Here is a 71921-nt window from a genome sequence, read left to right as displayed (position 1 = left end):
GATCTCCGATCTGGTTATCATCAGCTTAAGATTCGGAACTCGGACATACCCAAGACTGCATTCACTACACGGTATGGATTATATGAGTACACCATTATGTCTTTTGGATTGACCAATGCACCCGCATACTTCATGTATCTAATGAATAAGGTGTTCATGGAGTTTCTGGATAAATTTGTGGTAGTATTCATAGATGACATACTAATATTCTCCAAGACTAAAGAAGAATATGTGGAACACATAAGGTTGGTCTTGCAAAAGCTTAGAGCACATAAATTGTATGCAAAGCAGAGCAAGTGTGAGTTTTGGTTAAAGGAAGTCTCTTTTCTGGGTCATGTTGTCTCCAATGGTGGAATAGCAGTGGATCTAGGCAAAGTGCAAGATGTACTGAATTGGAAACCACCAACTACTGTAAGTAAGATTCGTAGCTTTTTGGGATTAGCTGGATATTACCGAAGGTTCATTGAAGGTTTTTCCAAGCTAGCCAAGCCTATGACAGCTTTGTTGGAAAAGAATGCTAAGTATGTATGGTCAGATAAATGTCAGGCAAACTTTGAAGAGCTAAAGAAGAGATTGACTACAGCTCCAGTATTAATCTTGCCCGATTTAAGCAAGAACTTCTCTATATATTGTGATGCATCCCGTTTGGGTCTTGGATGTGTGCTTATGCAAGAAGGAAGAGTGGTTGCATATGCATCTAGACAACTAAGGAAGCACGAGTTGAATTATCCTACTCATGACTTGTAATTGGCAGCTGTGGTTCATGCTTTGAAGATCTGGAGACATTATCTGATTGGACATAAGAGTGATATCTATACTGATCATAAGAGTTTGAAGTATATCTTCACCCAATTAGATCTGAATCTGAGATAATGTCGTTGGTTGGAATTGATCAAAGACTATGATTTGGAAGTGCATTATTACCCGGGAAAGGCAAACATCATAGCTGATGCACTTAGCAGAAAGAGCTATGCCAATGGACTTCAGATAACATCTATGTCAGCAGAGTTATGTGCTGAAATGGAGTATCTCAACTTGAGCCTGGTCACTAATGCAATGGAATTGGTGATAGAGCCTACATTGGAGCAGGAGATACACAAAGGTCAATTGGAGGATGAAAAACTTAAAGAGATAGTAGAGAATGTAGTGCTTGGAAAGGCACACGGATTCAGAATGGATGAGAATAGTACTCTTTGGTTCAGGAAAAGGATATGTGTACCGGAAGTGAAAGCTATCCGTGATGCAATTCTGCAAGAGGCCCATGAGTCTGCTTATTCTATACATCCCGGAAGTACCAAGATGTACTTGGATCTCAAGGAGAAGTATTGGTGGTATGGTTTGAAGAGAGATGTGGCAGAATATGTGGCTTTGTGTGACACTTATCAAAGAGTGAAAGCTGAGCATCAAAGACCTGCAAGGTTACTACAACCAATGAAGATTCCTGAATGGAAATGGGAAGAAGTTGGTATGGATTTTATTGTAGGATTACCCCGCACTCAAAGAGGTTATGATTCAATATGGGTAATAGTGGATTGACTCACCAAGGTTGCTCACTTTTTAACAGTCAAGACTACCTATAATGGTGCAAGATTAGCAGAGTTGTACATGGAAAGAATAGTGTGCTTACATGGTGTTCCCAAGAAAATTGTGTCGTATAGAGGCACCCAATTTACATCACAATTCTGGCATAAAGTGCATAGGTCTTTGGGGACAAAGTTGAATTTCAGTTCTGCTTACCACCCGCAAACTGATGGACAGACTGAAAGGATCAACCAGATTTTGGAAGATATGTTGAGAGCTTGTGCACTTTAGTATGGTGATAGTTGGGATAAGAGCCTGCCTTACGTAGAGTTCTTGTACAACAATAGTTATCAGAAGAGTCTCAAGATGGCACCTTTTGAGGCGTTGTATGGATGTAAGTGTAGAACGCCTTTGTTCTGGAATCAGACTGGAGAAACTCAAGTGTTTGGTCCCAATGTCCTTAGAGACGCGGAAGAACAAGTGAGAATGATTAGAGACAATTTGAGAGTAGCTCAGTCCCGACAGAAGAGTTACGCTGATACCCGCAGAAGAGAGCTGACTTTCGAGATTGGTGATTATGTGTACTTGAAAGTGTCACCAATGAGAAGTGTGAGAAGATTCAATATGAAGGGAAAGTTAGCACCAAGGTATATAGGACCTTTTAAGATCCTAGAGAGACGTGGAGAAGTAGCTTATCAGTTGGAACTGCCTGAGAGCTTGTCCGGTGTGCACGACGTGTTCCATGTTTCCCAGTTGAAAAAGTGTCTCAGGGTACCAGAAGAACAAATTCCTTTGGAAGAACTTGCTGTCAAGGAAGATCTTACCTATGAAGAGTATCCGATAAAGATCTTGGAAACTGCCGAAAGAGTTACGAGAAGCCGAACAGTAAAGATGTGCAAGGTGCAGTGGAATCGTTATACAGAGGATGAGGCTACTTGGGAAAGAGAAGAGGATCTGAGAAAGACTTATCCCCAACTGTTTGAGTAAGCAATCACCCAAATCTCGAGGACGAGATTCATCTTAAGGGGGGTAGAATTGTAACATCCTAAAATTTGCATTCTTTTAAAATTAGTAAATATGATTTATTTAAGCAAAGGTGTGCTTTAAAAGATAGGGAAATAATAAATTTTGTGGAATTAAAATTTAAAAAAATAAGTTTAGAAACTTTTTGATGCATACATGCTGCTGCATATCATTCTGTGAATGTTTGGATTTTGTTAAAGATTTCAAAAAGAATTGAAAGTTGAATTTAAAAAGGGTTTTGGAAAATAGAAGAAATAGAAAAGGAAAGAATCATTTTTTCCTCTCCTTTCTTGAAATCGGCCCGCTGGCCCCCTCTCCCCTTTTCCCCGCTTGGCCCAGCACCACAGCCCCAGCCCAGCTCTCCCCTTTTCCCCACGCGGCCCAGCACCCCACCAACCGCAGCCCAGCCATGCGCCTCGGCCGCTCGGCCCAGCATGCCGCGCCAGGCAACCGTCGCCCACGCTCCCCCGTGCCCAACCGCTGACGCCCGGGCCCTGCTTGTCGGCGCCGCCTTCTTCCCCGCGTGGCTCAAAACCGCTCGAGCCCGACCTGGCCGCAACTACCACCCACGAACGACGTCGTGGGAGCGCCCCCCCCCCCTCACGCCCTGGCCGCTTCAAATAGCAGCCGAGCCTTTCCCCGTGCACCCTGCTGCTCCCCGCTCTCGTATTCGCGCTCACCAAGCACCGAGGAAGCCACAACCGCCGCAGCCGAAGGTTGCCAGGATCCACCGTCTTCTCCCTCTCACGGACTGTCACCGCCGTGCTTCGCCGTCCTCCTTCTTCCCCGTGGTGAGAACCCCCGGCCTCCCTCTATCTCCCGGTACCTCTATTTTCTTTTTTCTTGGTTTCTTGAGCTCTGGCCGCGAGCTCCGCAGGCCATGGTCATCGGCCATGGCGGCCACCGTGCTAGCCGCCATTCCCGACCGCCGTATCGGCATGGCCGAGACCCCATTCCTCCCCCGCATCCCCCGGTGCGCTCGGTTTCGCATTTGGTGAACCCTAGCCCCCTAACCGCGCGTGACCGAGACCTCCACACCGCCCGCAATGGCACCTCACCACCGGCGTCACTGTGGCCGGCCGGATTTCTCCTCTCTCCCTCCCCAGGTCTAATCTGAACCCTCCATCCATGATCCGACGACCGAGATCAACCGATACCCTTTCACGTGGCTGTTTTGCAAAAGAGACCCTGGACTTTTCTAAGTCCTAACCCGCAGTCCAAGGCGTAGTTCCCCAAATGCGCAATCTCGTTTGGAAAGCGTAAACTTCACGGTTTAAGTCAAAAATACGTTTTCAGTATTTACAGAAATGACATTCGAACTGTTTTGCTCATAAAATTGTCGTTTTAGCTCTGAATTGATCCATTCAAATCGCGTTAGCTTCGTAATTTCATAAGCTACATATTGGAACTACTGTTAGTCAAGTTTGGAACTTTTTAATTTCATGATTAGATTTAATTCAATATATGGCTATAGGAAAACCCGTTTAAATCATAACTTTCGCATTTTAGCTTCGTTTTTCGTGAACTTCGCGTTGACGTGATCGTAGCAAGATGTAGATTATGTTTACAAACATTTTATCTTGTTTTCAATACTGTTGGTGTACTGTTCTAATGGTAGGAATGTTTGCTTTGCATCAATACTTTTGGAATGTTGTATGTTGCTGTGTTGGTCGCGTTCAGACGGTGAGGAAAATGTTGGAGACCAAGAACTCTTCGACGACCAGCAGGACCAGCACGAGTTTGTGAACCAAGGCAAGTATAGCATGGGCCTTCCTTGATGTCCTATTTCACTTTAATCAATTACTCATTTGCATGTGTCTAATTTTGATACCCATAAGGACAACCTAGTGATTGTTTATCCTGTTCCTTGTCTCCTATGGGTTAAATGCATATGGGTAGATTGCTAGTGCTCTAACTGAACTTGATATACATGTGGATGAATGACACTATGGAACAAAGTGAGTAACATGATTTATAACAACTGTTCCATAGGGTGAAAGTGCAAATGACCTTTGTTCATGTTGCTCCTGGCCCTCCATAAGGACTTATCTGTTGGCAAAAGCTGGGACTGACAGTGCAACCGGGAGAGTCATATAGCTCTGACTTTAGCTCAGTAATAGGATCTTTCCTAGCTAGTTAGAGGTTACCTTTTTGGCGCAAATGGGGCTTGCCACGTTGGGTATAGGGCTGCCTCTGTTCCTATGAGTATAGCCGCGATGGATATGTGCCATAGGAAAGGGGGGTTCCTACATCTGCCTGCTAAGGAAACCTAGCGACCCTAACTTGTTAGGGAAACCTATGAAATGGCTTCATAGTATACCCTGCCTGCTCACCTTGGTAGTGACATGGGAGTAATTAACCCGGGCATATGGGGATCACGACTCGTGGTGAATGTGCACCACCTCTGTAGAGGGTTACAAACTGTTATAACAGCCGTGCTCACGGTTACAAGCGGCCCAAAAAACTCACAGAGTAACTGAATACTTGTTATTGATCATTTAAGTTGTTCTATGATGATATATGGTACACTTGACACTGATATATGTTCTTATGGGATTAAATGGGAGCTTAAGCAAAACTTGATAATATCTGATAATAAAAGTTTGTCGTACTAAAAATGCTAACTACAGTAAACCAGAGTCAACCCTTTTTGAGCTTCATAACCCCATGTTAGCTTGTTAAGTACGGGATGTACTTACGCTTGTTTATTTTCTTTATTTGGATAAAAATCCCGGATGGGTAACAGATGACAACGGGTATGAGGATTTCCTAGAGGATTTTTAGGCTTGTGGTCAACCAGTTGACCTTCCCTGTGATGGTGTTCCACGAGAGTGTTATCCCTTTACTATTCCGCTGTGTTGTGTAAGACTACTTAATGTTTTTATTTGTGATGTAAGAGACACCATGATGATACTTTATATGATTTGTCGACTTGTGTGTGTGACTGATTCCTGGGCACACATGAGTATTGTGTATTCAATTTTATCCTTAAAATTGGGTGTGACAATGTGATCACACTCTCTAAGTGTCCTGATCACCAAAACAAAATAGCTCCTATGGTTTATACCTTTGCCTTGAGCTTTTTGTTCTTCTCTTTCTTCTTTCCAAGTCCAAGCACTTGATCATCATCATGGCATCATCGTCATGTTATGATCTTCATGTGCTTCACCACTTGGAATGTGCTACCTATCTCATGATCACTTGATAAACTAGGTTAGCACTTAGGGTTTCATCAATTCACCAAAACCAAACTAGAGCTTTCAATCTTCCCCTTTTTGGTAATTGATGACAACCCTTATACAAAGATATGAAATAAAATTCAATTGAATCCATGTTGCTTGCCCAAGCATAGTTACCATGTGTAAAAGGATATGGACAAGTTTCATGAACCCCAAATGGTAGCAATTGCTCCCCCTACATATGTGCTAAGAGTTTGTATTGAAGCTTGCACATATGCTTAGATAGGAAATGTAGGAGTCAATGTCTACCATATGATGCTAAGGTATAAAAGATGGACCTTTGAAGCGTGATACCAATCGGAGTGCACCAATATACCATCCTTAGCATCATGGTTAGCTCAATACCACTTAGAAATATTTGAAAGTGAAATCACTAGATATCCTATACATGCTAGTTTGCATTTCATCATTCAAACCTACAACTAGCATACATCACACAAGCATGGATATTTTAAATTTAGAACTTATGCCATGCAAGCAAACAAATGAAATGCACATTTAAATGCACCATACAAGTTCATGATCTTGCTCCCCCTACTTGTGTGCTCAAAATTTTAGTTGATCCCTTTCCTTTGTCATATCTCTCCCCCTATGTCATATATCAAGATATCTTTATGTTTCTCTTCCTTTATGATATTTCTCCCTCTTTTTCACTATTTCTACTACTATCTTTGTTTCTCTCCCTCTTTGTCATCAATGACCACAAAGGTTCTAAATATAGATAGTATTACTTGTAGGGTTGAGATTATCAATGTCAATCAATGGGGTGAGGATTATTTTTCCAAATTTGATCCAAACTAGAATATATGCCAAAGATATTTAACTCGGTTTGATCCAAGGACAAGCTTCTTCACACCTCCAAATAAGGGTTATCTTGTACCATGTTGAGTTAAATACTTAGTGCTCATTTTCTAGATCAAACACTAGGTTTACAAGCCCATAAACATGTCATATGCCATCACTAGATCAAATCAAGCATAGAAGCAATAGTGATATCATATAAACATCAAATTCATTTGATTTTCATGAATGAGCCTAATAAGATAAAACCACTTGAAAGGACTTAATAGAATTGAAGATGTGACTAGATGCACAAATCATGTCCTTAGCATAGATGTATGTCATGCCAATCAACTTTTACCTTGGATTGCTCGAAGGAGAGACATGTCATGTAAGTGGGGGGTGCATCAACACATATTTGAGAAATCCAATATGTTCAACTCATTCCTTAGCTTGCAAAACCTTTTCTCATCCAATGGCTTGGTGAATATATCGGCAAGTTGATCTTCGGTGCCTACACTTTCAATGCAAATGTCCTCTTTTTGTTGGTGATCTCTTATGAAATGGTGGCGGACATCAATGTGCTTTGTTCTTGCATGTTGAACCAGATTGTTGGTCAACTTGATTGCACTCTCATTGTCACATAGCAATGGCACTTTCTTGAACTTGATTCCAAAGTCACTCAAGGTGGCCTTCATCTAAAGTACTTGTGCACAACAACTACCGACGGATATGTATTCGGCTTTGGCGGTTGATAATGCAACACTATTTTGCTTCTTTGATGACCATGAAATAAGTGATCTTCCCAATAATTGATATGTGCCTGATGTGCTCTTCCTTTCAACCTTGCATCCCGCATAATCCAAGTTGGAGTAACCAACTAGCTCAAACTTTGCTCCTTTGGGATACCACAAACCAACATTTGGTGTATGCTTCAAGTACCTCAATATTCTCTTTGTAGCCTTCAAATGACTTTCTCTTGGTGAGGCTTGAAATTCTGCACACATGCATACACTAAACATGACATTCGGCCTTGCTGCGGTCACATATAGTAGGCTTCTAATCATAGACCGATACAACTTTTGATCCACCATATTTTCACTTGCATCACTATCCAAGTTGCCATTTGTTCCCATTGGTGTACTAATGACTTTGCTATCAATCATGCCAAACTTCTTGATCATGTCCTTGATGTACTTGCCTTGACTCACAAATGTACTATTCTTCAATTACTTGATTTGAAGACCAAGGAAGTAACTCAACTCTCCAGTCATGGACATCTCAAACTCATTAGCCATCATCTTTCCAAACTCATCACAAATTCTTGATTGGTTGATCCAAATATGATATCATCAACATATATTTGCAACACAAATAGATATTTTTCAATCTTCTTGATGAAAAGAGTGGTGTCAACCTTGCCCATCGTGAACCCTTTAGAGAGTAGGAAATCCCTCAATCTCTCATACCATGCTCTAGGTGCTTGCTTCAAGCCATACAATGCCTTCTTCAACTTGTATACATGGTTGGGCTTCTTATCATCTTCAAAACCGGGAGGCTGCTCAACATATACTTCTTCATTGATATAACCATTGAGAAATGCACTCTTGACATCCATTTGATAGAGCTTGATGTTGTGAGCACAAGCATAGGCTAGCAAGATTCTTATTGCTTCCAATCTAGCAACCGGGGCATATGTTTCTCCAAAGTCAAGACCTTCAACTTGTGTATATCCTTGTGCTACCAATCTTGCTTTGTTCCTTACCACTATCCCATCTTGATCTTGCTTGTTTCTAAAGACCCATTTGGTTCTAATCACATTGTGTTCCTTTGGTCTTTCTACCATTTCCCATACTTGATTTCTTGTGAAGTTGTTTAGCTCTTCATGCATAGCATTGACCCAATCAACATCCTTCAAAGCTTCATCTATCTTCTTTGGTTCAATGGATGACACAAATGAGAAGTGTTCACAAAATGATGCCAATCTTGATCTTGTTTGTACATCTCTTGAAATATCTCCAATGATTGTATCCAAAGGATGATCTCTTGCAATACTTGTTGGTTGGAGCAATGGAACTTGATTACTTGCACTTGCTAGATCATTGGGTTGAGATAATGTACTAGCCACTAGTTCTTGATCAATGTCATGAGAGTCACTTGCACTAGCTTGATTTGTATTATTTTGCACATTTGAGTTGGAGAGTATTTGCACTTGATCATCTTCATCATCAATCACTTGCCTAGGCCTCAATTCACCAATATCCATGTTCTTCATGGCATTTGAAAGTTGAATGCCTCTAACATCTTCCAAGTTCTCATTCTCTACTTGTGAACCCTTGGTTTCATCAAATTCAACATCATGAACTTCCTCAAGAGTACCACTATCCAAATTCCAAACTCTATATGCTTTGCTTGTAGTGGAATAACCAAGTAGGAATCCTTCATCACATTTCTTATCAAACTTGCCCAATCTTGTGCCTTTCTTCAAGATATAGCATTTGCAACCAAAGACCCGAAAATATGCAATGTTGGGCTTTCTACCATTCAAGAGCTCATATGGTGTCTTCTCTTTCAATGGGTGACAATAGAGGCGGTTGTTACAATAGCAAGCCGTGTTGATAGCTTCGGCCCAAAAGGATTGACTCACATTGTACTCACTCAGCATAGACCTTGCCATATCAATGAGTGTTCTATTCTTCCTCTCAATGAGGCCATTTGATTGAGGAGTGTACTTGGCCGAGAATTGATGTCTAATTCCAAATTCATCACATAACTCATCAATTCTAGTATTCTTGAATTCACTACCATTATCACTTCTAACTCTCTTGATGGTTGTTTCAAATTCATTGTGAATGCCTTTGACAAATGATTTGAATGTTGCAAATACATCACCTTTGTCCACTAGAAAGAATACCCATGTGTATCTAGTGTAGTCATCCACTATCATAAATCCATATTTGTTTCCACCAATGCTAGTGTATTGTGTTGGCCCAAACAAATCCATGTGCAATAACTCAAATGCTTTACTAGTGCTCATCATGCTTTTCTTAGGATGGGTGTTTCCAACTTGTTTGCCGTCTTGACAAGAGCTACAAAGCTTATCCTTTTCAAACACAACATCTTTCAAGCCTTTAACTAAGTCATGCTTAATCAATCTATTTAATTGTTTCATTCCAACATGACCAAGCCTTCTATGCCATAACCAACCCATGCTAGACTTAGTGAACAAGCATGTAGATAATCTAGCTTCACTAGCATTGAAATCAACCAAGTATAGATTCTCATATCTAAAGCCTTTGAAGATCAAGTTAGAGCCATCTACACTTATGATCTCTACATCATCTACTCCAAATATGTATTTGAATCCAAGATCACACAATTGTGCCACAATAGCAAATTGAAATTCAAGCTTTCTACTAGCAACACATTGGATATGCTCATGTCATTGGATATTGCAATCTTACCAAGCCCTTTAACCTTGCCTTTGCCTTTGTCACCAAATGTGATACTATCATAACCATCATTGCCATTGGTGTTGATAGAGTTAAACATTCTTGCATCACCGGTCATGTGTTGAGTGCACCCACTATCAAGAACCCAATGTCTTCCTCCGGCTTTGTAATTAACCTACAAAAGAAGATCAATTCCTTTTAGGTACCCAAACTTGCTTGGGTCCTTGAAGGTTAGTAACCAAGCTCTTTGGCACCCAAATGGCTTTCTTCTTTGAGCCCATTCATGGTTTGCCAATGAACTTAGCCTTCACACCATTTGTACCCTTAGTAAGCATATAACATGAATCAAGCTTAATGGAGGATACATTAGCATTTTTGCTCTTATTTTTGCATTCTTGCTCTTTGTGACCCACTTGCTTGCAACTAGTGCAAAACCAACCATTGTTCTTCACAAAACTAGTCTTGTGAGGAGCAAAGGCCGTTTTGCCTTTCTTGGGGATATAGCCCAATCCCTCTTTGTAAAGAGAAGCTCTTTGGCTACCCAAGCATATAAGCAAGCGGTCCTCACCATCATAAGCCTTAGCTAAGGTGTGAGTGAGCTTAGTGACCTCCTTCTTGAGGTTCTCATTCTCAACCACTAGAGAGGCATCACAAGTGAGACCATCACTACTAGATGAGGTAGAAGTGGAAGTGCTACAAGAAGGGTTAGTAGTAGCAACAATGATAGGCATAGATAGTGATGTATCAATTAAATCACAAGTTACACCTACATCACAAGTTTCAACATGCTTCTTTTTATCTTGTTCATTAAGCAACGTGGAATGAGCTTTTTCAAGCTTTTTGTGAGCCTTGCCAAGCTTCTTATGGGCTTTCTCTAGCTTCTCATGAGTTGCTTTGAGCTCATCAAGGGCTTGCTTAAGGGCTTTTACCTCCTTATTCAAGCTCTTGCATTCCCTTCTCTTAATGTCAAAGTGTTCTTTAGCATCTTCTAGCATGTCAAATAATTCATCCTTAGTAGGTTCATCATCATCACTATCACTATCATTTTCATTTTCATGTTCATTATTATTAACATGTTTTTCATCACTTTCATCATCACAAGATTGTACCTTAGTGGCCTTAGCCATGAAGCATGATGAAGATTCGAAGAGAGAAGGCTTCTCATTGATGGCAATGCTTGCAAGAACCTTCTTCTTGGTGGTCTTGTGATCATCACTATCATCATCATCATCACTTGAGGAAGCATCACTATCCCAAGTGACTACATATGAACCACCCTTCTTCTTCTTGAAGGCCATCTTGTCCTTCTTCTCTTTCTTTTCCTTCTTGTCCTTCTTCTTGTTCTTTTTGTTGTCATCATCATTGTCGCTATTGTATGGGCATTGAGCAACAAGATGATCTTTGCTTCCACACTTGAAGCACCTTCTTGACTCTTCTTTGTTCTTGGATGAAGACTTTTTTCTTCTAGCACGGTAGCCCTTCTTCACCATGAACTTGCCAAATCTCTTGACAAATAGAGCCATCTTCTCATCATCATCATCATCCCATGATTCATTTTCTTCACTTGATGTTTCTTGCTTTGCTTTGCCCTTGGATGATGTGGCTTTGAATGCCATGCTCTTCTTCTTCTCATCCTTCTTCTCATCTTTCTTCTCCTTCTTTTCTTCCTTCTCATCATCATCTCTATAAGTATCATCGGTCATTATATCTCCCAATACTTGGTTTGGTGTCATGGTGTCCAAACCACTCCTCACTAGAATAGTGACCAATGTACCAAATCTTGAGGGTAAGCATCTCAAGAACTTGTGGGAGAAGTCCTTATCTTTCACTTCTTCTCCAAGTGCTTTGAGATCATTGATAAGCACTTGAAGCCTATGGAACATCTCCGACACACTCTCATCATCCTTCATCTTGAAGCTTGCAAACTTTTCTTTGAGAATGTAAGCCTTTGCACCCTTCATGGCTTGAGTGCCCTCAAATGATTCTTCTAACTTCTTCCATGCCTCATGAGCCATCTCAATATTTTTGACTTGCTCAAATGTTCTTTCATCAATTGCATCACGAATAGCACTTAGAGCAATGTCATTGTTTTAGAGAAGTACTTCTTCGGCCACGGTGGGATTCTCCGGATCTTCAATCTTGATTTTTGTTTCTACCACCTTTCAAACCTTCCTATTGATTGACTTGATATAAGTTGTCATCTTGGCCTTCCAATAGGGATAGTTGGAGCCATCAAATTAGGGTGGCTTCTTGGTGTTGTTGATTTGAGCCATTTTAATACCAATGGTTGTTAAGCCTCAAATAACAGTGACCTCGACTCTGATACCACTTGAAAGGTCCTAATGGCTAGAGGGGGGGTGAATAGCCTAATAAAATTTCTACAACAACACTTAACAAAACAGTTAGACAATTATGAGGCGAAGCGAGTATTGCGCTAGCCTACTTAAAATGCAAGTCACCTACCATAATTCTAGTTTAGATAGTGTCTATTCACACAATAGCAAAGACACTACCCTATGTTAGTGTGCTCTCAAAGACTAACTAAAGAGCTACACCAACCAAGCAAACAATCTCTCACAACTAGTTACACTAAAGAGCTTGACAACTAGTTTTTGGTAATGTAAGGAGAGTGATCAAGAAGGTTATACCGTCGTGTAGAGGAAGGAGCCAATCAATCACAAGAGACAATTACAATGGAGACCAATCACCTCGAAATCAAATGATGAACACAATGATTTTTACTGAGGTTCACTTGCTTGCCGGCAAGCTACTCCTCGTTGTGGCGATTCACTCACTTGGAGGTTCACACGCTAATTGGCTTCACATGCCAAACCCTCAATAGGGTGCTGCACAACCAACACAAGATGAGGATCACACAAGCCACGAGCAATCCACTAGAGTACCTTTTGGCGCTCCGCCGAGAAAAGGTCAAGAACCCCTCACAATCACTAAGATCGGAGCCGGAGACAATCACCACCTCCTCTCAACGATCCTCGCTGCTCCAAGCCATCTAGGTGGCGGCAACCACCAAGAGTAACAAGCAAAATCCGTAGCGAAACACGAACACCAAGTGCCTCTAGATGCAATCACTCAAGCAATGCACTTGGATCACTCCCAATCTCACTAAGATGATGAATCAATGATAGAGATGAGTGGGAGGGCTTTGGCTAAGCTCACAAGGTTGCTATGTCAATGAAAAATGGCCAAATATGTGAGCCACAGCCAGCCATGGGGCTTAAATAGAAGCCTCCACGAAATAGAGCCGTTATACCCCTTCACTGGGCATAACACGGGCTGACCGGACGCTCCGGTCCAACTGACCGGACGATGCTCCTCAGCGTCCGGTCGCCCGATGGCGGCCATGTGTCTCTTGCGTTCAATAGTGAATGTTTGATCTCAACGATCGACAAGTTGACCAGACGCATCAGTTAGAAAGTGACCGGACGCTGGACCTTAGCGTCCAGTCGTTTCCAGTAAGGTTCCAAACGCGATTTTTCCCGATCGGACGCGTCCGATCATGCTTGACCAGACACAGCCAGCGTCCGGTCACACAATGTCTCCTCTATATGCCCTACATCAATGTACGTCAGCACTGACCGGACGCACCCTGCCAGCGTTTAGTCGCTGAGCGACTCAGTGTCCGGTCATGAGACCGAAACGCACGTCCTCTGTTGCCACTGACCGGACGCTCCGGTCCAACCGAGTCCAGCGTCCGGTCACTCACAGTGACCTCCGTCTTTTCTGTCTAGGGTGCCGGTGGCACCGTCGGACTGTCCGCACTCTATGGGCGGACACTCCACTGGTGGAGTTTCTTACCCTTGCACCTAAACTTCACCACCCTTGATCAAATGTGCCAACCACCAAGTGTATCACCTTGTGCACATGTGTTAGCATATTTTCACAAACATTTTCAAAGGTGTTAGCACTCCACTTGATCCTAAATGCATATGCAATGAGTTAGAGCATCTAGTGGCACTTTGATAACCGCATTCTGATACGAGTTTCACCCCTCTCAATAGTACGGCTATCAAATCTAAATGTGATCACACTCTCTAAGTGTCTTGATCACCAAAACAAAATAGCTCCTATGGTTTATACCTTTGCCTTGAGCTTTTTGTTTTTCTCTTTCTTCTTTCCAAGTCCAAGCACTTGATCATCATCATGGCATCATCGTCATGTTATGATCTTCATTTGCTTCACCACTTGGAATGTGCTACCTATCTCATGATCACTTGATAAACTAGGTTAGCACTTAGGGTTTCATCAATTCACCAAAACCAAACTAGAGCTTTCAGACCAGCGTCCAGTGCACTTTGTGAAACCCTGTCTTTTTTGTACAACGGCCGGTGAAGTTTCGAACCCTTTTCTTTACGGAGTTGATCCACATCAACTCCAACTTCTTCTCCTTTGTAAATGTGCCAACACCACCAAGTGTACCACCATGTGTATGTGTGTTAGCATTTTCACAATCATTTTTGAAAGGATTAGCCACTCAACTTGCCACGCCACTCGATCCTAGCGATGATGCAAAGTTAGATCACTCAAGTGGCACTAGATGACCGATATACAAACATGTTTGCCCCTCTTGATAGTACGACCATCTATCACAAACCCGGTCATCACCTTCTCTACACACCTATGACCGGTAAAATAAAATGCCCTAGGTTATACCTTTGCCTTGCGCATTCCATTTAATCTCCTCAAATATCGATGCAACGCATACACCAACACGATCAACAATGATATGATCCACTTCATATCATTACGTGATCATATTGGTTCATTAATCTTGACTTCACTTGCTTTTCACCGTTACCTTCATCTATCGGCGCCAAGTCTTGCTCAAGCTTTACCGTCACGCGGTCCATCGCTCCAAAGCCTCCGACTTGCCCTTCACTCTTGCAACCGGTCCATCAAGCCAAGTCTTGTCTTGATCTTCTCCACCTTGATCACATGACTCAATGTCATGTCTCATGTGCAATGAGCTCCTTCATCATCACATGTGTGAGCTTTGTAACATCTCCAAGCCATTTCTACCTTCATGGCATACATTGCTCACACACATATACCTATGGACTAATCACCAGTGTATCTCATGTAAATACAATTAGTCCACCTAGGTTGTCACTCAATTACCAAAACCACACAGGGACCTTTTTGTAGGCCATAGGCGGGTACAAGACGCAGACGACGGCAAGGCCATCTAGGTATTTTTTCCTTGATCGTTTTAATCTAAATTAATTACTTCAGACTTCTAGTACCCGGTACTCATATAGTCATGTTTTTCTTCTAATTTAGGTGTTAGAAACTGAGAATGTTACCTAAGAAATATTTGTCGGGGTCTCAGAAAAGAAAATAGAAAAGAGTAGAAGATCAATTTATTGAATCTCAAAAAGGTGCTATACATAAGTTTTTTTAGCTTGAAGCAGTGTTGTGCCTGATGATAATCATGTAGATGCACTTGATATTGAAGAACAAGGGCAACAATAGCAATAAGTTAATGATAATTTAAGTGAACAAGTTGATGACATTGATGATGCTATAGAGAATAAAAATTTACAGCCTTCCTCTCAACCTAAAAATTCAATTGATGATGTGAAAGAAGCTTCTATTCATGATGCCTTTGATCCTAGAACTTGGGAAAATCTTGATAATAAGGGTAGAGATATATTAATTGAAAAGGGGCCGGTGAGAGAATTGAATCTTGAGTTCCCTGTAGATGCTCTTAATAGACATTTTTCATATGCTTACTACTTCAAAAAGTTAAGCAATTGTGAGGTGGTTGATAGAAAATGGTTGGTTTACTCTAAACATGTGGAGAAAGTTTTTTGTTTTTGCTACAAATTGTTCAAATCAAGTCAGAGCAAAAATTTGCTAGCACATGATGGATTGAGGGATTGGAAACATCTTAGTCTTAGACTCAAGCAACATGAGAATAGTGTTGAGCATATAACAAACATGAATACTTGGAATGAACTTAGGCTAAGGTTGAGCAAAAATAAAACAATTGATGATGATTTGCAACGAGAAATTGCAAAGGAGAGAGAGCGTTGGAGACGAGTTTTAGTAAGAATTGTTTTTGCTGTCAAGTTTCTTGCTAAACATAATTTGGCTTTTCGAGGAAAAAATGAGAAACTATATCAAGATAGCAATGGTAACTTTTTGGGCATAGTTGAAATGATGGGTGAATTTGATCCCATAATGCAAGACCATATTAGGCGGATTCAAAATAGTGAGATTCATCATCATTATCTTAGGCATAAAATTCAGAATGAGATGATTTCTCTTCTTGCAGATTGTGTGAAACAAACTATACTAAAGATCATCAAAGATGCCAAGTATTTTTTCTATGATTTTAGATTGTACTCCAGATGTGAGCCATGAAGAACAAATGACTCTAATTATTCGGTGTGTCAATATGTCGAGGAATGTTCCAAGGGTAGAGGAGTTCTTCCTATAGTTCTTGAAGGTAGATGACATATCAGGATTGGGTCTTTTTAATGAATTAAAGAATGTATTGGCCTCTCTTGAATTGAATATTGATGATGTGAGAGGACAAGGCTATGATAATGGTTCAAATATGAAGGGTCCTCACCAAGGTGTTCAGAAGTGCTTGCTTGAAATTAATTGAAGAGCACTATACATGTCGTGTGCATGTCATAGTCTAAATCTTACTCTTTGTGATATGGGAAAATCTTACAGGTAAACTATTATTTCTATTATACATTGTTTTCATATAATTTACCATGATTTGGAAAAAATTTGAAATTTACTATTTGTTAAATCTTGCAGGCAAGCTATTTCATTTTTTTTGTCTCATCCAACGTATATACACATTGTTTGCAAAATCTACCAAAAGGTGGAAGATTTTGGTGGACAATGTCCCAGGATGGACAGTTAAGTCATGGTCTAATACACGCTGAAAAAGCCGAATAAAAAGTGTTCAAGCTATCAGATTCCAAACTCCTCAAATAAAATCAGCTTTATTAGCGCTAGAGAAGGCTTCAACTGATGACCCAATGGCAGTTAGTGAATGTCAATCTTTGGTGAGTGCACTAGTGAATTTTAAATTTTTAGTTAGTTTGGTTATTTGGCACGATATTTTATTCTCTATAAATAAGGTGAGCAAGAAGTTGCAATCTAAAATTGTGAGTATAGATGATACTCTCAAACATATTGAAGATGTCATATCATATTTTAAGAAGTATAGAGATGAAAGTTTCACTTCTAGTATGGATACAACAAAAAAACATTACATCTGAAATGGATATAGAGCCAAAATTTCATACGAAACGCCGAGGAAAGAGAAAGAAATATTTTGATGAACAAGATGACCAAGATGAGGAATTACAACGGTCTGCTGTGGACTCATTTAGAGTAGAGTATTTCAATGTTATGATTGATGCTGCAATTGCTTCATTGACTAGTAGATTTGAGCAGATGAAAAAAATTTGATAATGTTTTTGGGTTCTTGTTCAACTCAAAAAATTTGAAATCTTTGGATGAAGCTGATCTTTGGCTGCGCTGCAAGAATTTTGTGAAAACATTTTCTCAGGATAACTCATCCGATGTTGAGATCAATGATTTTTTTTTTCAGAATTAAAGGTGCTACAAGTGACTTTGCCTGATTCTTTGATGTCAGCACTTGAGATTCTGGAGTTTGTTATAGCTGTAGATTGCTATCCAAATGTTTCAGTTGCCTATCGAATCCTCTTAACTGTACATGTGACTGTAGCTTCAGCTGAAAGAAGTTTCTCAAAATTGAAGTTGTTGAAGAACTATTTGAGATCAACTATGTCACAAGAAAGGTTAAATGGATTGGTTATGTGCACCATTGAGAAAGATATCTTGGATACTATTGATCTCAATACCTCCTTGATGATTTTGCATCAAGAAACGTCCGAAGAATCATCTTTTTATGAGAAGCAATGGATATTATGGAGTTCTATTCTTCCTTAAGGTAATCATATTAGTTTTAGTCTACATTGTTCCTCGATAATTATCAAACATGTTAAATTAAAAATATATTATTGGATTTATTTTTGTTTTGCAAAAAACAATTAGCGCTTATATATATTATAAGATTTATATATAGTCAGAGGGGCCGTCGCGATGGGTTCGTCAGAGGGCCCTCAAAATCTTAGGACCGGCCCTGTCGGTTCTAAGGGAGATTCAGGAGCTGGGGCTTGCTCAGTTTGTTCATAGAAGTTGTAATAAAATAGCCCATGTCTTGGCTAAAGAAGTCTCAAGCACAAGACGCATGGAGAGGTGGCATATAACTTCAGCGTGTGTGACCGACTTATTCAGGCTATTCGGCTGGCCTAATAAATAAATCAAAATACTTTTTCGACTAAATTGTTGTAAGAGAAAAATATTGTTCTAACTAGAAGACACTGTGAGGTTTCGGCCAGTTAATTAATGAAAGGCAAACAATTCAAAAAAAATCCTTATTTTATCTGGTATATTTTGCAGGCAAATAACCGACTCTTCTTGAATTAACGGACAGCATGGCCCCAGCAGCACGTGTTTTTACGCACACGATTAGGGCAACGGTCGGCAATCAGCGGTAGGGTCACGTCCCCACCCGCAGAACTCCCGAGGTGCCTAGAAATTTCCCGGTCCGCGGCGCCTTCCCACCAGGCCACGACCACGTGAAATGCCCAAAAAAATCGCCGCGTTGCCGAGACGCCAACCACGAACCACCCGGAACCGACCGACCGCGGCCGACCAGTTCAAAACCAACCCGGATACGACCAATTCAGCCCTCTTTGCCGCCGTCCGCTCGTTCGTCCGAGTGCGACGGGACGCGACCCCAGCTTTGCACGTTGCTTTGCCGGGCGGCCAACGTCCCCGCGCACGCCAGCGCAGCGGGGCGCCGTGCGCCGAAGAGCCGTGTCCGCCTGGGATTCCTCTCCGGCTGGCGCCAGCGCCAGGCCTGACCCTCCACTCCACCGCCTCTCCCCGCCCATAAATAGCGCCCACCGGACGACCTCTTTCCCTCGCGCTCTGGTTTTCCTCTCTTCGCGTCGGCATTCAAGCGCCTCGCCGCCTTCGTCGCCTCGGCGCGTTTGCGTTTTTCCATTTCTTCACTCTCTTCCTCTCCTTTTCGAATTCAATTTCGAGCCGGATCGTTTCTTCTTCTCCGGCTGGTTGATTTGTTTCGCTGCTGTTGCGCTTCCGTGCTCTCGCAGATTCCCTGGGGGCGTTTTCGTTGCGACGCGAGGAGCGAGCCTGAGTTTGGTTGGCGGGGTTGTTCGGTTTGCGGTTTATTGTTCGTTCTTGCGAATTGCGATTCGTCTAGCTTTCGTGTCGATCCTGTTTCGTCTTCGCCTTCTCAGCGTGTGGGTTGCAGGATTGGATCGGATTGGGTGTTGGGAGTTCGTCATATGGCGTCGTGTGGCGAGGACATGGAGGCAGGTCAGTCTTCTGTCAGATCCGGCGGTTCATTGGTTTTGTCACTTGGACATGGTGGTTTCAGGCTCAAAGATAGTCTCCCGGTGTGGACGTGTGTTACCATCAGCATCAGATAGTGCCATCGTAGCCTGCACACGAGGTGGATTCGAGACCTTCGGTCCATTCTTACTTTAACGGCTGATCTCGCTTGTGCCCTTTTGGGTGTTCTCTTACTTTATTAGATGCAGAAGGAAGGGTCCTCTCTGGTTATGGAGAGATTAGTTGAAGGGTGGAGGTTTGCATATGGTTCATTCGTCGTTTTTCATTTTTAAGCTGTTTTGATGTCAATCATGGTGGTGTGAAGATTGCCACCGGACTTATTAGAAGCTTGAAAGCTTGATTACTCTTCGTTGGAAATACTGCTTGCTGGATCTGCAGGGGCAACAGAGGAATGTGTTGGAGGTAGATTGAGGCGTTGGCTGGACTGGAGTTCATAGCATCGGGAGAAGATTGTTTGGATATATCTTGCCTATCGCTCTTCTATTGGTTCATCATACTCTCAAAATTTCTGTCCTCTGCAATTCTTAAACTCTTATATTGGGGCTGGTGGCTTTCTCCAGCAACTCGATTATATGGATGGATGGATGGGTTGGAGGCGAGTTCGATCCTCCTGCTGCTTGTGCAATCAGAAGTTCGGAACTGTTCAGAGTTCCCTGTGTTTGTTCTGAACACTAACAGTCCTCCCTCTTGTCAATTTTCTTAGAAAATCGACTTCCCTCATAGGCCCCCTTTGACTCTTCGTTAGTAAATCTGCAGTTTTGGGAGACACATCTACAGAGTTTGTCCTCCTAGATGCAAAAGGAAAGGCCCTTGCTGGTTATGGAGAGATTAGTTGAAGGGTGGAGGTTTGCTTATGTTCGTTGTTTTTGATTCGCTATATATATGGCTGTTTTGATGTCAAATCATGGTGGTGTGAAGACTGCCACCGGACTAATTAGAAGCTTGATTGTCCTTAATTGGAAAAATACTGTTAGCTGGATCTGCAGAGGCAACTGAGGTGATGTTTTGGAGGTAGATTGAAGATTTGACTGGACTCCGAGTTCATAGCATCTGGAGAACATCGTTTGGATATATCTCCTCTCACTCTTTTATTGGTACTCCTAAAATTCTTGTTTCTTATATTTGGGTTGGTGGTTTTCTCCAGCAACTGAATTATATGGATGGATTGGAGCCTGAGTTTGATTCTGCTTCTGCATGAGCAATAAGAAGTTCTGAACTGTCCAGGGTTCCCTGTGTTTGTTCAAATAACAATCCTCTCCTATCAATGTTCTTTGAAAATTGAATTTTCTCGTAAGCTACCTTTGATGCTTCGATAGTAAATCTGCAGTTTTGGGAGGCTTCGCCACAGAGATAGGACTTGCAGCTGAAACTGGCGGTGATTTATCAGGCTTTATCCTATCCCCACATTATTTGATGATGAATGTTCATGCTATTTAAGTGTTCTCATCTCACTACCAAATAGATAGTTACCAGAGGGTGGTCTCGCTGATTGCAGATCTCTAGGTGACACTTGCACCGGGCACAAAAGGAACCAGTCTCTGCATCTATTCAAACCTACAACCTTCAACTCATTGTGTTTGTTCAGTGTCTTCACCTCGAAGTAGATAATGATCGGGGTCATTGCTGCAGGTCTTCTGATATTTTTTGCATGGGCTTGTCACGTGGTATATGTGTTGGGAGTACTTCTAACCTTATCATATTTACAAAATGCTAGTATATGAATCATGGTACTTCTATTGAGTTAAAATTCGGATACTTCTAATTTAATCTGCAGTGGTAGAAGGTACTGGGCATGTTTGGGACTTGGGAGATTCAAGCAGAGATGGGTAGAACCACAGCACTACAGCTTTCATTTAATCAAACTTGTTTCTGCTTTATCATGCTATATGCTTTGACCGAAGCTTTAATTCTTGTGCTGCTGGTATTTCTGTGTTTCGCAGATCATTTAGCTCAAGTAATTGGTAGTCCAACAGTTATAATGTTTGGTTTGGGATTTCTATCTGCGTCTGGCTTTATCTATGTTTTCGTGCTTGCTTTTACATGTGGTTGCAGGCAATTGGAAATCCTTGTAGCAAAGAACTGATTTGAAACTGGGGACAGGTCAGAGTCTAGAGCATGATCATTCCGGTTATGTTAGTTTCATCACTTGTTTTCAGTGAATTTCAGATCTGACTGGTTGGTTAATATTCTGGCTCTCCATGGATATTGCTGATAGTAATAGTAAAAGCAAGGTTTGAGATCCTGGATTTATTCGGTCAAATTGGTTGTGGTATGTGTTCGTGTCCTTCAGAGATGCAGGAGGACATTGGAGGGTGGATTTTCCTCAATTGGAGATAACAAATTGGAAAAAAAGAAATTGTGACGCTTGACCTCTCACTTCTTCTCTCTATTTGGTCTGCATAGTTTTTCATCCATTCTGATACTCTTATTACGTTTCCAGCCACTTACAAAACTATAAAACTATAAGGATGGAAGGGTGCCTAGGAGTTCTGTTGTGCTGCAACAATCTAAATTACAAGGAGGCTTCTAATTCTTCATTTCTATATCAGCAATCCTATCCAGATACTTTCTTCAACCAGTAACTGTTTCAAGTTTGTGCAGATGTGGCACACAGAAGCTGAGATAGATTTTCCAATCATTGGTGCTGTCTCCAAAGCCCATCCCTGTTCCACTGGCCATTTGATTCGCCTTGGATTTGAAGGTTTTCTAAGCCTATCCCTGAACCAAAATAGACAAAAATAATAGATGGGCTCTCTAGTAAATAGGTTTTGCAATTACAATTTTGCAAGTTCGATCTGATCCTGATCATAATATGTGCCTGTCTTTCGAATTCTGCTACCTTCACTTTTGCTAACCAGGGAACTTCCGGATAGCGTGCATTAATGTAAAGCTTGATTACTTGGACTGACCTGTTGTTCGGATGCTTTGCGCTAGTTAGATGATTCACATGATCACAACCAAGACCATACCCTGCCCAGAGTTTGCACTAACTGCTATTCTGACTATTGACTGCACATCACTTTCCAGTTCACTTGTTTGATTTGGATTGGTGGTGTTTTGCTTGGTTTCCAGTTATTTGAGAGCGTTAAAGCTTGGATGTTAGGAGTGATGGGGCACACCTTACAATATTCTTCAATCTGACCAGAGTTTACACCTAATACTCTTGCTCACACTTGTCATTTATTTTGGATCCACTTGTCTGATTAAAGTTGATGGATGTTTGGTTGGATTCCTGCAGTTGGAGCTAAAGTGTGGATGGATTAGGCATTCTGAGTTCTAGATGTTTCCACCTATGGAATCTTCCTTCCAGTGATAAATAATCCTTTGCACTAACTCTCTTTTGAAGCTGTCCTTTAACCTACATGACTCATCCGATGGTGCAGGTTCACTATTTGCGTTGATTTCCAGTAAGAACTCTTGCTTGACATACATACCTTCATTGAGCAAAATTATTCAGATTCTGGAAACAATTGGTTCCTAGTAGGATATTTTACTTGAGCATATGTGGTCATCATATTCTTTCTGGTCCCAAATTCGCAATTTCTCTGTTAGGATCCCTACTAATGTTTAATCTAGTTACTGGTTTGCTTCTGGTTTTACTTTGGTATTAAATTTGACATATTGCGCAGTCCCTTTTAGTAATTTATTAGGTATTATTAATTATTATGAGCAAAGGCAGCTTACTAACTATACTCTTCTTGAACTTCAAAAAAAACTATACTCTTCTTTGAGCTGTAATATCTGAAATCAAAGAGAGATTGATCTCATGTGACACCGTTATTTAGTTTTGTTGGTTATCATGAGATTGATTGCCTTAGTTTTGTTGGTTATCATGAGGTTGATATCCTGGAACGAACGGAACACTTCCTTTACTATCCTTTATGCCTTCATCTCTATTTTATGCAGACTCAGTCTGGTGTTTGTGACATTGGCCCTCCCTTTTTTTGAACCTTGTTATGCAATTTCCCCACTTTGGACTTCCATCTGCTTCATCTTATCTGTTGTGGATCAAAACCAAGAATGGATGTTGCTCCTTCTGTTCCTGCCAAAAGAAAATTTGTCTGAACAAACTTGTTTGGCTGAACAATTGTTGCCCTTGACTACACCATCCTATGTGCCCATCTTGGTGATGCAATGCAAGCTTCTCTTTACTTTGGGATGGAACTGGAGTCTTCTGTTTGCTTGCTGTTTGGCCATTTCTGTCATGGACTAGCAGTAGTGCTTATATACATGGATTTTCAATTTCACAAGTTTGGGTTGAAGTTGTCATCCTGGTTCAGATTATTCAGGCTGTTGCATTGATATGCAGTGTTTGAAGTGGAAGATCTTTAGGATTGGACTGTAGCAATAAAAACTCCAAGTGGAAGCTTCCGTGCTTGCTTGAAATCGTTACAACTGGGTTTCTTGACCTTGAGTGAACTTGAATGGTTACCTGTGTTTCCCTATCAGTGGTTGTGAAGTTTTACTGTGGTCAGATTTTTGTGATATGTTGGATATCTCAACTGTACCAAAGATTGTACTGAGTGTACGCTGGCTGTTTTTTTAGCTGTGCACTTACTGAAATTTCTATGGTGTTGCCCTTCCCATAGGCATGTTTTGAACTTGAGTGTGTTCATGGAATGATTTTTATTGGAGCTGGTTCTTGTGGCAATTGAGCATCTTCTATTCTGGCCAAGTTAGCTAAATTACCTGGAGGACTGTTAGTTTTATTGGACAAACTGGAAGCATATAACGTTTTACGATTGGCACACGTTGAATGTTCGCAGTCCTAAGGCTAATAAACTACTAGATGCAATACTCCAAGTACCTGTTCACATATATTTGAACTAGGTTTACTTCTAATTTATTGTTCCAGCAAAGTTATAGCCTGCAAAAGAATCCCTTGAATGTCTCACTGGTTGTCATATCGTCTCCCTTGTTTCTTTGTTGTTTTGCACAATTAACTTGTGAACAGGTATCATAAGCTATGCCCTGTTTATATGCTAAAAGAATAGCTACTTTGTTTGGCACACAAACCAGTTACGTGATTTGTTTTTTTTCATATGTCTGAGAACATGATTATTTTTTTGTCGGGTATTATTTGTGTTTCCTGGTTTGTTGATTGTTTTGTTTTGTTTGTTTGTTTGCGGTTTAACACTGCCTTTGCCGGTCCCAAGCCCGGATGCGAAAATGTGGAGGGAACTGCAGGTTGCTCAGTTGCATAATTAGCATTAGGCTACTGGGAAGAAATGTGGTTTGGTCAAACAGCTAGACTCTGAAAGCTCAAAGAGGAGCATAACCTGACCATCGTTCGGCACCTGTATACTGGTGTCGCATTCTGAGTCTCCATCAGTTCCACTTCATACCATTGCAATCTGCTGGCTAACTGTTCAGTAGCTGCCGCTGGTTCTGTTCATTTCAGGTTTAGTGTTCAGACTTGCAGATGAGGGAGCAGGACAACAGGCAACTAGCAAAATTGAACCAGTTGTTAGGACGGTCATGTCTCCTGCCGTGGCTGGTAATACTGGTTGTTTTGGAGATTGCTCTCCTACTGGTGCTGAACAAGTTCTTTTTTCTCTTATAAGAGAAGTGCTGGACAAGTTTATCTCATTACCCACTGACTGAACGCATCAAAATGGACTTGTCCGAAGTGCCCGGACACTCGAGTCACATCCGGTTCACCGACTTCACATGAAGCGTTGATCTTCGATCCAGCGGATACCTTTAATCTTCAGCAGTGTTAGTGCCTAAGCTCGCCTTAATATTATTTATCTTATTAAGAATAGCGTTGTCAAACTAGGTTAAAACTGTAAGCTAAGCCATGTAAAAGGGACTTCGACCCAGGCCTGAGGCCTTATCGTGGAGATAAACTAGCTTAGCTACTACTTGGTACTAATTTCTCCTTCCGTTCTTGTTTCCGTGTTGATTTCTGTTCCCCACTCGTGCTGCTGCTCGCATCTTCTTTTTGGAGTAGACGAGTAGTTTTCTTTAAACGGAAAAGGCTTTCCACAGTGGGTATTTCGTTTTGAGAAAAAACTGAATGCACGACTTACACCACCTGAGGGCCTGTTTGGAATGTAACCTTGCTTTACAAAACATAAGAAAAAAAACATCCATAGAAACCTAAAGGGAAAATTCCTACAATGTTTTCTTCAAGTTCTCAAGCATGGAACCTTGCTTCTTTGGCGCGTATGACATTTTTGTTTTTCTACAATCCAAACACCCCCAAAGTTTCTATTCCTGTGTTTTCAAATGCTGTAGTTTTTTTTTATTTTTTGCTCTATTATATTCCTGTATTTTTTTCATTCCTTTGTTTTGCATTTCTGCATTTCAAACCGGCCCAAAAGTTTTTAGCTAAGTTTGTCAAACCTATGCACAAATCACAAAACTGTCAAATAGATAGACGATGTAGCAGAGAGCAGACACTGAACTTGACGAGCTCTGCATTGGCCACCGCGGGCCACGGCACAGCCGCAGAGGACTAGCGGCCGCCTGGGCGCATGGGACAGGGATGCGTCGGCATCCTGAACCGCGAGGGAGGCTCCGTCGGCGGCAACGGGTTCGCTGCTCGCAGCGCCGGCCGCGCTGCCATGGTGCTGCAACTATAGATGAAAACGGTACGGATATTTATTTGACTGTCTGTTCGACCGAACAAATATGAACACTTATATGGATAGTCACTCGGATGTCCGTAATTTTTTTCGGATACGGATAATAAAACGGATATCTTAGGCGGATATCAAATACGAATGTAATATCATCGATATCCGGCGGATATCGGATAATACGGTTAAGTATCGGATATATCCGGATATTATTCAAACGGATATTATCCGGATATTATTCAAACGACCTTGGATGGATAAATGATCAAAATAAAAATTGTAGATCTCAAAAAGTTATGAAACTTTGTTGTTTACAACTTTTTCATTTGAAATCATTTAGTGCTTCAAAATGCTATTTGAATTTTAATTTCGAAATGGTTAAAGAACGCCTATTTCTCTTTTTAATCTTTGGCTAAAACTTGTAACTAGTTTTTCTCCCTCGTACTAACTTCAAATTTTATAATTTTTTTTCTAAAATTTTCTAAAATCATGTTCTATCAATTTATTATGTTCTTATAGCTATTATTGTGTTCATCTTTTCATGTGACTGTATTCTATCTATTTGAATTTTGAATTTCAAAAAATAGCAGCTTCAAACGTCATTTTCAAACATTAAATGACTTTAGCTGAAAAAGTCATGAACATAAAAGTTGTAAAACTCATCAAGATCTACAACTTTTATTTTGGTCATTTGTTCATCCGAGATTGTGGTAGTAACATTATTCACAAAATTTACATCTCTCTTGTAGTTTCATAAATTACAAGAGAGATGTGTGAGATTCGTGAATAATGTTACTACCACTATGTCGGATGAACAAATGATTAAAATAAAAGTTGTAGATCTCAGAAATTTATGAAACTTTATAGTTGAAAACTTTTTTATTTGAAATCATCTTGTCAAGAAAAACTATGTTTGAATTTCTCAAATTTAAAATTGGATTTTTCAAATGACCTCAGAATCTCAGATGGAGAAACAACCAAAATGAAAGTTTTAGATCCCAAAAAGTTATGAAACTTTGTTGATTACAACATTTTCATTTGAATCTGTTTAGGGCCTCAAACAATAATTTTTTGCTTTTTTTTGTTTTTTTTCTCGAATTGTGATTTTTGAAATTTGGTCAAAATATTACTTCTTGCCCAAACGGCCCAATCCTCTATAGCCCTAGCTAAGCTAGCTGGCCCATATATAAGTTCCCACTTTGATATATATATATATGCTGCTTTTACTCAATATCCGAATAGATATTTGTATCCGACCTTCTCCGAATCCGATTCATACCGTATTCGATACTCATTATTCGTATCCGTAACCGAGTCCATCCGTATTCGTATATGTATCCGAACACTATCTATGTCCGAATCTGAATCCGAACAAAAATATGAAAACAAATATAATATGAGTGATATCCGTTCTTATCCGATTCGTTTTCATCCATAGCTGCAACTGCAATTGTAACGTGTTTTCAGACTGAACGTGTAAGAAGAACCTTTAGCTATCACGTACGTATCTTTGAAGACTTCGATATATAATAACTCTGGTCACTAACTTGCATACGAACGTGTGTTCAGACTTAAGGAACGTGAAATTTAGCTTATCAGCAAAAAAAAAATCATCATCCGAACGTGCGTTAGGGCTTGATAAAATGGTACTGTAGCACCTTCGTTGTTATTTGGCAATTAGTATCCAATCATAGTCTAATTAGGCTTAAAAGATTCGTCTCGTGAATTTCGTCTAAACTGTGTAATTAGTTTTATTTTTTATTTATATTTAATACTTCATGCATGCGTCCAAAGATTCGATGTGACGAGAAATCTTAAAAAATTTTGTAAAATGAAGTGAAACTAAACGGTGGAGAAAGAGCGTGGAACAGGTGGGTGTACAAGTGGACTAAGAACACGTGGGTGTACAGGAGAAAGGGTGGATGGTCGGGCATACCGTGATTCTGGGCACATTGGATGCGACCCTGATTGCAACGTGCCCAGTTCGTGATTTTAAGTTTTTAAACCGAGGTATTAAACAGCATCTGCATGCTGAAGTTTTATTGCAAAAGCGAATAGACCAAAGATCAAATTATCCTTGTTGTCTCCGTACCGCTTCTTTATTATATATTACTGTGGTTTAATCAGGGGCGGATCCAATGGTGGGGTGGGGGGGCTCAAGCCCCTCCTACCCAAACCGAATCAGTGCAAATTACTGTAGAGTCCCTATGAATTTTTAGGCAATGTTCTATGGTGTAGGGGGGCTGAGACTTAAGATCGAGCAGCAGTGTTGTTCAGTCCCCCCTAAAATATTTTCTGGATCCGCCGCTGGGTTTAATAATGCAGCGACCTTACCAACGACCAACCCTTTGCTGCTGGATGAAATTATTTATAAATAATGATGATCTTTCAAAAAATAAATAATAAAATGATGTGAATAGTCAACTAGGCAACAACATCTTATCTTAAGGGGCCAAAAAGTCCAACCGAAAGACAAAACGAGGCCAAGTGGCAGGCCCCCGCAAGTAAAAACATTCGATCATTGCGAGCGAACAAAAACCTTCCTCCAGCACTGGCAAGAACTGGGGATCGTCCGTCGCCTCTCCCTCCGTCTCCTCCACCCCCACCACTCATCCAATCACGTCGGCGTCCATCTCCTCCTCCACAACTCCCTTTCCAGGATTCTCTCCTCCAATCGCCTCTAAAACGCAAAGCACTGGATCGGACGTCGTCACCAAAAAGATCGGTGGTGAGACGAGAAAAAAAGGAGCCGAGAGAAAGGCGAAAAGGGGAGAGGAGAGAAAAGGGAAGGTAGAAACTAGAAAGTTAGCTTCTCCCCGCTAGAGGTAGCTAGCGCGGCGGTGAGGACGCGACAGGAGAGACCTGTCGCCTGCCCTACCGTCGATTCCATATCGTCTCCCCCGAGGTTCTGATGCCGGAATCCTGCTTTTCCGGCTAGTTTACCGATACCGTCTGGGTGGTGGTTTCCAGTCCTCACTCTTCCAACCTCTACCATCTTGTGAATTTGCTTTTCACCCAATTCGGGCAGTTCACCATCTCTTGCAGGAGTTTGCTTGCTGTCCTTTCTCGAGTGCACCCGGGTTCCACTGTTCAGTTGCCCTGCACCTGCTTGTCCCCAGCCAGCAATAGCTGCTCAGAAATTCAGTTCTTGTTGAAGCTTCAAGGAGCATCCTTTGAACAAGTTCTTGATTCCTTCCTCTTCCTCTTTCTTTTCGGGCATCTTTCTTGTGCAACTTGTCCATTGACCACAGGAGAAATTTGTTCTCGGCACATTCTCTGCCACAATGGACGATGGAGCTGACCTCCCCTGCCAATTGCTCTTCTCCCACCCGGAGATGCCTGACAGCTTCGACGAGATCTTCAACAGCGCCACGACGACCTGCACCCACACGCACAGCTGCAACCCTCCCGGCCCCTCGGCCGCCATGCACACCCACACGTGCCTGCACACGCACACCCAGGTCCTCGGCAGCGGCGGGGAGGACGACGACGCCAGGGAGGAGGACTCGACGAAGCCGCGGAAACCTCTGGGGAACAGGGAAGCCGTGCGCAAGTACCGGGAGAAGAAGAAGGCACACGCCGCCTGCTTGGAAGAGGAGGTCAAGAAGCTCCGGGCCGCCAACCAGCAGCTCCTGAGGCGGCTGCAGGGCCATGCAGCTCTGGAGGCAGAGGTGGTGAGGCTCAGGAGCCTCCTGCTCGATGTCCGGGGCAAGATCGACGCCGAGGTCGGCGTGTTCCCGTTTCAGAAGCCGTGCAGTGTGGGCTCTGTGGCGTGTGCTGATCCAGCTCTTTGCTTCAATGGCAACTCGGAGGTAGGAGGCGGCTGGGAGGAGAGCTCAAGACCAGCAATTGCGGATTGCAGGATCGATGAAGGGAGAGGGATGTCACGGGAAATTGATGTTCAAGAAGCTTTGCATCATTCCATGGATGTTGTTGCAAGCTTCGTGAGTTCTGATCCTCTGGCTGAATGAGCAAGTTTGCCTGATTGGCAGTTTTGGGGCCTCTGCCAGCTTCTTTGGGCTTGCTTGAAAGATCAATTTTTGATGGATTAAAAGGAGGAACTGATAATGAGTAGAACTATCTTCGCTGTGGTTTATGCTTCTTGTGCTGGTGTTCAGTGTGTATAGGGTACAGAATACTTACATATGACTTATATGAGCACTGAAGAAATCGAAAATGCAAAATTGTACTGCAGGTATGTCAATGAAGTGCACTTGACTTCTGATTTGGAGTTTGTTTGTACTTAGCTGAAATTATATTAAACTATTAATATAAATGCACTGAATACGGTTACATCTGAAAACTCATTTCTGTGAGCACAAGAATTTTTATTTTCTGCAATTATTAGACAACAGCTACAAAATTGTCAAATTCTCTGTTCATTCTGCAGAACATTGAGGATATTTTTTGCCCAGGTTTTTCTGAAATGCCACGGACCTAATCATTTGGCAAGGTTGTGGTGTGCATACTGTGTTGAGCTTTCAGGTTTGTCTGAACCAACTTGAATTTAGTAGTTCACCAGCTGTCAGGATTCTGCTGCGAAGAGAAAGATATTATCTCCTCAAGTCAAGGTTTATTGTCATTCTGCACTGGTCTGCTCTGAAAGAACTTCTGTTGCTAGTTTAGAATGGTTTTGCCCGGATACTCAGCCAGTTCGCTGGTTGGTTTCTAGGCTGATAAGCACGGTTGGTGCTGGTTTATTGTGAGAGAAAAACACTGTTGGCTGGCTGATAAGCCCTGACTGAAACCAACAAACGAACAGGCTGACTACTCCAACACTTCACTGATACTTACTGCAGTTCTGCTGCATGCCTGCTTTTCAGACTGTTATGGAGTTATCTGACTGCTACATGATAGCTATAAGTCTTGTCCTTATCTACTTAGGATAATTATCTAGAGTAGTTGGTGGCTGTGTCAGTCCTTATCTTTATCTCTAGCATCTACTTTAGCATCTCTAGAATATGCTGTAGCTTTCTTAAGGCTCAAGCAAGCTATCCTATATGTATCATCAACCTGTCATAGTTGTGGTATGGCTAATAAATCTGAAATTCAGTCCTAAACCTGTGTTTTGATTCTAACAAATGGGTATCAGAGCCTAAGTTCATATGGGTTCTACCCTTACCCCATCCCAATCCGTCGCCATGTGTCTCCACTCCTTATCCTCTTCCACCAACCGTTCCACCACCTCCAGCATACGTGCTGCAGCAGCTGCAGTAGCCAGGCGAGGAGGCGGCGGCCGAGCGTGCAGCAGCAGCGGAACGGGCGGCTCGCATCGCCCAGGCGAAGCTTGCTGCGGCGCGTGCGGTTGAAGCCGCCCACCAGGCAGCAGCGGAGGCGTACGCGGGCGAGCAGGAGGACTACGGCGCCCGACCGGGCGCGTCAGATGCAGGAGCGGCGGCGGCTGCGACTCTGCGCCACGGAAAGGACGCCAAGCGGGCCTGGCCCGACACGGGCGGCCTGGGCGGACGCGGTGGACGTGAGGCTGGCGACCACGATGGCTTCGACAACCAACACGGACGCGATGCAGGCTGCTTCGACGGACGCCGCCGCGACTTCGACCGGGACGAGCGGGCGGCACGCGACGCCAACGCCTGGCTGGAGCGGGAGGGGCGGCGTGAGGCACGAGACCTGGGCGGACGGGACGCTGGCACGCGGAGCCCTCACAGGCAGTGCGCCTCCCCTTCTCCGGACTGGCGCCTTGGTCGCCGTGGCTGGCCCGGCTCCCCTCCTGTTGTGCAGACCATCGTCAAGGACACTGGCGGCGGATGGCCCATGCTCACCAAGACCAACTACGCCAAGTGGTCCATGGTGATGAAGGTGAAGATGCAGGCGCGGAGCATGTGGGATGCGGTACGGTACGTCGACGCCGACTTCGACGAGGATCGGCGGGCACTGGAGGCGCTTCTTGCTGCCGTTCCGACGGAGATGCACTCCTCCCTCGCAAACAAGCAGACCGCCAAGGACACCTGGGACGCCATCGCCGCGGCACGCATCGGCAACGACCGCGTCCGCAGGTCCATGCTTCAGAAGTTACGTTAGGAGTGGGAGAACCTGGCTTTCAAGCCGGGTGAGGACATCGACGACTTCGCTCTCCACCTCGACACCCTGATGCAACAGTTGGCGTGGTACGGCGACAACAATATAGACGAGGAGAGAGCTATCGAGAAGTTCCTCCACGTCGTCCCCAAGAAGTACTCATAGGTCGCCATCATGATTGAGATGTTGCTAGACTTCTCTGAGCTGTCGATCGAGGAGGTGACAGGTCGCCTCAAGGCCGTTGACAACCGCGAGCAACTACCTCCCTCAGAGCCGGTCACCATCGGTGGTAAGCTTCTCTTCACCGAGGAACAGTGGCTTGCCCGCCAGCGGGAGCGGAAGAAGGGGGAGGCCTCGGGTTCTTCGGCTTCGGGTTTGTCGAGCAGCCGCAAGCGTCGGCCGCACAAGCGAGACAAGGTGCGTGGTGGCGCTCCTGGTGGCGCCGACGACGAGCGCAAGGCTACCCGCGATGACACCTGCAACAACTGCGGGAGGTCCGGCCACTGGGCCAAGGACTACCAGCAGGCGAAGCGCGATGGTCAGGCACATGTCACGCAAGCGCATGAGGGTGACAAGCCGGCTCTATTATTCGTACACGGGAGCATCGAGCCGCACTCCTCTTCCGCGCCGGCCGCCACCACGCTCCTCCACCTCGAAGAGCCATGGGCTCACGTCTTCCTCGGCAACGGGTCCGGCGGCAACAAGATCAACGGGTGGTACCTCGACACCGGCGCCACCCACCACATGACCAGGCGGCGGGAGTTCTTCTCCGAGGTTCGAGGCTCCGTCAAGTTCAGGGACGCCTCCGCCGTGGAGATCAAGGGTGTCGGCTCCGTCGTCTTCACTGCCAAGACCGGCGAGCACCGACTGCTCACCGGTGTCTACTACATCCCCGCGCTGAGGAACTCCATCATCAGCCTAGGACAGCTGGATGAGAACGGCTCGCGTGTGGAGATCGAGCATGGGGTCTTGCGTATCTGGGATCACCATCGCTGCCTTCTCATCAAGGTGAACAGAGGCCCCAACCGCCTTTACATCCTCCACGTGCAGGTGGTGCAGCCCGTGTGTCTTGCAGCCTGCCACGACGACGACTCCTGGCGGTGGCATGAGCGCTTTAGGCACCTCAAACTTCGAGGCCCTAAAGCAGCTCGGCAACAAGGAGATGGTGCAGGGCAAGCCGAGAGTTGAGCACGTGGAGCAGTTCTGCGACACCTGTGTCCTCACCAAGCAGCGGCGGCTCCCCTTCCCCCACCAGGCAAGCTTCCGCGCCAAGGAGAACCTAGAGCTCGTGCACGACGACCTCTGTGGCCCCATGACACCAGCCACACCTGGAGGCCGGCGCTTCTTCCTGCTCCTCGTCGATGACGTGTCCTACTACATGTGGGTAGTCCTGCTCAACACCAAGGCGGTAACTACGGACGCCATCAAGCTGCTGTGGAGAAGGAGTGCGGCCGCAAGCTTTGGGTGCTACGCATCGACAATGGCGGCAAGTTTACGACGGCTGAGTTCGCGACGTACTACGCCGACGAGGGGATCTAGTGCCACTTCTCCACGCCGTACACACCCCGCAGTAGAACGGCGTCGTGGAGCGCCGCAACCAGATGGTGGTGGCCACCGCCCACGCCCTCCGCAAGTAGAGAGGGATGCCGACCATCTACTGGGGGAGGCGGAGATGACTGCCATCCATCTCTTCAACCGCTCGCCCACCAAGGCCCTTGACGGCAAGACGCCGTACGAGGCCTAGCATGGGTGTAAGCCCGTGGTGAGCCACCTCCGTGTCTTTGGCTGTCTCGCCTTCGCCAAGGAGCTCAACCACATCGGCAAGCTCGATGACCGAAGCACGCCAGGGGTCTTCATCGGCTATGCGGAGGGCGTCAGGGCCAACCGCATCCTCGACCCTACAACACAGCGCGTCCGCATTTCCTAGGACGTTGTGTTCGACGAAGGGTGAGGCTAGGCCTGAGACAAGGCGGTGGACGATGGCTCAACTTCGACTCTTAGGGACTTTGTCGTCGACTACGTCCACTTCGAGGGAGCCGAGGGAGCTAGCAGCTCATCTTCACCGAGCTCATCTACCTCAGCACCTGGTTCGCCATCAGCTCCGGCGAGTACTCCACCGCCTACACCACCAGCAAGTTCTCCACCACCTGTACCACCGGCTACGCCCCGCTCTCCTACACCGGCTCCCCAATCTCCTACATCGGCGCCCACACCTCTAAGATCGGCACCAGCAGCCTTGGTCCGTGACGGGTAGTGCATGGTGGAGTTCGCCACTCCGTTGTCCTATGACGAGGATCGTGTCGATGCCTACCACGACGACGAGCCTCTGTGCTACCGCACCTTGGACAACATCTTCGGTGATTAGCCCATAACTGGAGATGGATGCGGTCGAGCGGAACCAGACGTGGGAGCTGGTGGATCTTCCTGCCGGCCACCGCGCCATCACCCTTAAGTGGGTCTACAAGCTCAAGAAGGATGAGGTCAAAGCGGTGATCAAGCACAAGGCGTGTCTGGTGGCGCGTGGGTTTGTCCAGCAGGAGGGAGTCGACTTCGACGACGCCTTCGCGCCCGTTGCGTGGATGGAGTCCGTCCGTCTCCTCCTCGCATTGGTGGCCCAGGAGGGTTGGCGTGTGCACCACATGAACGTCAAGTCTGCCTTCCTCAACGGTGACCTGAAGAAGGAGGTCTACGTCCACCAGCCGTCGGGATTCGTCATCCCCGGCAAGGAGAACAAGGCTCTTTGCCTACGCAAGGCCCTCTACGGTTTGTGGCAGGCACCCCGAGCTTGGAACGCTAAGCTGGACTCCACTCTCAAGCAAATGGGGTTCCGACAAAGTCCTCACGAGGTTGCAGTCTATCGGCGGGGCACGGGAGGCAATGCCCTGTTGGTAGGCATCTACGTCGATGATTTGGTGATCACCGGCACCAAGGAGGCCGAGGTGGAGTCATTCAAGGAGGAGATGAAGGCGACCTTCCAGATGAGCGACTTGGGCCTTCTCTCCTTCTACCTGGGCATCGAGGTCCACCAGAACAGCTCCGGCATCTCCCTTCGCCAGACCGTCTACGCCAAGCGCATCGTTGAGTTGGGCGGGCTCACCGGCTGCAACCCAGCACACACTCCTATGGAGGAGAGGCTGAAGCTGAGCTGCGATAGCACGGCGAAGGAGGTTGACGCCACGTGGTACCGGCGCATTGTGGGCAGCCTTCGCTACCTCGTCCACACACGGCCAGACCTAACGTTCGTCGTTGGCTACGTCAGTCGGTTCATGCAGCGACCGACGATGGAGCACGAGCAGGCCGTCAAGAGAATCCTCCGCTACGTCGCGGGCACTTCCGACTACGGCTTGCACTACCCGAGGTGTCCTGGTGCGGAGCACTTCATCGGGTACAGCGACCTCACCGGTGACATCAACACAAGCAAGAGCACCAGCGGGATGCTATTCTTCCTCAGCAAGTGTCTAATCAGCTAGCAGTCGATCAAGCAGCAAGTGGTGGCTCTGTCCAGTTCTGAGGTGGAGTACATCGCTGCCACGACCGCTTCGACTCAAGCTCTCTGGTTGGCTCGGTTGCTAGGCGATCTCCTGGGCAGAGACGCAGAAGCAGTGGAGCTCAGGGTGGACAGTAAGTCCGTCTTGGCTTTGGCGAAGAACCCCGTCTTCCATGAGCGCAGCAAGCATATCCGAATTAAGTACCACTTTATTAGGAGCTGCTTGGATGAGGAGGGTATCAAGGCCGGCTACATCAACACCTAAGATCAGCTCGTCGACCTTCTCACCAAGTCCCTTGGGCAGGTCAAATTACAGGAGCTTCGCGTCAGGATTGAGATGGTTCAAATTTCCTAGAAGGTGCCACACAAGACTTATGGGGAGAATGACAGCTATAAGTCTTGTCCTTATCTACTTAGGATAATTATCTAGAGTAGTTGGTGGCTGTGTCTGTCCTTATCTTTATCCCTGGCATCTACTTTAGTATCTCTAGAATATGTTGTAGCTTTCTTAAGGCTCAAACAAGCTATCCTATATGCATCCCAACCTACCATAGTTGTGGTATGGCTAATCAATCTGAAATTCAGTCACAGACCTGTGTTTTGGTTCTAACACTATAGCCTTGTTTCTCTGTCCATGGAATTGAATTATGATACGCATTTATGGCGGATTTTTTTTTAACGATGCAAGCGTTTAACGTTCAGAGGATTTAGGCAAAGAGCAAAAACCGGAGCTAAAAAATATTCGTAACAAGAAACTGGTTAGATCTTTTCTTTTTGTGAAAGGAACCGAAGAGCTAGCAGCTGCAACTTTCTAGCTTGGCATGCTACTGATGGTGATTTAATGTAATCTGGCCATCTGGGAGAGGCATCACCGCACTGTTCTGGTTTACTCCAAACAAGTTGGCCTTGGCCATTGCATTTCTGATTCCTCCTGAGCCAAACATGACACGGGAAATATTTTTATTGGACATGGTTCCCCAGCGATGATTTTTTCCTTCGACAACTGGTACTGCTGTAAACTTGAAATGATGGAAACTGGAAGTTTTTATTGGACTGTTTCTGCAAGATAAATATGGGACCCTGGCACCATCTTCGTACAGTACCCCTCCAGGCATTATTGGTCTTTGTCTCTTTGATAATGTCGCCTGAGAAACTATTGCTGTCAATTGCCTATCTAGTGCCCTGCTTCCTTTTGATAAAAATCTTTTGCATCATTTTCAGCTGTATAAATTTTGCAATCGGCTTTCTTTCAGAACTATCCAAAATGGTATGTGTCTATTATATAGGGCTACAAGTTATCTCCTTAAGAGCTAGAAAATTGAAAATAGAATTCAGGATGTTTATTTGCTTTATATGAGACCTGATTATATTTGTGCGAAAAAGAGTTCTGGTGCTGTAGCACCTAGCTGCATGACTGTAGATGCAAGCTGGACCAAATGTTGTTTTCTTAGTTTGGTGTGTCTTGAATTTGTATGAGCCACAAATATTAGGTATTGACATCTTCATCACTGTCAGTTTCAGAGAATTTAATCTGATTATAATTGGCTATAAGCATTCCTCTAAAGGGCGTACCCAGTGCAGAGAGCTCCCGCTCTGTGCGGGGTCTGGGGAAGGATGTTAGTGGCAAGCCTTACCCTCGTCTGTGCAATGCGAGAAGACCGCGACTCGAACCCAGGACCTTCTGGTCACAGGCGGTAAGACTCTACCGCTTGCACCAGGCCTGCCCAGGACCTTCCGGTCACAGGCGGTAAGACTCTACCGCTTGCAATGCTATAAGCATTCCTCTGTGATTGTGAAATCCTACAAAACACCAACCATGTTGCGATCGAATACTCTTGTACTAATTCAGACCTTCATTTTCATTTGCGATTGCATGATTAAAAATAATATGATACTGTTTCCAGCACCATCCGTGGATTATTTACTTTGCTTTCTAGAAGGGTTCTATTGATTGTTTAGGCAGGTGGCGTCTCCTGACGTAATTCTTCAGGAGCGCACGCACCCAATGAATTGACCGAATTAAGGTGTTTCTTTACTACATATTTCATATGTTGCAGCTAGTTATCGGTTGGTGAAAGGGACGTGTACGTGTGTCTGTCAAACATCGCATAAAAAATCATGTAACCAAGGGCGGTCCAAATACAATAAGCAGATGACAAACCTGACAAGAAAGACGAACAGTCTCGACCTAGTTTTCCTACGTTATCTGAGTCGACAGTTCTAACAATTATCATTTTGTATAATGGCCTTGGCAGCTTATCCTCTATCATTTGCCATTTCTCAAATGCCTAGCGGTGAGCATGAGACGTCAAACGGCATGTTCCCAATTGACAAACCAAAGCCCCGTTTGGCTCAACAGCTGTTGATCTCTGTTACTCTGTTGTATGGCCCGTTCGCTTCGCTGAAAAAATAAACTGAAGCACTATTCCGGCTGATTTATTGTGAGAGAGAAACACTGTTTCGGCTGAAAAAAAACAAGCTGAAAAAGACGGATTATAAGAGAAGCGAACATGACCATGTGTGTATGAGCAGTCAACGCCCAATCCGTAATCTGCCACTAAATTAACTTCATACTTTCCTTTCGAAAATGAAATATAGTTGTAGAAGGCACGCACACTTTATAGCAAGGAGGAAAGAAAAGAGGAGAGAGAAGTGGAGTTAGTCGCAGCAGACCTGATCAGTTTTAGACATCAGCTTGCTTGGTAGCCGCGTGGGCGCCTTCCAACAGGACGCAGTACCCAATCAATAGTTCCAAGTCAATGCGTTAATCCATTTATTTTATTTTTTTATTTGAAACTCAGACTATGTTATTTCTATATATGTATTGGATCAACATAATGACCAAAAGAAAAAGAAAATTAACATATTTTTTTTGATAAAAACACTCAAAAGAGTGTTTCAAATCTGATATATCTCGAAGAAAACAAACGATGGACAAAAAAGACACAAAATGACCTAGGCATAGGGGGCACAGGGAGGGGTAACACCCCCTATGCCAACGTTTGATTTTACCCCCTTTAACAACTCATCTATAAGTACTTAGCTGCATCATCATCAATTGTATTTTCAAGCTCCGTCCTTGCTTACATCCTTACCGCCAAAGTACGATTTTTTTTCTTTCAAAACAAGGCCACCGTCACTTGGTTAGTCAGAAAGAAACATGGTCAGCCATCGCTCAGAGAAAGAAACATTAGATATATAGACACGAGCCCTGTACGTGATAGCACAAGTGTTGAAGCATCCACAAGGCGGTCAATCTGCACAGCCGGAGGCGTCCCTTCAACCATCCAACAATCAACCAATTGAGATGTCAGATATTCTTGTGACGACAGCAAAAGATTGAAATGCACGAGTAAATCTCTGACAGGATCGTGATCTAGAGGCAGATAACTTGCTTAACATGTACTCCTATTGTACAAAATCGGAAGCAACGTGTAAAATTTCTTGGAACAAGTTAAAAACCGTTGGTCAGAATGTGTTGCGTACAACCAATGACGTTCAATCAGTCAAGGGATTCGCAGTGGGTTCAGGTAGTCAGAAGACTCGGAACTCCGGCGTATACAAAGTTGCCAATGGGTGCTACACAGAATGATGCGAACTGATTACTGCTATGGGAGACGAAAGATGCAAAACTACAGTGTTTTCTTCATGTAAAAAAACTGAAGAACTGGGCTAGAATTCTTGATAATGGCGGGATGCTAAAGGTTCTGACTTTCCACGGTAGTTCATATCAGTTGCAAAATGTTTCCATCATTTCAAATGTTGTGCTCTCCAATCAACAGCAAAATCTGTGTTGTCATCCTCTTCATCGCTCGATGAGTCGCTGCTGCTGGACTCAGCGTCCATACCGATAGGTTTGCTATTTAATTTAGCAGTACGGGCGGTTCTCGACTCAACCAGCTGTTTCTTCAACATATCAACTTGCTGCCTGTACTCCCTGTATAGAAAAATAAAAGGATGGCCACGGTAAAAACCTTCACTATGGTACACATGTTTTTCAAAATCTAACAGGATGTGAAGTATCTTACTGTTGCTCGAGAGTCAAGTACTCCTCCCTCTCAGCAGCAGCATCAATCTACAGCAAAAAGGAAAAGCTTGCTCGTATCAGCAGTCTAACATTGGCAATGGGTAGGTAAATATCTTTCACTGTTAGCATATATCGTATAATATAAATTAGCCTAACCTCCTCTTCTTCAAGGCGGTCATCAACTTCCTGCAAATCCTCCTGAATTTCCTTCTCGAATTCTTTGTACGCATCACTGCACAAGATTTTTAATGAATTGACATGATAATGTCAGTGTACAGACAGCAGATAACATTTTACTAACTGTAGATTACTGCAGATTTTGAAGTTCACAGATGCACAAACACAAAATGGGCATGGAAATGACAATAAAACGACCAATTTAGAAATCAAACTCATTTATGCTGTTAAACTATGCTGACCAACTGCTGCTAAGAGCCATGATCATAAAACACTATCCAAATTTCAACATATAATCTGTCAATCCTGACTACGGAGTAGTGACTATACACGAGTCATGACAACAGAATGTAAAATTGCCAAATGAACAGGACAATACATGGCAAACGAGTAGGTCTGGTAAAAATGCATGAATTCTGAACATAATCCTGGCAAGAGATGGCCATTAAAACTTACTTCATGTCAACCTTTTGAGGTTGGATACCACGTGCACGGAGATCTGCATCTTTGTTATCAAAGAAACCTTCAGGCAACGATCCTTTTGCTTGAGCAGTTTCTGAACTCGGTTCATTGGGTTGCATGCCAATGCCAGTTTTGTTGTGATCAAAGAAGCCATCAGGGACACCTTTCACCTTTGTGTGAATGGAACTGGCAACATTTTGAGGTGTACTAAGATCTTTTGGAACTGGAGTTGGAGCTTCATCTTCTTCTCCATAGTCAAAAAAATTCCCTGGAAGGATTCCTTTGACACTGGTATTGCTTTGACTCCCTTTCTTTGACATTTGATCCATCCTAACAGATGATTTATCAGTGCTTGCTCCTATGGTCTTCGGTTGAATAACAGCAACTTCACGGCGCACAGATCTTCCCTCAGAACCAGTATCTAGAAATCAAAGTTGTTACATCAGGGCATTGATGTTCACAAAACTGTTTACTAAGGGCCCTAACAAATAGCCATTTTACAGGTACAAAGCTATACAGGAAACACATCTGCATTAGACATTGATATGACAAATGTACAGAAAACAGAATAACTAACATTTTACTTACACATTGTAGGTAAAACATTCTAAACAACTTCATGGTGTATTAAAATCCTACACCATGTTTCATTTAACAGTTAACACAGTGGCAGACTGATAGGTTTAATGATTTATCAGGTACAGCTAGGAAGGACAATAGGACATTACAGTTTATTGGTAGTGGTAGATTTGAAGTAGTGGTAGATTTAAATAGGAGAAGATGAAAAATGAGAATTTAATACAGATGGTTAATTTGAAAATAAATTTGAAATAGGATATAATGCACAACTCTACAGAAACATGGTATCTGAGAGCAATGCCGTGGGGGCAAACTTCCCCCCTGCAAGCCTAGTTTTTTTTAACATGGTATCTGAGCAAGTGTACATAGAGGTGACAAAAAAATAATGGAAGGCAAACACTGGCAAGTGGCAAACAAAAGGAGGAATCAAATGTAAGCTCAAAAGCAAAATAAGAAATGTTTATTTCCATGATAATGATAATCCATCGGATATACACAACAGAAACATGACATGTAAAATAATATACGCAAATGCCTCTAGAGCAATACTACAGACCCAGTTGATTTTACACTTGGAGCAAGGGAGGTCATTAGGTATTCTCACCATCACTTTGCCTTTTAGTTCCCTGAGTATCAAAAAAATTGGTAGGTAGTGTGGAAGTTTTTTGTTTCTGAGACTCCAATAGTTGCTCTTGCTTGGCAATGTTGCCTCTAGATCCTGCACCTATTGCAGCTTTAGCAGCAGCGGCTTTTGCCTGTAATCAGAATACAAGCTCAGTTCAGAAGTAAAAAAAAAAAAGCACCTTCTTCAAGAGCAAATACACTTTGAATGCAGTATATCAACATGATTTCATAAACCATAAGCCTATTCTTGGAGCGATTAAAGTATACCTAATTAATTATGTCAACATAGAAATCATGTGCATGCAGCTCTGATCAAATGTACGCTATCTGGTAGTAAGCAGAAACAATAACAACAACAACATAGCCTTTCAGTCCCAAGCAAGTTGGGGTAGGCTAGAGTTAAAACCCACCAAAAGCCTCAAGTCACGGTTCAGGCACTTCAATAGCTGCTTTCCAAGCACTCCTATTCAAACATAGATCTCTAGATATATCTCAAGCTTTTAAATCTCTTTTTATTGCCTCCCCTATGTCAATTTCGGTCTTCCTCTACCTCTCCTCATATTATTAGTTTGGCTTAGACTCCACAATGCACTGGTGCCTCTGAAGGTCTCCTTTGGGCATGGCCAAACCACTTCAACCGATGTCGGACAAGCTTTTCTTCAATTGGTGCTACCCCTAAGCGATCACGTATATCATCGTTCCGAACTCGGTCCATTCTTGTGTGACCACAAATCCATCGCAACATACGTATTTCTGCAACACTAAGTTGTTGAACATGTCGAATCTTTGTAGGCCAACATTCTGCTCCATACAATATAGCCGGTCTAATCGCCGTTCTATAAAACTTGCCTTTTAACTTTTGTGGTACCCTCTTGTCACAGAGAATGCTAGAAGCTTGTCGTCACTTGATCCATCCTGCTTTGATTCTATGGCTAACGTCCGCATCAATATCTCCATCCCTCTGTAGCATCGATCCCAGATACCGAAAAGTATCCTTCTTAGACACTACTCGACCTTCCAAACTCATATCTCCCTCCTCCTGTGCAGCTCCGCCAAAGTCGCATCTCATGTATTTGGTTTTAGTTCTGCTCAATCTAAAACCCTTAGACTCAAGGGTCTGCCGCCATAACTCTAGTTTCCTATTTACTCTCGCCTGGCTTTCGTCCACTAACACTACATCATCAGCGAATAACATATACCAAGGGATATCCCCTTGTATGTTCCTGGTAACCTCATCCATTACCAAGGCAAAGAGATACGGGCTTAAGACTGAACCTTGATGAAGTCCAATTTTAATCGAAAAATAATGTGTTACTATCGTTTGTTCAAACACTAGTCACAACATTGTTGTACATGTCCTTGATGAGGGTCACGTACTTTGATGGGACTTTATGCTTGTCCAAAGCCCACCACATAACATTTCTTGGTATCTTGTCATAAGTCTTCTCCAAGTCAATGAAAACCATGTGGAGGTCCTTCCTCTGCTCTCTAAACCGCTCCATAACTTGTCTTATTAAGAAGATTGCATGTGGTGGACCTTCCGGGCATGAAACCAAATTGGTTTGTTGATATCTACGTCGTTCCTCGCAGGCGCTGCTTGATGACTCTCTCCCATAGCTTCATAATGTGGCTCATCAACTTAATTCCCCGATAATTAGTACAACTTTGAATATATTCCTTGTTCTTGTAGATTGGTACCAATATGCTTTTCTTCACTTCTCAGACATCTTGTTCGATCGAAAGATATTGTTCAATATCTTGGTTAGCCATACTATAGCTATATCTCCGAGACATCTCCACACTTGATTGGGATACCATCAGAGCCCATCGCTTTGGCCCCTTTCATCCTTTTCAAGGCTTCTCTGACCTCCGATTCTTGAATCCTCCGCACAACGTGCCTATTAGTGTCATCAAACGAGTTGTCCAGCTGAACGGTGGTGTTCTCGTTCTCATCATTGAACAATTTATCAAAATACTCTTGCCATCTATGTCTGATACCATTCTCCTTCACCAAGAGCTGCCCCCTCTCATCATTTATGCACTTGACTTGATTGAAGTCCCTTATCTTCCTATCGCGAGCCCTAACCATCCTATAAATGTCCTTCTCTCCTTCATTCGTACTCAAACGTTGGTAAAGGTCCTCATAGGCCCACCCCTTTGCCTCACTCAGTGCTCGTTTTACAGTCTTCTTTGCCACCTTGTACTTCTTTATATTGTCTGCACACCTGTCATGATACAAGCGCTTATAGCACTCCTTTTCCTTAATAGCCTTTTGCACATCTTCATTCCACCACCAAGTGTCTTTCGAGTCGTATCCGCTCCTTTGGTCACTCCAAGCACCTCAGAAGCAACCTTCCAAACGCATGTTGCCATCTTCTCCCACATGTTGTTTGCATCGCCTTGATCCTTCCAAGGGCCCTCTTCAATGACCTTTTCCTTAAAGACCTTTGATGCCTCCCCTTCTAATTTCCACCACTTCGTTCTAGCAACCCTAGCTTGTTTGTTCCCACGAGCTTACACCAGAAAACGGAAGTCAGCCACCACCAGCTTGGGTTGAGCGACCACACATTCTCCAGGTATCACCTTACAGTCCACGCATGTTCGTTTATCCCTCCTTCTTGTAAGGACAAAGTCGATTTGACTAAAGTACTGGTCACTAAATGGGACTGTCTCTTACGAAAGAAAGTGTTAGCTATCATCAGATCAAAAGCTATAGCAAAGTCTAAGACTTCCTCTCCCTTCTGGTTCCTACTACCATATCCGAAACCCCCACGAACCGCCTCGAAACCTGCACTTGACATACCTACATAGCCATTAAGATCACCTCCTATAAAGAGCTTCTTGCTACTAGGGACAGCTCTAACCAAGCGATCTAAGTCTTTTCCGAAAAGCCGCTTAGCACTCTCATCATGGCCTACTTGGGGGGCATACACACTAATTACATTTAAGACCATATCACTAATGAGAAGTTTAACTAAGATGATCCTATCCCCTTGCCTTGTCACCTCCACCACACCATCGTTGAGGCTCTTATCAATCAAAACTCTTACTCTATTTTTATTTGAAGTTGTCTCTGTGTACCAGAGCTTGAAGCCGGTATTGTCCACCTCCTTCGCCTTCTGCCCCTTCCATTTAGTCTCTTGAACGCATAAGATATTTACACGTCTCCTAACCGCTGTGTCCACTAACTCTCTTAACTTATCCGTAAGGGACCCTACATTCCAGCTACCTAAACTGATCCTAATTGACTCGACTAGCTTACTTACCCTTCGCACCTGCCGAGGTAGGTGTGAAGACCCTAGCTCATTTTGTACCACACCCGGGCGCCGATGTGGCGCGCCACTAAGGATGCGATGGCCCGATCCTTGCTCACTTGACACCGTGCCCAGATCGCGACACGGCGCATCACGGGGGTGACGACCCGGCCCTTACTCATTTAACACCATACCCGGGTTCCAACATAGCGCGTCGCTAGGAGGGTTACGCCCCAACGGGATTCTTTTGGGTAGTAAGCAGAAACTAAGTTTGAAAATTTCGGGGTGGTGGTGGTGGTGGTTGGGGGGGGGGGTGCGGGCGCGGGGAGGGGAGGATATAATGGTTTCCAAAAATGCTAGAGGCGTTTCGGATCGAATAGACAAAAATAATCATAACAACAAAAGCATCAAATATGTATTTATCTAACACGGTTCAGTTTCATATGGAACTAGCAAAACAAGCAGCGGAAACAACCATGTATGGTTTTGTTACATAGTGCTTTGTCTAATCTTTTTTAAAAATGAAGTAATGGACAAGACTTAGTTTTATATAGGATAAGATTGCACGGTAATGTATTGTGTATTGCTGCAGTAAAATATTCAGCTGGATGTTTTCTTTTAACAAGCAGCCAAAAACACCAACTCACAAGCGTAAATCAATTAACACAGGCGAAGCTCTTACCTCATGATGTTTCCGTGACACTTGGTGTGCAGGCCAAAGTGCTTCAGACTTTAGCGTAATATTGCATACTCTGCATATGGGCTGGTCAAATTCGTTATACCTGCACAAGATTATGAAACTTTAAGATGTCAATTTGATGTCCCATAGTTCATAGTATTATTTCTTAACTAAGATCCTGATTCTCTCAGCACTGCAGAGTGCAACCTGAAACACATTTACAGTTCGTAGTTAAAACTCAGGGCGACTACCTGTGGTGTTACATCTATGATCTCAAGATCTATGACAGCCTTTGCAGAATAACTAAATGATGCACAGATTGCAGGATACTGGAATCCACTCGAACTAAAATTTGAGAAAAACAATACAGCTACGCAATGTGTAAGAGTCCAAACCATGATAATGAGAAGCATTAATTCGGTGAACCAAGAGTCATATTGTAATTTGGAACTAGTGTGTACGGAGTATTGGTTAGAGAAAAACAACAACAAAAAGAAAGGCTAGTTTTGGCACACGACTAGCCAGAATTCGCGCCGGTTGTTCATCCAAATGTCCTAGGGTTACACCTTGAACAGGTGCAGCAGACATCCTAACCACTGAACGAACTTAGCGGCAGGATTCCGACAGATAATCGAGAGCCAAATCGAAGGCACGGATCGAGACAGAGAGTCGAACCTGACGAGCGCGGGGTCGATGCGCTGCTGCTGCTTCTCCTTGGTCTCGCGGAGCTTCGCGCGGAAGATGGCCTTCCTCTGGTCCATACCGAGCGAACAAGGCCGCACCTAGAACCCGAGCCTGCCTACTTCGCCTTCGCGCACAGATGCTGCAGCTGGCGGCCGGGTGCCCGGGTTCTCTTCGGTCCGCGTCTAGACGGTTCTGGGGAACGGAAGCTGTCGCGTCAGAATGGGCTTCAGTTTAAACCGCAAATTTGGTTCGGTTTATTCGGTTTCGAGAAACTTCGGTTTTCAAGAGGCTAGGTTGGGTTGGGGCGTTGCCGCGTTGGGCCGTGGTGGGCTGCTCCCCGTGCGGTTGCGGCCACCCTCCAGTTTCGGTTACTTCCGTTCGCTTCGGTTGAACTGGCTTACAAGACATGGTTGAAAGTATTACTGACTAATTTGGTGTAAGAGAAAAATATTATTTAAATTGTGGATTATAAATTAGATACGAACGAATAAGTCGAAACATAAACAGGCTACTTGTAGGTGTCCTCCCATTTTTTTCATTTCAACAATTTGGTAGGCCACGACTGAAATGAGACGCAGGTCGCCTCGACTACCACCGCTGGGCACTAGGCGCTCTCTTCATATCCTGCAAAGCATGTCCCTGGGCACTAGGCGCTGCCCGCTGAGCAGTGGGCCAAAGTTAACGGTTTGTCTACACCCCACCCGAGTATTTTGGAGCCTACCATCACTCGATCCCCCCCCCCCCCCCCCCCCCCTCAAAATCAAATTAACAAAAATAAAATTATCAAATTAAACAAATATTTTCTATGAATTGCAGATGAAAAGATCTACATATGGATTCAAAATCAGACATGCATACAAATTTAAAAAAAACAAATGAAAAAAACAAAGAATTTTCAAATAGTTATATACTTACACCAATTCTATCCAGAAGTTACACCAAAATAATCACCGTAACTTTAATATAAATATAGTGTAAATTCAATATAAATTCATAATAACTACAAATTCAGGTGTGGGAAAGAAAGTTTTGCATGCAAAAGAAAAACGTAGGTGAAAGGAAGAGATTGATTTGCATGCGGGAGTTTCCGATAGAAAGAGATATTTAATGAGTTGCATGCGGGAGAGATTCACGGAGACACCTCCTTTTAGCGCATGGTCTCGTATGTACTAGCGCATGGTCTCGTATACGTACTCCTACACGGGCAGCGCTCGGCGGAGATAAGAGGACAGAGGAATCGGACGGCCGGAAAAGATAAAGTGACAGGAGCCGGAGAATTACTCGAGTTAGATACAGATTTAGCGAAAGTTAACACCACGTTCGCTTGATCGTATCAGCCATACTTATGAGTCATGATACAATATTTTTCTTTTACAATAAAACAGCACCAGCCGGCTTATAATCCACAGAAACGATCAAGCGAAACGATCAAGCGAACACGGTGTAAAAGCTGCATGACGGCATGCACGAAAACTGGGCTCAATTTACTTTCTCGGGCCATGCACACTCTCCTTCCTTGGCATAATGATATCTAAGTGTCGGTGTTTTGGGTCCGGCGGATCCTCAACCGACTAGTGAAAGTGTACTGCGTACCCCTAATACTGGATGGTGATGCAAAGAGACACAAGGTTTATACTGGTTCAGACAATAGGTGCCCTACGTCCAGTCTAAGAGAGCGATCTTGTATTCCTTACACCGAGGTGCTTGTAGTAGAGGCTTACAAGCTGAGCGAGAGAGGGAGCTAGTCCCAGGTCTCTGCGTGGAGTGGCGTGGGTTGCTTGAGATATTGATCTCTTGCAGTGAGGAAACGTATGTGTTACAGGCGTTGTGCGTTGCTTCCCCGTGTGTCTCTTCTTTAGAAGCGGCCCTGGTCACTCCCTTTTATAGTCGAAGGGAGGCATGGGGGTGGTACATGTATATGCTACGTGGCGTGTTGTGAGCAGAGACGGTATGTCCGAGCCCTACAGCTCGTCACTGTGGCGACATGGTCGGTGGAGCGGCCTTGTCCTCGGTGCACTGGAGCGACGCGCCGGTCACGCCTGATCCTGTGCGACATGGGAGCTCCTGTGGTGGCATGCGCGCCTACCTCTGTTGGAGGCGTACTGGTCACTGTATGTTTGATCGGCACGGAGAGCCGAGGCTAGGTAGATGTGACGGCGCGGGTGCGCTGATTTCGAGGCTACAGGAGCTTGGCACTGTGCACGACGTGGGGGCTCCTACAGCTTGACGTAGGGCATGGCGCGTACTGCAGACGACATGCCGGTCCCAGAGTGCTGACAACGTAGAGAGCTGAGGCCTAGTCGGTGCCAAGACCGAACCATTGTGGGGGGCTCGGCGGGCGCGAGTCTCGAGGCTATAGGAGCCTGGAAGCGGATAGCCCAGTCGGTGCCAAGACCGAACCATTGTTTTATTTGTTCTTCTTGCGTTCAACCCATAACTTCCCAATGTGACACAGAGCTAGAGAGGGAGGCTTCCAGGGCGACCGAGGCCTCTCGGGTCGAGGTCCAAAACTGGAGGGAGAAAGCCGAGGGTGAGTCCCATAGGCTTGCACCCCTGTTCGGCTTGTTTTCATTCATGCTTAACCCCATCCCGCTTATCTCGGCACAGGGTTGGAGAAGGAGGCCTCCCGGGCAGCTGAGGCCTCCGTCACAGTGCAGGCGGTGCTCGAGGTCGAGATCCAGGAGCACAACGTGCTATGGAGCGCCGCTCGTACCGCCTGCGAGGCCCTGGAGGTTAGGGGGTCGAGTTGGGCAACTCCCTTGGGAGCCGCTTGATCGCGTTGAGCGGCCGAGTCCACGAGCAGCTCCGGGGGGCGCTGCATACGGGCGTCAAGCGTGCCCTGGCCGTCGTCTCCTCGCACTATGCCGACATTGACGTCGAGGCCGTCAGCGACGGTTACATCATGGCTGAGGATGACGAGAAGGCCGAGGAGGAGGTCATGAAGCTGGTGGATGTGGCTGAGGCCCCTGGCACAGCACTGGCTAGGTTGTTCGAAGAGGAGGTGGTTCCTCCTACGCCGACCACCGACGCTGGCGACCCTGAGTTTTGACCTAGGCCAAAGGGGCCATGTAAATAGATTAGGACTTTCATCATTGTACCATGAAGCTTGTGGCCGTCGAGGCCTTTTAAAGTACTTATGTGTATATGCTTTTTAATCATTTTTTATTGTATTTCCGAGCCTCTGCCCTCTGTCTCGTTTTTGAACATATCTCTTGCAAAAACTTCCTTGGAGCCTAAGCTGCCCTTCGGGCAAAAGGTGGTGAGGGAGTTGTCGTAGCCTAGAGGCATAGGCTATCTCACGGCTCGGCCAACCTTTTGGCCCTGAGACAGACTTTCGGTCCTTAGATTTTTTACAATCGATTTGTCAGAGTACGTGAGAGAGTTTGGCGTAGAAATTTTTTCAAAAAACGACTAAACACGGTGCCTGGGACTTAGGGGGGTCCCCCCCTTCTAGCCCCCAAGGGAGGCTCGGTTTTGCAGAGGCAGAGCCGAGTCTTGTTCGAGCCCCGCGGTGGGCACCTCTGCAGAGGTAGAGCCGAGTCTCCCTTATAGCGTTATCATAACACTGATCCCCCATCGATGGGCTCGGGGGTTTCTCAAAAAATTAGAACAACTAAAGAATGCTTCTTTATTGTATTTTGAGAAACAATGTATACAATGCTTGGGAATTTAAGGGTAGAAGCGACGTAGTTGTTCTATGTTCCAAGCATTGGTGAGGATTTCGCCCTTCTCGTTGGCTAACTTGTAGGTCCTGGGCTTTAGCACTTGGGTGATGATGTACGGCCCTTCCCATGGCGGGGTCAGCTTGTGGTGGCCCTTATTGCTCTGCCTCAGTCTCAGCACCAGGTCGCCCACTTTTAGGTCTTGGCTTCAAATGCATCGGGCTTGATAGCATCGTAGGGCTTGCTGATACTTGGCCGAGTGTAACAGCGCAACGTCTCAGGCTTCCTCTAGTTGGTTGAGGGCATCCTCATAGGCAGTGCGGTTGCTTTGCTCGTTGTAGGCCTATAGCCTCGGGGAACCGTACTCCAAGTCAGTGGGGAGGATGACCTTGGCTCCATAGACTAGGAAGAATGGTGTGAACCTCGTGGCTCGGCTCGGAGTGTTCCTTAGGCTCCAGATGATCGACGGGAGTTCGGCAAGCCATTTCTTGCCAAACTTCTTCAACCAGTTGTATATTCTTGGCTTGAGGCCCTATAGGATCATGCTATTGGCATGTTCTACTTGGCCATTTGTCATAGGGTGTCCTACGGCCGACCAGGCCACACGGATGTGGTGGTCATCGTAGAACGTTAGGAACTTGTGGCCGGTGAATTGTGTCCCATTGTCAGTGATGATGGTGTTTGGAACCCCGAACCTATGGATGATATCAGTGAAGAACATCACCACTTGCTCATATTTGATTCGAGTGATCGGACAAGCCTCGATCTACTTGGAGAACTTGTCAATAGCTACCAGCAAATGGGTATAGCCCCCGGGAGCCTTCTATAGAGGCCCAACCATGTCCAGCCCCCACACGATGAATGGCCATGTAATGGGGATGGTTTGGAGGGCTTGGGTTAGGAGGTGCGTCTGCCGCGCATAGTACTAGCATCCCTCGCAGGAGCGTACTAGCTTGGTGGCGTCAGCAACCGCCGTTGGCCAGTAGAACCCTTGGCGAAAGGCATTTCCGACGAGCGTCCGAGGCACTGCATGGTGCCCGCAGGCTCCCGCGTGCAAGTCCCAAAGTAGGGCTTGGCCTACCTCGGTGGTGATGCACCATTGGAGACGCCAGATGGGCTTCGTCTGTACAACTCGCCGTTGCTGAGGACGTAAGTTTTGGCTCATCGCGCAAGCCGTCGGGCTTCGGTCCTATCTGCAGGAAGCTCTCCTCGAATGAGGCAATCAAGGAACAAGATTCGCTAGTCCATGCCCTGGTCGGCCTTGGGAGGCTCCGCGTTGATTTCCATGGCCTCGGGCTCGGCCACAGGGGTCTCAGTGATAGAGGGGGCCTCGGGCCCTATGGTGGGCTCGACCGGTGGGCCCTCTTCTACCGTCGAGGCGTAGTCGATGGAAGGCTTGTGGAGGTCTCTAGCGAAGATGTTTGGGGGGACCGGGGACCGTGCCGATGCCATCTTTGCCAGTTCGTCCGTGGCCTCGTTGAATTTTCACGCGATGTGGTTGAGTTCGAGGCCATCGAACTTGTCTTCTAGGTGATGTACCATCTTACAATACACCTCCATTTTGGGGTCATGGCAGTTTGACTCCTTCATCACTTGATCGACGACGAGCCACGAATCGCCCCGTATGTCAAGACATCGTACTCCAAGTTCGATGGCGATCTGCAAGCCGTTGACGAGGGCTTCATACTCGGCTGCGTTGTTGGAGGCGGTGAAGTGGAGCCGGATCATGTAGCGCATGTGCACTCCGAGGGGTGAGATGAAGAGCAGACACGCGCCTGCCTCGGTCTTCATCAAGGACCCATCAAAGTACATGGTTCATCATTCCGCCTGGATTTGGGCAGGTGGCAGTTGGGTGTTGGTCCACTCAGCCACAAAATCAGCCAAGACCTAGGATTTAATTGCTTTCTGAGGCGCAAAAGATAGGGCTTCCCCCATGAGTTCGATGACCCACTTGGCTATTCTACCCGAGGCCTCTCGGTTCTGGATTATCTCTCCTAGAGGGAAAGACGACACCATGGTCACCGGGTGGGACTCGAAGTAGTGACGCAACTTGCGTCGAGCCAAGACTATGGCATAGATCAGCTTCTGGATGTGGGGGTAGCGTGTCTTAGTCTCAGAGAGCACCTCGCTGATGAAGTAAATAGGTCATTGGACGGGTAGAGCATGCCCTCTTCATGCCTCTCGGCCACTATGGCCGCGCTGACCACTTGGGTCGTTGCGGCGACGTAGAGTAAGAGGGCCTCGCCCTTGGTCGGCGGCACCAGGATGGGAGGATTGGTGAGCAGTGCCTTGAGCTTGGTAAGGGCTTCTTCGGCCTCGGGTGTCCAGGAAAAGCATTCAGATTTTCTCAAGAGGCGGTATAGAGGCAAGCCTTTTTCGCCAAGGCATGAGATGAAGCAGCTCAGGGCCACAAGGCATTCCATAACCCTCTACACTCCCTTGAGGTCTTGAATTGGTCCCATGTTGGTCACGACCAAGACATTCTCTGGGTTGGCCTCGATGCCGCGCTCTGAGACTATGAATCCCAAGAGCATGCCTCGGGGGACCCCGAAGACACACTTCTCAGGGTTGAGCTTGATGCCCTTCTCTCTGAGGCATTTAAAGGCTATCTCCAAGTCATCGATGAGATCACTGGCCTTCCTGGACTTGACCATGATGTCATCCACGTAGGCATCGATGGTTCGCCCGATGTGCTCACCAAAGACCTGGGTCATGCACTGCTGGTATGTGGCCCCTGTGTTTTTTAGGCCAAATGGCATAGTCACATAGCAGTACATGCCAAATGGGATGATGAAAGAAGTCACGAGCTGGTCGGATTCTTTCATCTTGATTTGATGGTAACTAGAATACGCATCAAGGAAAGATAGGGTTTCGCATCCCGCAGTGGAGTCAATGATTTGGTCGATTCAAGGTAATGGGAATGGGACTTTTGGACATGCTTTATTCAAAGCGGTGTAGTCTACACATATCCTCCACTTCCCATTTTTTTCTTAACTAATGTGGGATTAGCTAACCACTCTGGATGGGGATACTTCCTTGATGAATCCGGCCGCCAAAAGCTTCTGCACCTCCTCATCGATGGCCCTATGCTTTTCCTCATCGAATCAGCGCAGACGCTGCTTCACCAGTCTGGAGCCAGCCCAGATGTCCAAGGCATGCTCGGCGACCTCCCTCGGTATGCCCGACATGTCAGAGGGACTCCACGTGAATACATCGGCGTTCGTGCGGAGAAAGTCGATGAGCACGACTTCCTATTTGCTGTCGAGGGTGGCGCCGATCCTCAGTGCTCAGTCATTGGAGCAGGTGGGGTCGATCGGGACAAGCTTGATGACCTCTGTGGGCTCGAAAGTCCCGGCACGACGCTTGAAGTCAGGCGCCTCGCTACCAAGTCGGTCGAGGCTGACGATGAGGGCCTCGGCCTCCACGAGAGCCTTGGCATACTTGATGCATTCGACATCGTAGTCGTATGCATGCTTGTACATGGACTCGACAGTGATGACGCTGTTAGGGCCCGACATCTTGAGCTTGAGGTAGGTGTAGTTGGGGATCGCCATGAACTTGGCGTAGCACGGACACCCTAGGATGGCATGATAGGTCCCCTTGAACCCAACCACCTCGAAGGTGAGGACCTCCTTGTGGTAGTTGGAGGGAGTGCCAAAGCAGACGGGCAAGTCGATGCGCCCGAGGGGTCGCGTGTGTTTCCCTAGCACGATGCCATGGAAGGGCGTGGCATTGCCTCGGAGCTATGACTGGTCGAGCTCTAGGAGCTCTAGGGTGTTGGCGTAGAGGATGTTGAGACCGCTGCCTCCGTCCATCAACACCTTGGTGAGCCGGGTGTTGCTGATGATCGGGTCAATGACGAGTGGGTACTACGCAGGGTTTGGGACATAATCAGGGTGGTCATCCCTATCAAAGGTGATCGCCTCCCGAGACCAGTCGAGGTACCGGGGAGTGGCCACCTTAACCAAGAAGACCTCCCAGTGCTCCTTTCACTGACGCACCGTGAGGCACGCTGAAGGCCCGCCAAAGATCATGAAGGCGTTGTGCACCTCGAGGAACCTATCATCCTTGTCGTTGTCCCTATCGCCGACGCCCTTCTTCTTGGCATCGTCGTTGGGAAGCCCGAGCTTGGCATAGTAATGCCGGAGCATGGTGCACTCTTCGAGGGTGTGCTTCACCGGGCCCTGGTGGTAAGGGCAGGGCTTCTTAAGCATGTCGTCGAAGAGCCCGGGGCCTCTGGCGGGGCCTCGGGGATTCTTGCGATCTGTGGCCGCAACTAGATCAGCCTCGAGGACCTCCTGCTTCCTCTGGCGACCCTTTTTCTTTTTCTTGGAGAGGTGGGGGGCTGAGGCCCCGGGGGCCTTGTCCCTCCGCTTTCCCTTGGTGTCGTTGTCGAGGAAGATGGCATCGACAACCTCTTCGCCCGAGGCAAAGTTGGTGGCGATGTCGAGGAGCGCGGCCATCGTGGTCGGTATGTTTCGGCCTAACTCTCGGACTAGGTCTCGACAGGAGGTGCCAGAGAGGAACGCCTGGACAATTTCTGAGTCGTCGATGCTGGGCAACTCAGTGCATTGCTTGGAGAAGCGTCGGATGAAGTCTCAGAGAGACTCGTCCAGCCTCTAGCGACAACTCTTGAGGTCCCAGGAGTTCCTAGAGCACACATATGTGCCCTAGAAATTCCCGATGAAGACCTTTACTAAGTCGTGCCTGTTGTTGATCTGCAAGGGGGGAGGTGTTCGAGCCAGGTTCACGCTGAGTCTGATAGGAACAAGGGGAGGTTGCGGATGATGAGCAAGTCATCGTCCACGCCGCCTAGCTAACAAGCCAGGCGATAATCGGCCAGCCATAGCTCGGGGTTAGTCTCGCCGCTGTACTTTGAGAGGTTGGCTGGTTGCCAAAACTAGGCCGAGAAGTGGGCGCCATGGATGGCCTTGCTGAAGACTCGAGCGCCAGGTGGCCCAGGAGAAGGACTGCGGTCCTCCCCACTATCGTAGCGACCACCTCGGTGCAGGTGGTAGCCTCAGGCGAGCCCATCGTTGTCGTGGCACCGTCGCCTGCTGACCACATCATGGTCGCCTTACGCCTCGCGTCGGTCACTGAGGCGGTCATGCACCAAGGGGGCCTTATTGGCTATTGGTGCCCGAGCAGGCTCGGGACGAATCGAGGCCTCTCTATCCTGCCAAGGCGGTGCCACGGGTAGTTCCGAGGCACCCCTGCGCCGTCGAGAGGCAGAGCTTTCAGCCTGCTGTACCGTGGCAGTCTCGAGGAGGTCTCGGAGCTCATCGTGGACCCATCGCCCCTCTGAGGTAGAGGGCTCGGGCATTGACTGGAGTAGCATCGCTGCTGCCACGATGTTCTGGCTAGCACGATTGAAGATAGGGGGTCGCTCACCCCCTTCGTTGTTGTTGATGCGGTGGTTGACGTCGTGAGCCCTCCGTCGGGCTGCTCCGCCATCACCGCGACCCCGCTGCTCTCGCTCGAGAGTGTCTCGGAGCTGCTGCAGAAGGAGTCAGTCTTGTTCGACCTTGGCTTAAAGCTCATGGAGCTACTCTAGGTCTAGGCGTCGAGGTTCCTCGGGGGCAGGGTTCTTGTCCTCATCGCTCGTGCTCAGCACCTCGAGCTCGACGTTGAAGCACTCACGAGTGGGATCGTGAGTGCCTTCATCATCGGAGTCGGTGTAGCCAAAGCAGTAGTCGCTCGCGGCCATGAAGCGGCACATGGCTTTAGGGTCTCGAAGCCCAGAGAAGTCCGCTCCGACCCACGCCTCCTCCTCCTTCGAGGAGTCATCGTGGGTGTGGGTTGAGGTTGTGGCGATGAGGTCAAGGGCAAAACGTTGGTAGGCGGCGGCGGCATTGCCCAACCCGATGGGGTATGGGGATGATGTCGTCGCCGGGCTCCGCTCCACCAGAGTCGACTCCTCAGGAGGTGGCGGGGCAGAGCTTGATGATGGGGCATCGCACCGCACCACCGACGTCTTTCCCTTGCCCAGGCTTAAGCTAGACAGGTCCCCAGCCAGGGACTCTGTACCAACAGCCAGGTATGGGATACTGGAGGAGCGCGGTGCGTCGCCCTGAGCTTGCGCGATGTCAGGGTGGTCCCGCTCGTGTTGTGCCTGGCGAGCATGACGAGAGCGGTGGCCTGGGTGCCGCCTGCGCCTAAGCTGCTGGTGCATGATGTCATTGTCGATCGGTGGGGCTCTGGGTGGGAGGAGTACCATATCGTACTCATATCCTAGAGACATGAACTCTAGGCTCTCGAACCAGATCACCATGCCGAGACGCAGTGGTCGCATGGGGTCTGCCATCCAGAACTTGTTGGGATGACTAAGCGGACACGCAGTACAAGCCCCTACCTGGTGCGCCAACTATCGGTGTTTTGGGTCTAGCGGGTCCTCAACCGACTAGTGAAAGTGTACTGCGTGCCCCTAATCCCGAATGGTGATGCAAAAAGGCACAAGGTTTATACTGGTTCAGGCAATAGGTGCCCTATGTCCAGTCTGAGAGAGCGATATTGTATTCCTTGCATCGAGGTGCTTGTAGTAGGGGCTTACAAGCTGAGCGAGAGAGGGAGCTAGTCCCAGGTCTCTGTGTGGAGTGGCATGGGTTGCTTGAGATGTTGATCTCTTGCAGTGAGAAAGCATATGTGTTACAGGGCGTTGTGCGTTGCTTCCCCGTGTGTCTCTCCTTTAGAAGTGACCCCGGTCACTCCCTTTTATAGTCGAAGGGAGGCACAGGGGCGGTACATGTATATGCTATGTGGCGTGTTGTGAGTAGAGGCGGTATGTCTGAGTCCTGTAGCTCGTCACTGTGGCGACATGGTCGGTGGAGCGGCCTTGTCCTCGGTGCACTGGAGCGACGCGTCGGTCACGCCTAATCTTATGCGACGTGGGAGCTCTTGTGGTGGCATGCGCGCCTTCCTCTATTGGAGGCATGCTGGTTATTGTATGTTTGACTGGCACGGAGAGCCGAGGCTGGGTAGATGTGACGGCACGGGTGCGCTGATTCTAAGGCTACAGGAGCTTGGCCCTGTGCACGACGTGGGGGCTCCTGCAGCTTGACGTAGGGCATGGCACGTACTGCAGATGATGTGCCAGTCCCAGAGTGCTGACAACATAGAGAGCCGAGGCCCAGTCGGTGCTGAGGCCAAACCATTGTGGGGGGCTCGGCAGGCACGAGTCCTGAGGCTATAGGAGCCTGGAAGTGGATAGCCGAGGCTCAGAGGGAGCAGCTGGTTTTGTATGTCGATTCCGAGGCTACAGGGACCCAGACTTGACTTTCCATGCCACGCTGTCCTTGGAGCAGGGTTTAGGCAGCATAGTGCAGCATGGGTGTCAGCCGTGAGCACAGTGCCGAGCACAGCGGCCGGTAACCCCTGCCCCGTCCTGTTCTGGACAGCATGGCATCGATGTGACTCCCGCCTCGTCGGCCACTCTACTGTATCGTGCCGTCGTTTGGCTGACGTCACGGGAGTGGTTGGACGTGTTAGTTGGATGTGACGTCCCGTCAGAGAAGTCGGTCAAGGCGGCGGTGACGAGGTTGATGTCGTGCCAGCCTCAAGCGAGTCGGTAACTGGGTGCTCGTCCGAGGCTTCGTGGCGTAGGGCCTCGGGCGAGTCGGAGAATCGGTACCTCGTTCGAGGCCTTGCGGCGCGGGGCCTCGGGCGAGTCGGAGAATCGGTACCTCGTCCGAGGCCTTGCGCGTAGGGCCTCGGGCGAGTCAGAGAATCGGTACCTCGTCCGAGGCCTTGCGTGTGGGGTCTCGGGCGAGTCAGAGAATCGGTTCCTCGTCCGAGGCCTTACGCGCGGGGCCTCGGGCGAGTCAGAGAATCGATACCTCGTCCGAGGCCTCGTGGTTTCGTTCTGGGCTGAGCCCGCTTCGGGTGAGCCCGGATATTGTTCGAGGTGGGCCGAGTGGTCCAGCCGGGCCTCAGATAAGGTGGGGGTTTGCCGGTGGTTGTCTCTTGGCTTCGATATTTACGAGGTCTAAGCGATTTTTCGGTTCTTGCTTAGGGGACCCCTTTTTATGGTACCCGACACTAAGACTTCCTTGTTACGCTTAACAAACTTGCCCGGAGAGAGTAATATGGTTCAGTTTGGTTCGAATAGGAAACCAAAGATAAAGCCCGACATCGAACGTTGGAACATAAGAACCAAAACCGAATCAAAGAATGAACAAACCGAGTTTTAGGTCCGGTTCTATTTGCGGTTTTCGATGGAAATGTGTCCAACTCCAACTTAACTATTGAGGCAGGAGGAAGGGAGGGCGGGGGAGAAATGAGCAAGTGGGGAAGCTAGATGGGCAGCTGACGGTAGAAATGGCATCGACGACGAGCTTGCATGTGGAAGGCCGGCGATGGCTGGGGAGGGCGGCGGGCGTGTGGGTTGTCGACTGGCCGGTGAGGGACGGCTGAACGCTCGTGAGTCATGAGTCGCGAGATAGGCGCGGTCAAGGTCTATGCTCTTGTCTAGGCCTGCTCCAGGCTTGAGAAAGTTCAACCATGGTATTATAGCATCTATACCACGTTAAGGGCCCGTTTAGATCCTTATAATTGAATTCATTCTAATAATTACAATTTCGAAATAGATTAATTAAGCTAATATAATTGTATATATATGGAATATATTTGTATATTTATTATTAGGCATACAATGGATATACTTATATGTTGCTTTTCTACTATAGGAAAGTAAGTTGAAGAGTAGAATTATGGCGTAGTGATCTATAGAATTCATTTCTATCTATCACCCTAAGAATTTGGGATAGGCTTTGTGAGCTTGAGAAAGTTATGAAATATTAAATTTCAAACCAAATAGCGTAATTTATTAAGTAGATTTTAATTCCTTAAAAAATGAAGGGTCAAAACGGCCCCTAAAGAGAAATCAAACCATGGGAGTCGATGCCGCCTTGCATTGCTGCTTCTCAACTCGACACGACGCATGAATGAGGGGGTCGTCCGATAGAGCTCCTCGGAGTAGATTTTCTCTGCAATTACTCTTTCTCGGCTATAAAATACAAACTCTAGTGAAGAGTAGATAAAAAAACACTTATCCATTTATACTGAGAACTAAAAAATTCTACCAAACTGCTTTAGAATCAATGCTTATATATTCCTCGTCTTATTTCCCAACTGAAATCACTCCACCAAACAATAAAAAAAACTAGAGCTAAGAATTTGGGAGAACCTGCTCGGATTTGTGGGAGAGGAGAACGAAGATCCTACTGATCCACCACGAGCTTGATCTGTAGCCAATTTTGGAAGGGGAGGGGAGGAAGGTTGAAGGAACATTGGTGAACTCAAGGAAGATGGTCATGGGGAAGGAGCGGAAGAAAATACATGGATGAGAAGGAGAGAAAAAAAAATAACTATAGCATCAAATGTCCTAATAGGCGTTTTGGTGTGCGACACGAAAGGCCCATTGATAACACCAAGTGGGCTGAGAAGTGGCTCGGGCCAAATTGTTTGTTCTGGTTTGGATTACGAATTAGTGCTTACATAAGGGTCTACACTCCACACCAGCCTATAGATGCCCAACGGGTCGGGCCGGCACGGCACGGCCCGGGCCCATGAAAGCACGGCCCGATAGGGGTCAGGCCGGTACGGCACGCTGGACCTCCCGAGCCATGCCGAGCTGGGCTTCGTGCCTGGCCGACGGCCCAGGCATGGCCTGCTGGGTTGTTTTTCGTGCCGGGCCGGGCCGGTAAGCACAGCCTATCAGGGAGGCCGGGCCAGCCCAAGGCCCGCTTCAGCAGGCGATGACGGCGTCAAGGTCGAGAGGGCCGCCGGTCGCGTCGACGACATTAGAGAGAGGAAAGGGAAGAACAGGAGGGGCAGTAGGGTGCGAGGGGTAGCACGGGAGCACGGTGGCAGTGGCGGTGGCGGCGGCTGTGCATGGAGCCATGGAGGAGGCCTCGAGGCAGATTCACAGCGTCAATGGCCATGGCAAGCTCAAGCTTGTTCACCTCATTCCAGTAAGAAAAAAACAACAAAAATCATAGAGCTCTAGATCTCATAGATCAATCACAAGTCCACAACACCACAAAAGAAATCGAAAAAAGAGGAATCAGACAAAAGTCATGCATTCACACAAATCAGAGAAAAGGGAGAGGGAGCTCGGAGGAGAGGCACGCTGCCTGCGCCCGGATCCATGGGGGGAGGCCGCTGTGTCGCCTCCTACATGCAAATCCGAAGTGGAGGAGGCCTCTGCGTCGCCCCTGCGCACGGATCCGAGGTGGAGGAGGCCTCTGCACCGCCCGTGCGCATGGATCTGAGGGGGAGGGGACTGGATCTGGGAGAGGGTGGGGGAGGGCACGGCCGTTGCTCCCGGTTGCTCCCGCAGCAGATGCCACCGCCTGGGCCTCCTTGGGCTCGCCGGATCTGAGGGAGAGGGTGGGGAGGGCGGTGCCGCCGCCACCACCTGAAGGGTTGAGATGGCGACTAGAGGGGGGTGAATAGTCTTTTCTAAAACTTAATTGCATCGGCTAACCGATACAAATGCGGAATTAAAACTATCGGTCTAGCCAAGACTATACCCCACTATATATGTTCACTAGCACCTTACAAAGATAACAATTATGCAACAAAGGTGCCGGGCTAGCTAGAGCTCTCCTAAACAATTCTAGGAGCAAGGTTACACAAATCTATGCCACTAGTACTTTAAGCGACAAGGGAGCTCCTACATATGCTAGTAAGCAAAAGCACAAAGCTAACGATGCTCACTAGCAATGCTCAATAACAAGACAACCAATGCCTAATTAGAGAGCGCAAATACTTAGCTACACAAACTAAGCAATGTGACTAACAAGGTTACTAAAACCAAATTAGCCACGCAAGGGAGCTACTTCTATGCTACACAAGCAAGAAGGTAATTAGCAAGCTACACAAGCTATCTAATTACAAGAGCAACTACACAAGCTTAATATGTATAAAAGTAATTGCAAGCTTGTGTAACGGGGATGCAAACCAATGGGAAGAATAAGGTTGACACGATGATTTTTCTCCCAAGGTTCACGTGTTTGCCAACACGCTAGTCCCTGTTGTGTCGACCGCTCACTTGGTGGTTCGGCGGCTAATTAGCATCACCCGCTAAGCCCACACGTCGGGCGCCGCAAGAACCTACCCCTTAAGTGAGGGTAGCTCAATGACACGCTTTACTAGAGTTGCTCTTCGCGGCTCCCGCGGGGCGAGCACAATGCCCCTCGCAAGCACTTCTCCGGAGCGCCGCACAAGCTTCTTGCGTGCTTTGACGGAGACCACCACCAAGCCATCTAGGAGGTGGCAACCTCCAAGAGTAACAAGCACCACCGGCTTGCAACTCGATCACCTAGTGCCACTCGATGCAACCTCACGATGCAATCGCACTAGAATCGCTCACTCACACAATCGAATGATCACTATCAAGTATATGTGTGATGGAGGGCTCCCAAGCACTCACAAGTATGGACACTAAGTCCCTTGAGGTGCTCCACACCAGCCATGGCCGAAGGCCACTTCTATTTATAGCCCCAAGGGCTAAACTAGCCGTTACCCCTTCACTAGGCAACGGTCAGGCCGACTGGACGCTCCGGTCGAGTTGACCGAACGCTGGACCACAGCGTCCGGTCGCTCGCAGACGACCACGTGTCCCAGTTCCAACGGTCATTTGACTTGACCGGACGCAGCAACACTCAACTGACCGGACGCTGAACCCCCAGCGTCCGGTCATTTCCAGTAAGCTCCCGAGCATGGCCAGACGCGTCTCGTCAAACGCGATCGGACGCAGCCAGCGTCCGGTTACACTCCAGCTACTGCGTCACCGTACGTCAGCCTGACCGGACGCAGCCTCCCAGCGTCCGGTGCATTCAGATCCAGCGTCCGGTCAGTTGACCGACGCCAGCATCTTCTCCATTCTCTTCACCCTTGCTCAAGTGTGCTAACCACAAGAATTTGCATCCGACGCAATAGAAAATAGGCATTCCATTTTCCCGAAAGCGCCGAATCCCGCCGACCCAAACCCATCTCACCCTTAGCACCATGGTTAGCTAGATATCACTTGATAATAAAACACTAGATACCTTATGAGATCAACATTAAAAGCAAGGTACTAGCATTACTTGAAAAGCATACCAAGTGTCTAGCTATCATCCTATGCATGCTAGTTATCAAATCATCATCCAAGTTCTACAACTAGCATACACCACACAAGCATGCATATTGAATTTAAAAACTTATGCAATGCAAGCAAGCACATGATTATGCACATATCAAATGCAATCAATCAAAGTTCATGAGCTTGCTCCCCCTACTTATGTGCTTCTCTTGTCCAAGAATTTTGATCCATCTCTTTTCTTCAATGTTGCTCCCTCTTTGTCCATGTCCAACCTCTATTTCTTTTATATCTCATTTCCCTTTGTACAATCTCTCCCCAAGCTTCATATCTTTGTACAACTTCTCCCCCTTTGTCATCAATTTCCATAAAAGGTGTGCTTCTTATTGATGCAAAGGTATGTTCTTTGGGGTAGATGGTTGAGACTAGAATTTTACATTTTTGATGGACATTACTAGAATATTGGAATGACACCTCATGTAGATACCATTTAGAAGTTGCAACTTGTACTATTTGTATCTTATCATTCTATGTATGGGTCATCCATTTTATTTCACTTAAGCTCTTGTAGGTGAGGGATGCATTCTTCATTTGATGATCACTTAAAGTTGAGGATCACTTGTGGAACCATCGTCTACTATGTATAGATACCACTTGTAGGAAGTGAATACCATTTGAAAGAATCTTCTAGTATGGAACCACTTGTTTGATTTATCAATAAAGACCATTTCTTGAACATTTGCTATCTTCATGAGTACCACTTATAGGATATCACTTGTGAGTTGAAACATACAAACTAGATATCCATTTGCATTGTTGTCTTGTGTTTGTACTCTTATCACTATCATGAGCTTCTATGATTGACTTGAACTAAATTGTTTTGCCTAAGCTTCCAAGTCCAATTTGAACCAATGACAAGCTTCTTCACACCTCTTGCAAGGGTTATCTTGCCAATGTTGTACTTGTCACTTGTTAGCAATCCAAATTAAGTCAAGTTCTTGGGTTTACTAGCTCATGAACAAATTCATATACTAACCACTAGATCAAGTAATCATTCAAGCAATAGTGGTAGGCCATGAATTAAAAACATTTCATTTGTAATGCATGATCCTATGAAGCATGTACTATATGCACTAACCGCATACTAGTAAGGGATGAAATGATCATGCACATTACAATGATACCTTTGCTATGTTGGAGTAGAGGATAGTCACATAGATTCCAATTCATTACTCCAATAGCAATGTGAAGTCCAATTATAAGCTTGGTGAAGACCAATAGATATCAATTTGAATCTCATTCTTCACCCATATGAAATGAATACCACTTATGATCAAATGCACTTTCTTGTTGTGGTTGACTTGCTTTCTCTTTTGATGTTTGCTTTCATGAGAGAACTATTTGAAATACCACTTGAAATAACTATCTCTCTTTTGGGTGTTGCTTGCTTTTCTTGATCAATCCTTTTGATTGCTTCAACTAAGCATCTCAAATGTTCCTCGGATCACCACTTCCATGTTAGCCTTCCAAGTACCACACTTGGTTCACCTACACATAGGCGGCAAGCCCCTACACTAGGGAGAAGTGACCTCTCTCCAAGAACCATTCTTGATACTCACTTGAAATAACTTGATTGATTGATCCAAGTGATGGACTTAACTTGATAAGTAACCTTGATTCCTTCTTTAAGTCCTTTTCTTTCTTCTTGTTTAAGTTCTTTTCTTTCTACCAAAAGATTTCCAATAGTCACTAGAACTTAAACTTCATCTTCATTTTGAGTTTGATCTTGATCTTCTAATTTGAGTACCAAAAGTGTGCAAAGTACACTTCTCAATCAAATGGCCTTGTACTCATATCTTGTTTACCATGTTACTAGATCATCTCAAAACCAAAATTAGGTGCCTCAAACACTTGTAAACATGTTTCCAACTTGAGGACCTTTCAATCAAAGTGACTCTAGATCCATCCAACATTTGTCACTTTTCTGACAGATTTTGTACCCTTTAAAGAACTAAGCATATATCCCAAAGTACAAATCCAAATACCACGAAATTTGGTGGAGATGAGCTTCACTAAGTTATCTAGCAGCCATAAAAAGTTTAGCTTCATTTGACCTCATATGAACTGCCAAATTTTAATTCTTCCACCACTGCTACATGCTGAAAACTGCTACACTATAGCTGACAAGAACCACTCCAAAACCGAAGCATTTCTTATCCAATTTTCATGAAATTTCTACAGTATCTTATACCATAAGTCTAGAGCATGTACACCAATTTTCAAGCCAATCGAATAAGATTTGATCACTCAAACATGGCTATGATCACAGCTAGCTCAGATTTTGAATATAGGACAGATTTCAAGCAATTGAGCTATACTTCATCAAATATGAATCAAACTTGATACTAACTTGTTTGAATACTTCCATAAGACATATATCCATTCAAACCACTTACTAAAAGTCATCTTATGAATTTATCCAACACAAATCAAATCAAACTTGATTACTAAGCAATTATCCATTCAAACATCTCATAGCAAGCAACATTGCATATTTATATCCAATTCAATCAACTCATATGCACCCAAATGAAATGATCAACTAGAGATATACCTTGCTTAGCTCATGATCATCCAACTAGCAAGCTTCAACTTAATTATTTTACAAGTCATCAAATATTCCAATAAATCACCACAACTTGAATATGATACTTGTATGTTGTAGCATTTGGACTTCATTCAATTTGTCATGGCATTGGGATTGGATGTGCACTAAGCTTCATATCTTGATTCAACATATGATGATCATTATGAAGACAATTGAATCAAAGCCTCCAATGCCAATGGTACCTACACATCAATCATCCACTTTTCGATGGTACCCAAACAAGTTTGGGTCCTCTCAAGTTAGGAGCAACATACTTAGGCAACGCCTTAGTATGAGTAGCGGGATGTTTTGCAATTGCAACCAATAAGGTACCATTGCCATCCTTTCTAAGCATATCATGATCATCAATTGAAATAGGCTTAGAAATTTTACCTAGGAGACATGAATGTGCCATGTGTCCCCTTTCCCGGCATGAGTAGCACTTTCTCTTTGCTTGAGCCTTCTCTTCTTTGCTCATGTGATGCTTCTCATTGCCTTGCCTCTCATGGATTGCTTGAGCCTTCTTCTCAAGCTTGTTAGGACACTTAGAGGCAAAGTGTCCCATATTTCCACACTTGAAGCACTTGATGTGAGCATAGACTTTCTTTGCATTGTTATTCTTGCTCATCATCTTGGCATCTTGAATTTGCATTGGATGCCTTTCCTTTCCACCCCTTCTTGTTTTCTTCTTCTTGATCATCAAATCATCACCATCACGTTGGTTGATCTTGATTTTCTCTTGGGGTGTCTTCTCTTGCTCAACTTGTGGCTTTAGTTGAGGCTTCACTTGTTGCTTCACCAATTCCTTGGTTGGGCACATCGAGGTAAGATGACCCCAAGTGCCGCACTTGAAGCACTTGACATGCTTTAGCCTCTCTTCTTCTTTCTTCAACTTGAGCTTCTCGATGTTAGGGCAACCATTTGCAAAGTGTCCCGCTTCATGACATCGGTAGCACATGGGTGTGAGAGAGCTTTCTTTGATGTAGCTTCTTTATCTTTCTTTCTCTCTTTCTTTCGCCCTTTGTCATCTTCTTTTTGAAGCCAAGGCCACACTTGTCACCATAGTTTCTTTGAGTTTTCAACATATGCTCAAAGGTGACTTGAGAGTTGTAGCACCTCTCTAACTTGTTGCTCAATTTCTTCACTTCATTTTTGAGCTCATTGTTCTCCTTCAAAATGTTAGTCTCACAAGACATAGAAGTAGAACAAGCATCTATATGTGAAGAGCATGGCATATCTAATAATCATCACAAGAGGTGGATATATGCTTCTTGCCTACATCACAAGGGTTAGCAACAACATGTGATTGATCATTTGACCCATGTGATGAGCTCTCATTATTTTTAAGTTTCTTTGTAAATATTTTAATGAGAGAAGCTTGTTTTTCTAATAATTCGTCATGAGATGCAAGTAGTGTCTCATGATTCAATTTAAGCTCATCAAGTGAAGATTTATATGCATCAAGTAATTTCTTATGATCTTCACAAGAGTTCTTTAGAAATGAGTTCTCATTTTCAAATTTTAATGTTTTAGCTTTCTCATTTTCTAAAGACATGGTCATGCTAGCAAGTCTACTAACAAGCTCATCATATGAATCAACATGGTCAACCACATTATCATTTGATACCTTAGTGTCACCTTGTGACATGAAGCAATGTGGTGTAGTGGATGGGCTTATAGTAGTATCATCATGGTTTGAGCATGAACCATCATCACCATCAAGTGTGCATGGGGTAGCATCATCACTTGCAACACTTGTGGCATCATCATCAACCTTGTCAAGTGAACATGTAGTGGATTGATCATCATCATCCTCACTTGACAATGAGGTGGAGCAATCTTCCACAATCACCAAATTGTGGTTATGCTCAACACACTCATGTGCCTCCTCCTTGGGCTCATCATCATCATCATCGGAGACCGTCCCATACTTCTCATTGAGATAACTCTAAATCTCATGGGCGGTCTTCATGTCCATGATCTCTCTAAATATGCAATCATGCAAAGATCTATACATGATGTTAGTAGCATGGATGTCGAGATCTAGGCATTTCTCTTGTGCTTGAGTTAGATTATCTTCATCTAACACATGAGAAAAGCCTACATCTACCATCCACCACATTTGAGGGCATACATACTTAAAATTACATATCATCCAATTTTTCCATCGTGCAAAGTGTGTGACATCAAAAATGTATGGACGATCATCTTGCCCATTAGACGCCATCCTCTCGGGTCGGTGAAGACCACAAATGAGAGATCGGGCTCTGATACCACTTGAAGGGTCGAGATGGCGACTAGAGGGGGGGTGAATAGTCTTTTCTAAAACTTAATTGCGTCGGCTAACCGATACAAATGCGGAATTAAAACTATCAGTCTAGCTAATACTATACCCCACTATATATGTTCACTAGCACCTTGCAAAGATAATAATTATGCAACAAAGGTGCCGGGCTAGCTAGAGCTCTCCTAAACAATTCTAGGAGCAAGGTTACACAAACCTAGGCCACTAGTACTTTAAGCGATAAGGGAGCTCCTACACATGCTAGTAAGCAAAAGCACAAAGCTAACGATGCTCACTAGCAATGCTCAATAACAAGGCAACCAATGCCTAATTAGAGAGCGCAAATACTTAGCTACACAAACTAAGCAATGTGACTAACAAGGTTACTAAAACCAAATTAGCCATGCAAGGGAGCTACTTCTATGCTACACAAGCAAGAAGGTAATTAGCAAGCTACACAAGCTATCTAATTACAAGAGCAACTACACAAGCTTAATATGTATAAAAGTAATTGCAAGCTTGTGTAACGGGGATGCAAACCAACGGGAAGAATAAGGTTGACACGATGATTTTTCTCCTGAGGTTCACGTGTTTGCCAACACGCTAGTCCCCGTTGTGTCGACCGCTCACTTGGTGGTTCGGCGGCTAATTAGCATCACCCGCTAAGCCCGCACGTCGGGCGCCGCAAGAACCTACCCCTTGAGTGAGGGTAGCTCAATGACACGCTTTACTAGAGTTGTCCTTCGCGGCTCCCGTGGGGCAAGCACAATGCCCCTCACAAGCACTTCTCCGGAGCGCCGCACAAGCTTCTTGCGCGCTTTGACGGAGACCACCACCAAGCCGTATAGGAGGTGGCAACCTCCAAGAGTAACAAGCACCACCGGCTTGCAACTCGATCACCTAGTGCCACTCGATGTAACCTCACGATGCAATCGCACTAGAATCGCTCACTCACACAATCGAATGATCACTATCAAGTATATGTGTGATGGAGGGCTCCCAAGCACTCACAAGCATGGACACTAAGTCCCTTGAGGTGCTCCACACCAGCCATGGCCGAAGGCCACTTCTATTTATAGCCCCAAGGGCTAAACTAGCCGTTACCCCTTCACTGGGCAACGGTCGGGCCGACCGGACGCTCCGGTCGAGTTGACCGGACACTGGACCACAGCGTCCGGTCGCTCGCAGACAACCACGTGTCCCGGTTCCAACGGTCATTTGACTTGACCGGACGTAGCAACACTCAACTGACCGGACGCTGAACCCCCAGCGTCCGGTCATTTCCAGTAAGCTCCCGAGCATGACCGGACGCGTCCGGTCAAACGCGATCGGACGCAGCCAGCGTCTGGTCACACTCCAGCTACTGCATCACCGTACGTCAGCCTGACCGGACGTAGCCTCCCAGCGTCCGGTGCATTCAGATCCAGCGTCCGGTCAGTTGACCGACGCCAGCATCTTCTCCATTCTCTTCACCCTTGCTCAAGTGTGCTAACCACAAGAATTTGCATCCGGCGCAATAGAAAATAGGCATTCCATTTTCCCGAAAGCGCCGAATCCCGCCGACCCAAACCCATCTCACCCCTGCAAACACCACCTCCTTTGTAAATGTGCCAACACCATCAAGTGTACACCACCATGTGTAAGTGTGTTAGCATTTTCACAATCATTTCCCAAAGGATGTTAGCCACTCAACTTGCCACGCCACTCGATCCTAGCGACAATGCAAAGTTAGATCACTCGAGTGGCACTAGATGACCGATATGCAAACAAGTTTGCTCCTCTTGATAGTACGGCCATCTATCCTAAACCCGATCATAAACTTCTCTACACACCTATGACCGGTGAAATGAAATGCCCTAGGTTATACCTTTGTCTTGCGCATTCCATTCCATCTCCTTCAATGTCGATGCAACACATGCACCAACACGATCAACAATGATATGATCCACTTCATATCATCACATGATCATATTGGTTCATCGATCTTAACTCTACTTGCTCTTCACCGTTGCCATCGTCCATCGACGCCAAGTCTTGCTCAAGCTTCACCGCCACGCGGTCCATCACTCCAAAGCCTTCGACTTGCCCTTCACGCTTGCAACCGGTCCATCAAGCCAAGTCTTGTCTTGATCTTCTCCACCTTGATCACATGACTCACTCAATGTCATGTCTCATGTGCATTTAAGCTCCTTCATCATCACATGTGTGAGCTTTGCAACATCTCCAAGCCATTTTCACCTTCATGGCATATGTTGCTCACACACATGTATCTGTGGACTAATCACCTGTGTATCTCACATAAACACAATTAGTCCACCTAAGTTGTCATTCAATTCTCAAAACCAAACAAGGACCTTTCACCACCGTCTGGAGAGATGGAGGAGGCAGTGGGAGAGGGAGGTTGCGAGGAGGGTGGAGGGGCGCGGTGCGTGGTCGTCTGACCGAGCGGAGCGGAGAGGGAGGTCGCGGAGCGGAGCGGAGACGGGCGAGGTGGCGGGCGAGGTGACTGGAGAGCGGAGGCGGAGCAGACGAGGTGAGTCGCTTATATATGCAGGGGCAGGGCACGGGGGGGCGCGGGCAGGCTGAGCCGCTAGCGGGCCGGCTCGACTATAGCAGGCCGTGCCGTGCCGGCCCACGTGCCTGGGGTAAGGCCCAGGCACGGCCTGCTCCTCTGGGCCGGGCCAGCCCGGGCCCGCTAGCCTCTGTGCCGGGCCGTGCTTGGGCTGGGCAAAAAAAACGGGCCTTGGGCCGGGCTCGGGCTGCATGGCCAATATACACCAACCGTGCCTCGTGACTTGTCGTCTCACTTTGAGTTCAGAGGTACGCACGACACCCCGAAATAAAATACTGAAAATGTTACTAGATAAATAAATCTGAAAGTTCCGTGCGCGTTATTTCTATACGAAAGGAGCAAAGGACGATCAGTTCAGTGTGACACGGTGAAGTACTTGTCGAAGACAACGACGATGGAGGTGTCCGTGGAGCTGAGGAGCCTGCTGCATCTACCCGGCCAGAGTAGCTCTCCATCGCTGGTACCCGAACGCATCACACAAGCACAGGGAGGAAGACGGGGAGAGTTAGGAGATCTCTATGGGAGCTAAGAATGCTTCCTAATCATTGGCCGTTCTTTATAACAAGTACTAGGGGCCAGTTTAGATGGCAAAATTTTTGGCAAAACGCTACTGTAGCGTTTTTGTTGTTACTTGGCAATTAGTGTCCAATCATAGTCTAATTAGGCTTAAAAGATTCGTCTCGTGGATTTCGTCTGAACTGTGTAATTAGTTTTATTTTTTATTTATATTTAATGCTTCATATATGCGTCCAAAGATTTGATGTGACGAAAAATCTTGAAAAAATTAGTATTTTGGGGGTGCAACTAAATAGGGCCTAGCTTTCGATCAACCCATTGAATGCCACCTCCCCGGCTTTTGCTGCCCACTTGACATATGGAGAATGCAAGTATTTCAGTATTTCACGAATTTTTGGTCCTAACAAAATTTGTGGGAGGTTTCCTCAAAGGCCCTAGCAATGGAAACAACGTGCGTCCATTGTTATCACGCCAATTTGTGGGAGGTTTTTTCAAAAGCCCTAAGAACTGAAAGGGGAATGTGACCTTTTGACCCATGTCTCTGTCGAGGGGAATGCGGCCTTTTGAGTTTTGACCCATGTCTCTCTTACCAATTTTTTCGTCATTTCAACGCCATCGGTCTAGCGGTCCTGTTCCAGAATCTCAGACCTGGCAGATGAACACTACGATACCGCCATTGCAGAACGACCACAAAGCGAGAGGCATTTGGATGGTCGCCAAACATTGAAACACTTGAAAATTCTGAACAAGCGGGGTAATATAAATTTAGAGAAACAAAATGTGGCCAGTCACACTTTCAACACAAAAGCCCTAATTGCGTATAGCCTTAACGATGAGGCACCAGGATCAAATTCGTAGCAGGAAACTGACCAAATATATTAGATTTATATACATGCATTGAAACATAACGCTGTTCACAATGCAACATTTGCAGGCATGAAGCAGCTGCAAAAGACTAAGTCATAGATAAGTGCCAGTTTTCTCCCATCCACTGAATGATAGGACGAGAGTTAAAACGAGGAAACAGTTTTCATCTGGCAGTCGTCTGAACTACAACGCAGGACACAGCCGTCACCAGCCACTACCACTGCCAGACCCCCAGTCGCTTCCACCATCCTGTGCTGGGACGCGGCCTTTTTGACGCTACCCCATCCTGAGTCATTAGAGCCACCACCAGCTGCTCCCCAGGCGCCATTTCCGCCACCAGCACTGTCAGCACCACTAGCAGCTGATCCTCAGCCACCTCCACCGCCACGGTTGCTGTCATCGCCAGCTCCACCCCAGCCAGCAGCATCAGATCCTCCACCAGTACCACCACCACCCCAGGAAGAGCCACCACTGCCACCCGTGCCCCATCCGCCTCCGCCACTGCCAATGTTATCGGTCCACCCTCCACTGTTGCCGCCACCACCACCTCCTCCACTCCAACCTCCACCACCATTATCATCATTGCCAAAGTTACCCCGGCCACGCCCCCGTCCTCGTCCACGACCACCAGAGCTATTCCTTGAATCAAACCTCCCTCCTGTTTTAGGAAAACAAGGCGCATAAATAATATTCAAATATTTCTAAGGGTCTATTAATGTATCAACAATGTACACAAGTCAGATCACAAGCGTTTGTCATAAACCAGTGGTAAAATAATGGCTATACCAGTACCAGACACAGCTTGACTAGATATTGGCAAAAATCCACCATGACATGTTGACAATCTAGGAAGCAAAATTATTAACAGAAAACAGAAAGAAATATATTTCGTTCAGACAGACAACAAAGAACTGGCTAGTTTCTGAAGAACCAGATGAATGTCACCTATTTCAGAAATAACTTTTAACACATACAGCGAAAAAAGTTGCATGGGAATTCACCACAAGAATGCAAATACTATCTTCAGCGAACACTAGCAGATCATGAGAACAATAACAATCCGGTACTTAGTGAAAATATTATAATCTTAATCCACGCAAAGCATTTAAAGATTACCATAGCTAAAAATGCATATAACTTTATCAACATCTTAAGCGCATTAATAACTGACCTGATCTGCCAGAGAAAGGTCTGTCCCTATCATTACTACCATCTCCCCTCCAACCACCG

General features: G+C 45.8%; 3 protein-coding genes and 1 long non-coding RNA gene across 5 annotated transcripts in view; 2 read left to right on the top strand and 2 right to left on the bottom strand.

The window, feature by feature from the left end:
* The first annotated feature begins 18796 nt into the window (after nucleotides 1-18796).
* On the top strand, nucleotides 18797-25343 carry LOC136512138 (uncharacterized). The gene is made up of 2 exons (XR_010772987.1): nucleotides 18797-22875; nucleotides 23375-25343. It is a non-coding gene; the product is annotated as an uncharacterized lncRNA (long non-coding RNA).
* Nucleotides 25344-28368: 3025 nt separating this feature from the next.
* On the top strand, nucleotides 28369-31017 carry LOC136512630 (basic leucine zipper 23-like). Of its 2 annotated transcripts, XR_010773173.1 has the most exons (2): nucleotides 28369-30247; nucleotides 30468-31017. XR_010773173.1 is itself a non-coding variant. In XM_066506589.1 (1 exon), the coding sequence occupies exon 1, from the start codon at nucleotides 29337-29339 to the stop codon at nucleotides 30021-30023; it is 687 nt and encodes a 228-aa protein (XP_066362686.1). In that variant the 5' UTR covers nucleotides 28369-29336; the 3' UTR covers nucleotides 30024-30355. The 2 variants fall into 2 exon arrangements, 1 of the variants encoding a protein (XP_066362686.1); XM_066506589.1 differs by lacking the exon at nucleotides 30468-31017 and having other exon boundaries at nucleotides 28369-30355.
* Nucleotides 31018-38992: 7975 nt separating this feature from the next.
* On the bottom strand, nucleotides 38993-46260 carry LOC136513145 (protein ABA AND ROS SENSITIVE 1-like). The gene is made up of 7 exons (XM_066507134.1): nucleotides 46053-46260; nucleotides 45381-45480; nucleotides 41425-41575; nucleotides 40236-40662; nucleotides 39759-39834; nucleotides 39604-39650; nucleotides 38993-39512 (listed from the first exon to the last, which is right to left on the bottom strand). Exons 1-7 carry the CDS (start codon nucleotides 46136-46138, stop codon nucleotides 39326-39328), a joined length of 1074 nt encoding a protein of 357 aa, XP_066363231.1. The 5' UTR covers nucleotides 46139-46260; the 3' UTR covers nucleotides 38993-39325.
* A 24378-nt stretch (nucleotides 46261-70638) lies between these two features.
* LOC136509874 (transcription elongation factor SPT6 homolog) overlaps nucleotides 70639-71921 on the bottom strand; it is a 9457-nt gene continuing 8174 nt past the window's right edge. The window contains exons 17-18 of the mRNA XM_066504454.1: nucleotides 71863-71921; nucleotides 70639-71349 (exon numbers count right to left, since the gene is read on the bottom strand). The exon at nucleotides 71863-71921 is cut by the window's right edge and continues 410 nt beyond it. Of these exons, the coding sequence (XP_066360551.1) occupies nucleotides 71060-71349; nucleotides 71863-71921 (349 nt within the window). The 3' untranslated portion in view covers nucleotides 70639-71059. The remainder of the gene's footprint in view (nucleotides 71350-71862) is intronic.

This window comes from Miscanthus floridulus, chromosome 16, assembly GCF_019320115.1.
Source record: "Miscanthus floridulus cultivar M001 chromosome 16, ASM1932011v1, whole genome shotgun sequence".
In the NCBI taxonomy this organism is placed as follows: domain Eukaryota; kingdom Viridiplantae; phylum Streptophyta; class Magnoliopsida; order Poales; family Poaceae; genus Miscanthus; species Miscanthus floridulus.
Note: the sequence above shows the minus strand (reverse complement) of the source record. Positions and strands in the feature narration are given on the sequence as shown.

Coding starts and splice junctions, on each gene's coding strand:
- LOC136512630 (XM_066506589.1), top strand. CDS start 29,337: ATGGACGATGGAGCTGACCTCCCCTGCCAATTGCTCTTCTCCCACCCG.
- LOC136513145 (XM_066507134.1), bottom strand. CDS start 46,138: ATGGACCAGAGGAAGGCCATCTTCCGCGCGAAGCTCCGCGAGACCAAG. Junction 41,576..45,380: donor TGTCACGGAAACATCATGAG/GTAAGAGCTTCG, acceptor TTCTGATTACAG/GCAAAAGCCGCTGCTGCTAA. Junction 39,835..40,235: donor CCTCAAAAGGTTGACATGAA/GTAAGTTTTAAT, acceptor AATCTTGTGCAG/TGATGCGTACAAAGAATTCG.